This window comes from Salvia splendens, chromosome 9, assembly GCF_004379255.2.
Source record: "Salvia splendens isolate huo1 chromosome 9, SspV2, whole genome shotgun sequence".
NCBI classification, from domain to species: domain Eukaryota; kingdom Viridiplantae; phylum Streptophyta; class Magnoliopsida; order Lamiales; family Lamiaceae; genus Salvia; species Salvia splendens.
Window position 1 is genome coordinate 14,780,346 of NC_056040.1, and position 70,558 is coordinate 14,850,903.

Below are 70,558 nucleotides of genomic sequence, written 5' to 3' on the forward strand. Positions count from 1 at the left end.
TCTTCAGCAGTATTATTATTTTTATTCAATTAATAAAATTTAAGGAATTTATTTTAATTATATAAATATTCAAAATTTGAAAAAATATGGAATTGAAGAATAGTTAAAAGAATATGAAAATAAATAAATTAAATTTTAGTATGATTTTGAGTTTGGAACCAAGCTTCTTTTGAGGTGCTGTGGTACGATTTGGAGATTTGAAATGTAGCTGAGATAACAATAATCCATTAAGCAAAATGTCCAATAACAGATGAATTAACTAGCTAATACTCCCTCTGTTGGAGATTAAACTTTAAATCGACATTAACTTTTTAAAATGTAAGAAAAGTTAGAGAAGATGGAGTCAAAGTAAAATGAGATATTTAGTGATGAACATCTCAAACGACAATATGCTACATATAATGTGGATGAAGGCATGGGTAATAAATCGTGTGTGTTGTTATCAGGTTGATTTGACAACGACCCAACCTATTAACGCCAAATCAAACACAATTAGAGCATGCCCATAGGTGCTCTTGCGCAAGGACGGCGTCCGTGCCGTCGGCAAGAGCAGACCCATGCTCGCCACTGTGCTCTTGTCAACGACACGACCCTGCTCGATGCATAGAGCACGTCCGTGCCAACAGCAAGAGCACGAGCAGCCGACGTGACATGCTCTGGTTGGCCGTTGGTTAATCATTTTTAAAAATTATTTTTTTTAAAAAATTGAACAAATCTGAAAAATTCAGATTTAATAAAAAAAATATTTTCCCACTTCCTAATAAAATATATCCTTTTTTTCCACACTTTTAATTTTTTTTTCATTATTTTTACCCCAAAATTCATATTTTCATCTATAAATACTCTCATTTCAAACACAAAAAATGACACTATACCAAACAACTCTCTCAATCTCAATTTTAGGATTTTAATTATGTAATTTTTAATTTTTAGGATTTTAATTATGTAACTTTTAATTTTTTAGTAATTTGTAATAGTATTTCGCGTATTATTAATGCATTTAATATTGTGAAAATATTTTTAGTAATTAAAGTATTTAAATTAAATAATAGAATGGTGAGACCCTTGAGCATGCTCTTGCGGAAGAGAGCATGGATGTGGGTGTTGTGCTCTTGCCAAAGAGCATGGAGTAAAAAATTAATAAAAGTGGGTCCGGGTCCACATCCATGCTCTTTGGCAAGAGCATGGATGAGGATGCTCTTATTAATGGGTTACCCGAATTCGATCCGTACCCAACTCGAAATTATCGTATCCTTATATCGTATCGATCATACAAGGACACATGTATGTAAAGGCTTAATGCTGACCCATTAATTTTGTGCATATATGTGTTATGGGTTTTGTGTCCGATCAAAAATTTCCAACTCTAGACGGAGGGAGTATAATGATATATTAAGGCATCCTCAACGGTGTCTCTTAACCGTCTCATCTTTTCAATTATTTCTGAGCTTCACACCACTTTTACTCGTGACAATTATTCATCTCCCCACTATTTGTTCTCTTAATTATTCATGAAACTCACTATTTCATTTTTTCAATTTAAAAATGCAATTAGTTAAAATACATTTCATTTAAGTAAATAATTTAAAAACTAAAGATTAAATAATTAAAATTCCTAATAACTAAAAATTATATGATTGAAGAATTCTAAAATTTAAAAATTAGTAGTACATAAAAAAAATTCTAAAATATACATAAAAAATTTACTCCGGTGACGGCGCAGGGGAAGCCCAATTGTTGTTGGAGGGCCTCAACAAGCCAGTCATATGCCAAATTTTGTATTGGCGTCATACATGCAGTATCGACCAATGTGGCTTGCATCAAGTATCCCATTAAAATTCCAGGATTGAAGGGGAGAGCTTGGGAGGCCTCAGGGCTTGGTCGGACTCTTCCTCTAGCCTTTGCCGTGTTCGTCCCATCGGATGATGGCGCGAACCGGCTCCTAATCCCCCCACCGAAGCTCGAACCCCCGCACCGACTACGTTGAGCCACGCCCACTAATGACACCGTATCGAATTGAAAATATAGAAAATGATTAAACTGAGTTGATTGAAAATGACATTGAGCTGAATTGAAAATAATAGTATTGAGTTTTGCTTTAGTAATATTTATAAAGCTAAAATTGTTTTTGATAAAGATTAACATTTTTCTTTATTCGGAATATTATTTCAAGAGTATTTAGTTACTACCTATGTCCCATAATAATAATCACATTTTGCCATTTTGGTCCCTTCCCACATTAAGAGTCACATTTCACTTATAAAACTATAATATAAGTGGGTCTATAGTCCACTAACTTATTCAACTCACTCTCCTTTATAATTTATTAAAACATGTGGTCACAGTAAATGTGACTCGTACAGAGGTAGTATCATATAACATGTGAGTTGTCATTTGATTACGATTCTTTTTCTATATATACATTTTTTTTATGAATAAAAATAATTATGATAAATGTTAAAATTCATAATTCTTGTCCCACATCGACTTGGTAACGATCCTAGCTCACCTATATAAGTGTGTATAATCCTCCCCCTATAAGACCTTTTAAGGGGTGAGTGACTCATTTCTAATATGGTATCAGAGCGGGCTCAAGTCGATGATGGATAACCCTCCCCTTATAAGCCCTTTAAGGGGTGAGTGACCAATTTCTAATAATAAAAATAATTGTTTTTATATTTAAAAATACTCGTACAGAGGAGTAATAGTTACTCTTTCTTAGGAAATTGACCGTACGCATTGTGCGCGAACCTGCTGATAGGAGTGCCGAGTGCGGCTCAATGTAATGTCAATAAAACATAAATTTCCCTCTTATTTAATTTTTCATATGGACAAAGAATAACTCTTATAACAAAGTTAGTATTTTGTTTGATGAACCTAAATTATACTATATGGCAGTCAATAACTAAGTAAGAATCCAAAAATAGAAATATGAGTTCCATTCCCATTTTGGTAGGAGATTTACAGGGATGTAATTGCAACCATATTTTTTGGTTTTGTTGTAACATACCCCATGCTCCATTTCTTCTCTTTTCTCTCCTCTCTTTCTCAAACCATCCTGCCTTTCTCCTAAAGGTATCTCCTCTTTCTCTCTACTTCTTCATTTTCCTTCCAAAACTTTTAAAATAAATAAATTCTACCTAGCACATTTCCTTTCATACTTAATTGTTTTCTAATCATATTAACTCCTCCGTCTGCAAAAGTTTGAATTTTGCAGACGTTAATTTGTGTTTATTTATGCAAGTTTGGTTTAATGAGGAGATGTGAATTTTGATCAGGGTTTACCTGATTGGGAGATCGGTAGGGATGCGTGTTGCTTTCTTCTGAATTTTTTAGAAATTTGTAATAATGTCGTCGGATTCAACTACGAGTCCATCGCCACCACCTGACTCAACGCCGGCGGCGGATAAGCAATCACCGCCACCACCGCCCACCGATTCCTCACCACCACCGCCCACTCCACCACCACCGTCCCCCACTAAAACACCACCGCCTCCGCCTCCATCGGGATCTGGTGGTGACAAATCCTCTAATAGTCCGCCGCCGCCGTCTGGAAATGACAAAAGCAAATCTCCGCCGCCGCCGAGGAAATCCGGAGAATCGCACCCGCCGCCGCCGCGATCTAAAAACGATCGCCAAAAGAGCGATCCGCAATTAAAGGCTTCATCGGGAAAAAGTTACGATACGAATGAAACCGTCATAATCGCAGCTGCGGCTGCTGGAGCAGCATTACTGCTCTTCGTTTTTGTAGCTCTAATGATTTGTTGTTTGAGAAAGAAGAAGAAAACGAGGCCGGATCAGGAGATCAGATACTACAGAGACAACAACAATCCTCCCCAAAACATGAGTAAAATAAAATCCCCCAATTTCTGAATGCTCCTGTAATTCAAATTTTGAATCAATTTGACAAACACAAAACAAACGGTTTGTTTCCGTGCAGATAATTACTATAATAACCCTTCCTCGGAATGCATGGTGAAGATCCAGGCACCGCCTCCGCCGGGGAGCGCCAACGTGAGCTCTGAATACGGCTGGAGGCCAGTGCCGCCGCCTCCTCCGCCAGCACTTACAAGCCAGGACATGAGCTCGGCCGGATTCTCAGGGCCATACCAAGGTGGAATGGGGACGCCGTCACCGGCGCCTCCGCTAGGGTTCGGTCAGAGCAGCTTCACGTACGAAGATTTGGCAGCGGCGACGCGCGGGTTCGCCCAGGAATATCTGCTGGGGCAGGGGGGCTTCGGGTACGTGCACAAGGGCGTGCTGCCCAACGGGAAGGAAATAGCGGTGAAAAGCCTTAAATCCAACAGCGGGCAGGGCGACCGCGAGTTCCACGCGGAGGTGGATATTATTAGCAGAGTGCACCACCGCCACCTGGTGTCGTTGGTCGGCTATTGCACCACCGGAGCTCAAAGACTGCTCGTCTATGAATTCGTGTCTAACGGCACCCTTGAATATCACCTTCATGGTAACTCGTCGAGTTTTCTGATCTAAAATTATAATGTGTATTTTTATCGTGTTTTGTCTTTATCTATCTTCCATCCCAAATGCAGGAGCTGGTCGTCCGGTTATGGATTGGCCTACGAGACACCGGATTGGCCTGGGATCTGCTAAAGGATTCGCATACCTTCACGAGGATTGTTAGTATTTGAATACACATTTTATTTCATATTTTATCATAATCTAAAAATTTATTTATTTGATTAATATGCAGGCCATCCTCGCATTATCCACAGAGATATAAAAGCTGCCAACATTTTGATAGACTCAAATTTTGAAGCAAAGGTAAGTCTCTAAATAGTAAATATTGCATGCATGTTTGAATATTCATGAATTAATCATGTGGTATGAATGCAGGTAGCAGACTTTGGATTGGCCAAACTTTCAAACGACAACTACACTCACGTATCAACTCGAATCATGGGAACATTTGGGTAAATTAAAAGCAATGAAATTAAAGTGTTACTACCTTGCACTAATTTTAAAAATATATAGGAATTGAAATATGAATTGATATTAGGTATTTGGCTCCTGAATACGCATCGAGCGGGAAATTGACCGAGAAGTCCGACGTCTACTCATTCGGAATCATGCTGCTAGAGCTCATAACCGGAAGAAGGCCTGTCGATATCCACAGCGACGACGATAGCTTAGTCGACTGGGTAATTGAGTTTTGATTTCGCGGTTTATATATGCGAATCGGTTTAATTTCGTTTCGCTACGCTTGTGTACATGCAGGCTAGGCCTATTCTGGCACAAGTTCAAGAAGGAGGCAGCTTTGAGGAATTGGTCGATCCCCGATTGGGAGACAACTACGATCGCACAGAAATGCTTCACATGGTGTCGTGCGCCGGCGCTTGTATTAGACATTCTGCTAGAGGACGCCCTAAAATGAGCCAGGTTTGTATTGAAACCCCTTCTTGTCTTATCGGCAAATTAGTGATCCTGAAACCTCTATAAATAAGCGGATAACCCTTCCCTATACAAGCTTTTTAAGGGGGTGTGGCTCATTTCTAACACTTTGATATTAGCTATTTTTTCACTCTAGCTATCTCAACATGATTAGTAAGTTATGAAAGTCTTTTAATTATGTATTGAATTTTGCTATATAGATCGTGCGAGCATTGGAAGGGGACGTGTCACTGGAAGTCCTAAACGCGGGTGCGAAGGTGACGTCGACGCTCTCTACCAGCAGCTCGGATTACGACCTGAGGAAGTTCGACTCGGGAGAGTCGGTGCGGCCAAGGAGTTGAAAGAGTTGAGAAAGAATTGAGTTGATGATGATACGTGTATGTTGTACACTTGCGATACATATATAGGCGAAACTTGTTATTTGCTCGGGCGTGAGAGGTGATGGTTAAAGACGTACAAATATTGTAGCCTTTTTTTAATTTCACATTTTTATATTGTTATAAATGCCATACAATGTACTCCCTCTGTCCCAGAAAGATTGTCCCAGTTCATTTTTTGCACTCGTTTAATAATAAATAGGTAAAGTTGAAAGAGAGTAAAATAAGAGAAAGAATAATGTAGGTAAGACTATTCTCTACCGTATTCTCTCTTTTACTTTACTCTCTCTACTTTAACTATTTATTATTATTTTTGCAAAACGAGTGTGAAAAAGGAAACGAGACAATCTTTCTGGGACGGAGGGAGTAATTTTTATCTTACATTCATGTTCCTCTATTATCTCCTACTATACTATGAATAGTGACTTTTATATAATTATTTATTTAAAATATGACTAAATTATAAAACTTTATTAAAGAAAAGAATTTAAAAAATGAATTTGATAGGGGTTTAAGCCCCTTTCTCTTCCATGTAATTCCGCCTACGCATGACAACCTCCCAATGGGCTGACCGTTGCAGATGCTCTTTTAAGTTGTATTTGTGAGACCATCTCCGACCATATACCAAAATTCATTTTTGGTATAGAAAATTTCTCCAACTAAACACCAAATTCAAACTTATTTTTTATTTTTTATAAATGGACCAATACTAACTATGGTGTTGCTGTAAAAAAAATTTATGAGACATACTAAAAAATGGTGTAAAATTTGAATTTTGTGTAAATGATTAAAGTAAAACTATATTTTAGTATGACATATACTTAAAAATAGGTTTGGGTTTGAGTTTGGTGTAAATAGTTGGAGATGACGTGATAGATATACAAACTCAATGGTATTTTCCTAAATCCATGACTTGTGCACTTTATCAGCATCTCTCTCCAATGGTCTATACTTCAATAATTTTTGATATATTGTAGTCTTAAGTTTGATTTATACTACTAGCTTGTCTTGTAAAGGTGCATTGCACGAGAGATGTGCTTTAGTTTAATTTGTTTCACTATATAAAATACACTATGAAGTTCTGCAACTATAATTTTGTTTTATTTTATTATCATAGTTTGAAGTATGAAGAATGAATTCAATTGTTCCGTATTTTTGGTATTTAAGAAATCAGCACGTTCATATTTTTTTTGTTGGATTGTGTTCGTTACTTGGATTATTAAGTTTATGGCCATATGAGAGAAGGAAGATTAACCCAAAAAAAGATAGAAAAACATCATATACTTATCCTAATTTTATCTCCTCTACCAGCAAGCGCTAATTACCACATATCAATGAGTTCACTATATATGAGCAAAATGTAATGTAGTGTAATTTAATAAATTTATAAGTAGTTGCTCAATTCGCAAAACCATCCAAGCAAAAGGCGAAAAACTATATTTTGGTTTGATACAATTCATATTCAACAGGCTACAGCATTCAATCGTAAGCCTCCACATGTCAATTCACATTACTAAAAAATAAAATGAAAACGAAAACGAAAACGAAAGCATCATAAAAAACATTTAATTTTTACAATAAATATATTAAAATATTTCATATTATTTTTTATTTTAACTTTTACTTTCTAAAATTTTAAGAGAAATATATTAAAAGACATACAATGATTGAAATAGTGAAGGTGAAAAATATCACTTCATGTTCCCAAACTATAGTAAACTATCATAATACACAATATTAGAGAGAGATAGCGAAAATATCATACCCAATAGATATCCTAATTTTATAAAAATTCAAAAATATCCTTGGAGGCATTTTTAGGTGAAAATAGGTCAAATATTGAAAAAGTACTACAAGTGAGATTATCCAATAAATTCAGGGATTACCAAGTGATATTTTCAAAGTTATAAGGGACTATTTTTGTTCAAATTTGATAGTTCAAAGTACTATTTATAAATGTAGTTAGTAGTCTTTACTCTTTTAATTAAATGTCAAATATCATTAATACTAAGTTTAGTTAAAGTTAATATACGGTAATTAAAATATAAATAAACTTAAATAAGATATTTATTTAATCATTAGTTACTAGCTTATTAGTAATTACGGAGTATTTACCTAACCACAAATGGGCCGAAGTCAGTGGAAAATAATGCACTAAATAGTTTCAGTTGACCACCCACTATTTTTCTAAACAAACTGCGACATTTTGCAAAAGAGAAATCACAATTTTACACAAACCACCAATTCCTAACTGCAATTCGTTTCAAGAAACCGCATTTTACACAAACCATCAATCCATAACTGCCTTTTTTTTGTCGGTATTTTTCAATAATCTTTAAATCCATTTCTATCATCACCATATCTCCAAAAAGTCTATTCCCTCAAGGATTATTTCAACATGCCATTCAGCTCTTTGGTTAGCATTTCTTCCCACTTTTTCCCCTTTTGTTACTGATGGGGTGCGTACTAAACAAGCCCAACAGCAATGACGGCCCATCAGCCCAAAGCCCAAGGAAGAGTATGAGTTCGGCATTACCAAAGAGTTCGGCCTCAGCCTACAGCTCGGTAAAAGCCAACCAATCAAGCTCTACTCTCAGATCGGCAACCAAAGCAGTTCGGTCTCAGTATTCGACCGAACAAAGAGTTCGGCCTCAGCCTACAGCTCGGTAAAAGCCAACCAATCAAGCTCTGCTCTCAGGTCGGCATCAAGCTCTACTCTCAGATCGGCAACCAAAGCAGTTCGGTCTCAGTATTCGACCGAACAAGGAGTTAGTGGACCCATACAGGATTTCCACAACTTCCAACACACCCACTACCACGTGGTGTCAACTCAGGCCACGATCGTAGGCCATGACCTACGCTACATCCACGATCTTAGGCCATGACCTCCACGACATCCACAACCATCATTAGTGGTGATGCAAGCCACGATCTTAGTTCAATGTATAAATAGAACTTAGATCAGATAGAAAAAGGTTAAGCTCTCTAGAGATAAAATATCATATAGCAAGTCTGTGTTGTAAGCTGTAATCCCAGATCAAGCAATACAATCTTGCCCTCCCTTCTTCCCGTGGACGTAGATTTACTTCAGTAAATCGAACCACGTAAATTCTTTGTGTCGTAGTCTTTATTCTCGACCAGCATTTACTAACATCAGAAATTCGCGGATCCATCACTGGCGCCGTCTGTGGGAACCAGAGAACAAAATTTGTGATAAAGCGAATTTTTGACCCCTTTTTCCACCCCAAAAAAATGCATACCAGATCACATACTACCCGTAATACCGTTCGTGAAAACCATGAGGAAGCTAGTCCAGCCCGCAGGTCCGGAAAACAGCCTCGGGAGACATCTACTTCCAGTTTTCACGATGAAGGAACAAGCCGCTCAAAAGGTCCACACACCGAGTCTTCCCAGCAGCCTGATTTGAATGAGGCTGTCAAGCTGTTCTTGGCTGAGAAGCAGGATGAGTTCTTAGCCTTCCTGCAAAAGAGCCAAGAGCCGAAGACGAAAACGGTGGATTCTCCTTCCTCATCCAGACATGAAAGTCACTACCGCAGTAGTGCCGTGTCTTCCAGGAAGAAGAATCCTCAACCCCGACATGTTCCTGTTCCTCCTCGGTACCGGAATCACAGGAGATCTCCATCTCCTCCATACCGAAGAGATGTCGGGTTCGCCATGTACGGAGCATTGAAGACTCCGTTCTCGGACGATATCACCCGAACTCCCCTTCCACAGAACTACCGAACTCCGTCGATGACTTATGACGGGTTGGTGGATCCTCATGACTTCCTGGGACGCTATCAGTATAACATGGCGAACCAGGGTCTCAATGAGGTCCATATGTGCAAGCTGTTCCCCGAGCTGCTTATCGGGAACGCGAGAAGGTGGTTCGATAGCCTCCCCCAAGGCAGCATTAGATCTTACCGAGATCTAATGGATGCTTTCCACAGGAGGTTCTTTCAGAAAGCGGAAGCCCGGATCACTTCGGCTCAGCTGCTTTCTATACGTCAAGGTCGCGACGAAAGAATCAGCGACTTCATGACGAGATTCCACAAGGAATGCCTACAAGTAGATGATCTCAACGATCTACTTGTCATTTCGGCATTCCAAAATGGAATCCTGCCCGGAGCTCTCTACAGAAAGCTCGTGGAATGCAGTCCGCAAACAGCTCAAGAGATGTGGGACATTGCGGACCAGTTCTCCCGTGCCGATGAGGCTGACCGTCGCAAACGGTCTTTAGACAGCTCATCCCGAGGAGACAGGAGGAAGCCCGATCATAGCGATCAGGGACATCCTCGCCGAACTCCTTTTGGCGATCAGGGACATCCTCGCCGAACTCCTTTTGAAAGGATTCAAAGGACTCCGGTGCAAGACAGATTGGGACCCCGTCTCAATCCCGAGAAGCCGCCCGCTCAGTTCGTACCGCTGAACAAGCCGAGAGCGGAAATTTTCGAACTGCACTCTGACCTGTTCGAAAAGCCAAAGCGGATGACGAAATCAGCCGCGCGCCGACCCCAGGATAACTACTGCTCCTACCATCAAGACCACGGTCACGATACCGAGGAGTGCAGAAACTTGGCTGCAGGTATCGATGTTCTTGTGAGGGCAGGGACATTGAAAAAATACCAAAGCAAGCAGTCAAAGAAGAATAAGAAGCAGAGAGGTGCGAACTGCGCTCCTCAGGATCCGAAAAGGCAGCCGGATCCCGAAGACGATGACGAGCCGCAATATGATGGAGTAATCCAGACTATTGACGCTCTCCCTGTCGGGAAGACCAAGTCGTCCCTGAAGTCAGAGCGCAGAGGCTCCAATCGAGAGGAGCCAACGCATAAAAGGCTGAAGCAGGACGAAGTGATTACGTTCTCGGATGCTGATCCCGTCCCGGCCATCTCTCCTCACCAAGACGCCATTGTCATCCAAGCCGGAGTGGCAAACAAACTGATCCACAGGGTGTTTGTGGATACAGGAGCGTCAGTCAGCATTCTTTTTAAAGAGTGCTTCGACAAACTAGAAGTGGACCCAGCTCGGCTCAGTCCGGCTCCGCTTCCCCTGAAGAGCTTCGCCCAGGAGGACACCCGCCCTGAAGGTATTATCAGCCTTCCGATCACGGTGGGGAAAGCGCCTACTAGCTCCAGTACGATGATTGAGTTTTTCGTGGTGAAAGCTCGGTCCCCGTACAACGTCATCCTGGGAAGAGACTGGCTCAACACAGTTCGGGCCATTTGCTCCACTTATCACCTCACCATCAAGATCCCTACTAAAGGAGGGATAGCGGTCATCCGAGGTGACCAAAAGAGAGCAAAGGAATGTCTGCAAATTGCGCTTAGAAGTGCCGAGCAGTCAGATCGGCACCACCAAGCATAGCAATCACAGCAGCCGGAGTCAGAGGCAATGACCGAAGTCATACCGGAGCCGAATTCGATGACAGTTCAGCTGTACGAAGACGATCCATCCAGAACGGTTAAGATCGGCTTCGCGGGAACGCCTCTACTTCGGGAAAAAACCATCCAGCTCCTCAAGGAGTATAAAGACGTCTTTGCATGGTCTCCGTTGGACATGACCGGAGTGCCCCCCGAGGTAATCACTCATCGGTTAAATATTGATCCTTCGGTCCGGCCGATAAAACAGAAGCAAAGACTCTTTGCGGCAGAACGAAGTCAAGTCATCCATGACGAAGTCCGTCAATTATTGAAGGCGGATGTGTTATTCGAAGTGAAGTATCCTTCGTGGGTGGCCAATCCTGTCATGATCAAGAAAAAGGAAGGAGGATGGCGGATGTGCATAGATTTCACCGATCTAAATAAGCACTGTCCCAAAGATTGCTATCCCCTTCCGAACATAGATAAAAAAGTAGAAGCTTTGATAGGCTTTGAAATTTTTTGTTTTCTTGATCTATACAAAGGATACCATCAAGTTTTAATGGATGAGATTGACGCTTCAAAAACGGCCTTCATTACTGATTTCGGCATTTTCGCTTATAAAAAGATGCCATTCGGTTTAAAGAATGCCGGAGCCACTTATCAAAGGATGGTAGACAAGCTTTTTCGGCACCTGATTGGAAAGGAGGTCGAAGTGTATGTTGACGATATAGTCGTCAAAAGCAAAAGCACTTCGGAGTACGAGCACAACCTCAAGTCCACTCTCAACGTGCTCAAGAAAGCCAACCTCAAACTTAATCCCCAAAAGTGTACCTTTTTGGTAGATTCGGGAAAGTTTCTGGGTTGTTGGGTTTCAAAGGACGGACTCAAGGCAAACCCCTCAAAAGTTCAAGTCGTTCAGAACATGGCAATGCCGAAGTCCATACATGACGTGCAAAGGCTAACCGGATGTCTAGCCGCACTGAATCGATTCCTTTCCCAAGCAGCCGAAAAGCAACTGCCGTTCTTCAAGGTGTTGAAAAAGGCACCAAAGTTCGAGTGGGGAGCCGAGCAGAAAAAAGCCTTTGACGAGCTCAAAAGTTATCTAGCCGAGCTTCCTATTCTCTCTGCTCCAACCGAAGCCGAAGTAATATTCTTATACTTAGCGGCATCGGATCAAACCATCAGCGCGGTGCTTGTACGAGAAGAAGGCCTAAAGCAGCTTCCCATCTATTTTACAAGCCGAGCATTAAGAGGTCCAGAAACCAGGTATCAACCTCTGGAAAAGATTGCTCTAGCATTAGTAAATGCAGCAAGGAGACTGCGGCCATACTTCTATGCTCACAAGGTATGCGTCTTAACTGATCTGCCACTTCGGCAAGTGTTGACCAAACCAGAAGCATCAGGCAGAATCGCCAAGTGGGCTATAGAGTTGGGAGAGCACACAATTGAATATCTACCTCGGAAAGCCATCAAGGGACAAGCCTTGGCAGATTTTCTTGCAGAAGCAAAGTTCGATCAAGCAATTCCTGTTATTGCCGAACAGAAGAATTCTGCCAATGCCGAACTAGCACAGCCCTTGGAATCCGAAGTAGAGCCGCCGGACTGCTGGAGCGGATTCGTAGATGGAGCTTCAAACAAGATGGGAAGTGGAGCTGGTATTCTACTTGTCGCTCCCGACGGACACGAGGTAACCTACTCACTTCGGTTCCTATTCCCCACTACTAATAATGAAGCCGAGTACGAAGCCCTCCTGGCCGGACTCCAGTTAGCGCAAAGTCTGCTCGTCAAATCTCTCAAAGTCCATTGTGATTCACAAGTCATAGTAAATCACATGTTGGGTACAAGTGAAGCTCGTGACGAGAGAATGAAGAAGTATTTGGACAAAGCGCAAAGCATCAGCCGAAGTTTCTCCTATTTTCGGATAATCCGCATTCCCAGAGCGGAAAATAGCCGAGCAGATACCTTAAGTAAGTTGGCCTCAGATCCGAGCTCAAAGGCGGAAGAATTAATGCATCGAAGCATTGATGAAGCCGAGGTACATTCAGTATCCAGCTCGCCGAACTGGATGACGCCGATCTTGCAGTATCTGGATCAAGGACAATTGCCCGAGGATAAGAGAGAAGCTCGGAAGATCACGTGCCGAGCACTTCGGTACGAACTTCATGAAGGAGTCCTCTTTAGAAAGTCTTACCTCCAGCCGTTATTGCGGTGCGTAGGACCAGAAGAGACGGACTACATCCTCAGAGAAGTTCATGAAGGATCGTGCGGTAGCCACATCGGAGCCAGAGCTTTAGCTAAAAAAGTTCTGAGATGGGGATATTATTGGCCAACCATGGTACAAGAGGCAGTGCAGCTCGTCAAGAAGTGTACGAAGTGCCAAATTCATGCAAATGTCCCAAGGATGCCGCAGACCGATCTATACACTATGCAAAGCCCTTGGCCTTTCATGCAATGGGGCATAGACATAGTGGGACCACTTCCTCAAGCTCCTCGGTAAATGAAATTCCTTATCGTTGCCGTGGACTACTTCACGAAGTGGGTGGAGGCTGAACCATTAGCTACGATAACGAGCTCAAAGGCATTGGACTTCGTCTGGAAGAACATAGTGTGCCGATTTGGCATACCCCACATCCTCATCTCGGATAATGGGACTCAGTTCACCGACAAGACGTTCAAGAATTGGTGCCAAGAGCTGAACATTCAACAGCGGTTCACTTCGGTCTCCCATCCCCAAGCAAACGGACAAACGGAAGTAACGAACCGGATTCTGGTGAAAGGGTTAAAAGCTCGGTTAGAACAAGCCAAAGGACAATGGGTAGAAAATCTCCCTCAAGTCCTATGGTCCTACCGAACTACACCCAAAACCTCCAATGGTGAAACTCCGTATAGTCTGGTGTACGGCACTGAAGCCGTAATTCCGGTGGAGATCGGCGTACCCAGTCCCCGAACTCTAAATTTCTCCTCAGAAATGAATGACGACGGACTGAGAGCAGAACTAGATCTCGCCGAAGAAAGAAGAGAATTGGCGTGCATAAAAGCAGCCAAGTATAAGGAGCAAGTAGCCCGGTATTATAACCAAAGGGTGAAAAAGCTTCAATTTCAAGTGGGAGATCTCGTCTTGAGAAACAACGAAGTAAGCCGAGCAGAAAAGCTGGGCAAACTCGAACCCACATGGGAGGGTCCATATCGGGTGTCAGAAGTCCTCGGCAAAGGGTCTTATAAATTGACTCACATGTCAGGAGAACAAGTACCCCGAACATGGCACGTCTCCAACCTCAAGAAGTTCCACTTGTAAGAGACAAAAGTCCGGTCAGTCCGTCTCGTGTCTAGTTCGGTCATAGGGGTATATGTTTTTATTTGTTTGTTTCTTACTTGTACCTTTTACTTGTCTTTTTTTTAAAAAAAAAAAAAAAAAAAAAAGTTTAAAGTTTTTTTTCTTTCATCTTTTTCATTTTTTCTCTATGTGTTTTGTCTCTATGTGCTTGTCGTCTCTTACAAATGGTACCAAGGTATATCGTTCTTCAAAGACTGATCCCCTTTTTAGATCGATTATTAAAGACTATTGTGAGTCCAAGCTTCTAAGGAGGATATAAGACCACAATTCAGCTTAACAAGCAGTCCGTCTGAAACGAACTGCAATAAGCCAACGATTGTGAGTCCAAGCTTCCAAGGAGGATACAAGACCACAATTCAGCTTAACAAGCACTTCGTCTGAAACGAACTGCATTAAGCCAACGATTGTGAGTCCAAGCTTCTCAGGAAGATACAAGACCACAATTCGGCTTAAGAAATAAGCACTTCGTCTGAAACGAACTGCAATAAGGGAAAGTCCGATCCACGCGATAAACCTCGCCGAATTAGGACGACCAAGTTCGGTCAAAGAAGTTTACCTCATAAGACCGAGGACGACCATGTCTAGTCAAAGAGGTTTACTGCATAAGACCACTTCGGTTAACTGGGAAAGTCCGATCCACGCGATAAAACTCGCCGAATTAGGACAAGGGAAAGTTCGATCCCGGCGACAAAAATCGCCAAATTAGAACACAAACCAAGTCCGGTCAAAGAAGTTTCCTTCATAAGATCAAAGACGAGTCCGGTCAAAGAAGCTTACTTCAAAGTCCAAATACGAGTCCGATCAAAGAAGCTCACTTCATAAGACCGATGACGAGCACGATGAAATTGTTTCGCAGAACTGTAAGTAAGCAGTGATAAAAGCGAAAGGAAAAAATTTCATTTATTAAATCTCGTTCGGCACACAATTCAGCTCCCCTACGAGAAGGCATTACGCCATTACAAAGGACTATTCTACTGTCCTCGGTTGCTAAAGTTAAGCCACCTATCTGCAAAATCCTCTGGAAGCCGAGTTCGGTTGTTCCGAGCAGATGAAGAATAAGCAGGGCGACGAGATGCTATCCTCGACCCAACACCTCTTCCGCGAGCCCCAGAAGCTCTAACCCCTCGGCGATGAAGAGTCTCTGCAATAAGCATCCGCTGATCTTGCTCGCTCATAGTCACAACTCCTCGGCGAATTTCAGTCCGTCCCTGTCTTGACGATTCCGGTTGCTCCTGAGCCCGTTCTCGTCTTGACGTTTCCGGCTGTTCCGGAGTTCGTTGTTGACTTGGAGTAGGATTTTGAACAAGGGAACCAGAGGCTTGATCTGGAGTGCGAGCATCTGTTGGCGGGAAATGCCTAAGGAATCTCTCGATTGAGGGACGCCGGGAAAGAATGATGTCGTACCGAGAAGCCCAGCGCCGTAATGATTTCACAACTTGTTGGCAAGCCGAGCTCTCCAGCGCATTGTTCCTCCGGAGTACATGATATTCCTCCCACAGTTCGTCAACTCGACTCTGAACATCTGATATGGTCACTCCCCCGCGCACACGGATGTAATCCTCGTACGCAGTCCTCTCAGCAATGGTCGTATTCAGCTCGGCCTCCAGATCCTTCTTATCGGACTCTAAGTCCTTATTATCGGCCTCCAGCTTCACTAAACGAGCCAGAAGCTCGTCATTCTTCGTCTGATCGGCTATAGCTCTTTTCTCAGCTTCGTCTAAAGCCGAAGAGTACAGCCGTTTCCAGTGAAGTATCTCCATCTCCTTGAGTACAAAGCAGCTATATTAGTTCGGCAGCTGTACCGAGCAGATAGTAAAATACAACAGGAATAAAGGCGAGTACGAAAAACTATACGAAGACAAGTGTAGAGAATTTTTCATTCACAAGGAAAATTTTTTACACTAGGAGGGCTTCAAAGCCATTTTACAAGGAAGAAACTAGACTAAGAGAAGGGAGACGAAATCATACTCCGCCAGCTTCGTCTCCGGCTCCTCGGCCTGGTTCAGCTTCTTTCTCCTGAACTACCTCAGCCTCGGCCTCGCATCCTGCCGGCCTCGCCTCCGCCTCCTGATCGGCTTCCTTCTCCGGATGCCCGGCCCGCTCGACTTCGGCCTCCCGCTCCAGCGGCTCGGCCTCACCCTCTCCGTTGTAAGTCGAAGCGGGTGAAACGGGTCCCACGGAGGCAAAGATAGCCTCCAGGTTCTCGTCCCGATCAGCTCGACAACTCCGGACTCGGTCTGCAGAAAGCAGGACCGAGGATGAAGCGAGCTCCTCAAGGAGCGGCAGATTCTGAAGCCGAGCTGCTATCTCTCGGCTGTACAGAGGCAGCACGACGTCGGCCCCCTGCTCGCCCTTATCGGTAATTAGCCTTACCAGACTACCGACAAAGGCCGAGAACTGGCTGCTCAAAAAGAGTTTCTCCGTGTAAACACGGAGAGCCTCCCCCTGGGCAGCCACGGCGGCAGCCTCCTTCTGAGCCTCCCGGTGCTTCGTCTGCTCTTGCAGGATGATGAGCTGGTTTTTTGGCTGACCGGGCTTCATCCTGAGCCGAGATCCTAGCAGCTCGGGCCCTCTCAAATTTGGCCTCAGCCTGTTCGGCCAGACTACGAGCAAGATGCAACTCCTTCTGCATCTCCTCGTAGTCGTGGGATGCTTTGGAGAGCTCCACGGAGACGAGCTTGGCTCTCTGAAGATGAACAAGGAAAAAACTCAACACAATGGCCATCAAAAAATGTGGAAAAGAAGCCAAGTCAGAAAGCTTACCTCCACAAAATTCGTCGGCCATTGAAAAGGCTCAGGGACGTGTTCCGGGATGTCTGCAACCACCTCGGAGATGACCAGGTCTTTCCCCGGCACTCTTGGGGACTCATGAAATTTCCCCTTCCCTTTAGCCGAACACTGCTCCGGCTCTTTCGGATCCGAAGAAGAGGTTTTTTGCCTCTTCGGATTCTTCTCGGCTTCAGACGCCGAGCGAGGGGCTCTCTGCCTCTCCGGCTCCACAAGCTCGGAGGACTTTCGGATAGCCTTATTCAACATGTACACTGCCAAAAAGCAAGAAAGCCAGGTTAGTTTTCTTCGTTAAAGCAGTAGAGCATAAAGATAAAGAGAAATCCTCACCCTCGGCCTCTTCGTCCGAAGACGAGATGTCGAACACGACGTCGCCCTTGACGAGCTCAGACTCCGTGTATTGTTTCCTAACTATGGGAATCTTGTTGAGCTCGCCATCGAGCTCGTCCAACGGTTCAGGCCGAGGATGACGGATAACGGACTTCGGCCCTCTCCAGGGAAAACTAGGAGCCGCGGTCCTATCATAGTAGAAGAAGCGATTTTGCCACTTCGGCCACTTCGTTTTACAAAAGGCCCTAAAGGGCTGTACAGGGATCAAGTAAAACCAAGACCCCTTCCTCTTAAATTGAAAGAATTTAAGGATCGCCTTCAAAGACAAATCCCTTCCTAAATTACGGAGTTCGGCAGCGAAGGCCGACAAGTGCCTCCAAGAGTTCGGAGTCACCTGGCCTAAAGGAAGCTGAAAAAAATCTAGTAAATCTATAAAGGCAGAAGGGAGGGGGAAACGAAGCCCGCATTCTAAGCAGGCCTCGTACACGGTGGCGTAACCCTCCGGCGGGGAGTCAGCCCTATGATCACCGTCAGGTACCACCGCCTTCCCCCCAGGAAAAAAGTATTTTTCGGGTAGGGATATCACAGTATCCTTACTCAAAATACTATGGAAATACTCTACGGTCTTCTCCCCGGACTCTTTCCGGCCAGAAGACCCCTTACCGCCTCTCCTACCGCTACCCGACTCCGAAGAAGAAGAAGAAGACATTTTTCTTACTTTTTGAAGGTGAAGAAAGTCTGAAGAAATTCTTGAAAGCGGAGAGAGAATTTTCGCAAAAAAGAGAGAGTGCAGAAGAAGCAGTCGCAAAAGTGCTTCAATGATGAAGAAAGGAGGTATTTATCAGATTCGGCGAAGATTTCAAAATCGTCGCACCGTTTCGAATCCCACCTTTTCAGGATTCAACGGCCGGATTTTACTGTCGCATTTAATGCAAGGCACGTCCCCTGACATCAGCCTCCCCCTTGCCTTTATCCAGAATGCCGAAGTGACTCACTTCGCCGAAGTGATTCACTTCGCCCTTCGGGGGGGGGTAGTGATGGGGTGCGTACTAAACAAGCCCAACAGCAATGACGGCCCATCAGCCCAAAGCCCAAGGAAGAGTATGAGTTCGGCATTACCAAAGAGTTCGGCCTCAGCCTACAGCTCGGTAAAAGCCAACCAATCAAGCTCTACTCTCAGATCGGCAACCAAAGCAGTTCGGTCTCAGTATTCGACCGAACAAAGAGTTCGGCCTCAGCCTACAGCTCGGTAAAAGCCAACCAATCAAGCTCTGCTCTCAGGTCGGCATCAAGCTCTACTCTCAGATCGGCAACCAAAGCAGTTCGGTCTCAGTATTCGACCGAACAAGGAGTTAGTGGACCCATACAGGATTTCCACAACTTCCAACACACCCACTACCACGTGGTGTCAACTCAGGCCACGATCGTAGGCCATGACCTACGCTACATCCACGATCTTAGGCCATGACCTCCACGACATCCACAACCATCATTAGTGGTGATGCAAGCCACGATCTTAGTTCAATGTATAAATAGAACTTAGATCAGATAGAAAAAGGTTAAGCTCTCTAGAGATAAAATATCATATAGCAAGTCTGTGTTGTAAGCTGTAATCCCAGATCAAGCAATACAATCTTGCCCTCCCTTCTTCCCGTGGACGTAGATTTACTTCAGTAAATCGAACCACGTAAATTCTTTGTGTCGTAGTCTTTATTCTCGACCAGCATTTACTAACATCAGAAATTCGCGGATCCATCAGTTACCTTATCCATGATTAATTGGTTCCAATTTTGTTTTACACTAAATCACTGCAATAATAACTCTTTATCATTTCATTTTTTTTTTGCAATTAATCCTAGCATATGGTAATAAAAATTAACACAAATTGATGCAACTTAGAGACAATGCAAAGCTCGGTGTACATCCGGAGGCTGGCCTAGGCACGGCTCCGAAACTGGGTCGGGAGCCGGTGAAAATGGGAATGTTGAAGAAGATCACGACGGGGCTGGGGCACTGGTTGTACCCAATAGGGATGATTGGAGGGTGTGTTGTGATGGCTATACTGATTGGAGTTCACACAGCGACGCAGCATTTCGTGCGGTCACCTATTGTGCATGTCACCAAGACGAATAGGGGCCCATGCCGGAGGTCGACAAGCCGGACGCCTACATCCGATCCGGCGACAACTTTGTCAACAAATCCTCCCTCCGTAAGGTCGGCCACCTGCAGGAGACACAGTATGGCGACTCTGGAGGTGTCAATATATACACGCGGTATGTACTACCTAATATGAATTTGAGAATATTAATTAAGTACTTATATTAATCATTTTTTGGGCAGCTCTCGTGAAAGTGATACTTTGAGAACAGTTGGAGTGGTTGAGAAGTGTTGCGATTATTACTGAAATTACAAGAGATAAACAAAAACCAGGCGTAATACAATCCAAGAAGGAAGAACTGAAACTGAAACTACAATGAAAACGAAACTGTAAACTGGAAATCAAACTTAGCCGAATCGAGAAAAGTCCTCTTTCCGCAAGACGAGATACGCCCCGGTAGTGCTCTCGGTTATGATGTGTCGTCCCCAAAGATAAAACAACAACGTCTCTGGTGAAGCAGCACCGCTATCAGCAGAGCTCCGGCGAACTGGAAGAGGAGAGGACAGAGCTCTGGGAAGAAAGACTATGCAGAGAGAGTATGATGCTTGTGTGTAAGTTATATTGATGCAAGAAATGACTAGCCTATTTATAGGCCTAGTCCACTGCAGGGGTCATCCCAGCCTTGATGGCTGTCATCATGGCGTGGCTGTAACGGCTGGCCGTTACGAATTTGAAAGCTGAAGTGGTCGATGATGAATCTAGACGCTGTACACGCTAGTTCATCCGTCGCATGTGGACTTCGTTACGTGGTAGCCTCGTAGACTTTGACTGCGTCATAGTTGACGATGTGTCATGCCACTGGTCTTGCTGACTAAACGTTGGTCCAAAACATTAAGTTTGGGTCGAGGGACAAGCCCAAGAACCAAGCCCAAAGACCATCCAAAGACCAATTGCCAAGATCCAAGGGCACATGCACGGTTTGGCTCGGCGCTTGTGGGCTCTTCAATCCATCTTAATCCACTATAATTATTAAGTGTAGTAAAGTCACTTAATAAATACACATTAAAAAATGTGTCTCATCTCATATGTGGGATAATTAACACTAGTTAATTACTCTCTAAGCTTTAATCTCATAGCTTTATTAAAAGCAACAATGTGATAAACTTTAATCCAATTTTTCTCACTCACCGAGAATCGGATTTGAGAAAGTGAATATACTACGGTCATCTACGCGGAACGTAGATCGACGCTATATCATTTAATTTCCCAAAATCAAATGTCTCGTCACATTTATTATTGGTCAAATTTCGTTGACCGAATGATGCGTTTGTGTTCTTGTTAATCTAATAAATAAGTCGAGTAGAAGTTTTGATATATTGTTGATTTATATTAGCTTGTCTTGTAAAGGTGCATTTGCACGACAGAGGTGCTTTACTTTACTTTGTAATACATTATGAATTGTGCAACGTAATTATTATTATTATTATTATTATTATTATTATTATTATTATTATTATTATTATTATTATTATTATTATTATTATTATATTTTGAAGTATGAAGAGAATGAATTCATGATTGCCACGTAAATATACTTTGGGCGAGAATTCGGTTGTTATAGTTTTAATAATTTCAGTATATAAAAAAATGGACCGAATTTGTGTCACGTTCATATGTTTTTATTGTTGGGTTGTGTTCTTGGTTAGCATCTATTGCATTATTAAGTTTTTATTATTATCATTTATGGCCATATTTAAGGGGGAAGATTAACCCAAAAATAAGATAGATAAATATCATACACTTATCCTTATTTTATCTTCTCTACCAGCAAGCAAGCGCTAATTACCACAGATTAATGAGTTCAGTGAGGTGAACTATGAGCAAAATGTAATGAATTTGATGGAGTAATTCAAAAATAGTTGCTTCAGAGCATCCGCAACGCGGCGCGGAACCGTCCCGCGTTCCGTGCCGGAGGGACGGAACCCCGCGCGACGCGTTGCGGCACACCGTCCCACCCCGGAACCATTCCCATCTCGTCCTGTAACCCGTCCCTGCGAGACGCGGGACGGGCTGTCACGCCACGCGCCATGGCGACGTGGCGCGCCCCTGCGCCATGCGTGACGCCCACTCGCCGGCCCGCGAGTGGGCGTCGTCACAATGAAGCAATAAATCTTTTTTTAAAATTTGAATTTAAAAAAAAATAAAAAAAATTGTAAACGGTAATATTACCGTTTATATCCATTTTTTCTTTGTATTTTATTTTTTTTATTTTTTTTAGTCTATAAATACTCATAATTCATCCTCATTTCACACACAACTACACATCTATTCTTCCTAAATCAACTTCATTTCCTCTCCAATTTTCATCTAACATCTCATCACAAAATGTTCGGCGACGGCAACTACGGCGGTGGCGGCTCCGGCGGGTGGGATCTCAACACGTTTAACGATTGGGAGACCATGTACAACACACTGGGTGGTTCCGGTTCGTCGACGCCGGACACCCAGGGTTCGGCGACGCCGGGTGGGTACCAACCACCCACTTTTGACGTGGATGCATACGTTTGTCCCTCCGCCCAACGGTATTCGCAGGGATTATCCCAGATTCGAGATGATTTCCCCGTTGAACCCACTCTGGGAGTAGGCCTAGGCGGGGGAGGAGGCCGAGGCGGTGGAAGCTCCAGGGCGGAGTTGGAAGCGGGCGAGGAGGAGGAGGAAGAGGAGGATCTAGGCCGGCATTTCTACAGCAACAATGAAACGATGGCGGTGTACAACGCTTGGATCACCGTCTCGTACGATCCCGTCGTCGGGAATCAACAACCCAACAAGTGCTTCTGGGAAAAGGTCACCGAGATCTACCACCAGATTAAGCTGAAAGGGTCCCGGAAGCGCACATATAAGATGCTCCGCTCTCACTTTGGCCGAGTCGACAAACAAGTCAAAAAATTCTGCGGCATCTACTCGACCGAAGCGGCGCACTACCAAAGCGGAGCTTTGGGAGCCGACATTCTGAGGGCGGCTTTGCGCATCTGTAACCAGAACACCGGTAAACAATTCAAATATGTTGATATTTTGCAGGTCGTCAAGGACGAGGAAAGGTGGGCCGACGGTGTCCGCTCCAGCTCGGGCTCAACCTCAAAGCGCACGAAGCACATGGCGAGTGACCAATACTCGTCTGGTGACACCGGTGAGGGCAGCGGCGCACAAGAGGGGCAGGAGTTTGCGGGCACGGCCAGCGATGCCGCGGTATCCAACCGTGGGTGCCGTCGGCCGCAAGGGACGAAGGCGGCGAAAGCGGCTAGAGCGAGGAAGGGCCGAGGCGAATCAAGCCAGGCGAGCTCGGGATCAGGCTCGGGGAAGGCTCGAACACCCTTATGGCGTTGTACATGACCGCCACAATGGCGGACACTTCCCGCTTCTCGCCCTCCCAATACCAAGCCTCGTGGAACGGAATTGTGTATATGGGGCAGCACAACTTGGCCTTCCGCCTCCTATTGCACCTCCACCGCCTTCGAGGGATGATTCGCCGGCGGAGTAGTTTTTTTTTTCTTTAAATTTGTATTTTAAATTATGCAACGTTTAATTTTTTGGGATTTTAATTGTGTGTTTTTTATTTTTTTAAATTTTAAGTTGTACTTTTTTTTATGTTGTGTGTTTTTAATGAAGTGTGTTTGTTTTAATTGAATTGAGTTGGAAATAAAAATAAAAAATGAAATTGAATGAATAGTAATATAAGGAACGGTTAAGGAACGGATAAGGAACAGAGGGTTGCAGGTTCCGTTCCTTAGTTAAGGAATGAAGTAAAAAAATACAGTGAGGTCCGCAAATAGTAGTTTAAGGAACGGTTAAGGAACGGTATAGCAACAACAATGGGGATGGCCTCACTTGTTCTATTTTCAATTTGCGAAATCCATGTAAGCAAAACCCCTTGATTTGTTCAACAAACTTACAAGTCATATTCAACAGAATACTGCTATTACTCAATCGTGAGCCTACACGTGTCAATTCACATTACTAAAAAAGGAAAATTGAAAATGAAAGCCATAATACGACGATCAAAAGTTGCAGAGACACCTTCACATTCACAGCCATCATCCATGCAGTGCTCCTCTTTCTCCCTCTCTCTCTCTCTCTGCAAAAATACACATTTTCTTTCTCAAACTCACACCTAAACCTCTAAAACCCTAGAGTCGCTTCTTCACTACGTTTCTCCTCTCGGCTGCGTACATTTTCAGTTAGCCTCTTCGAATTCCGGTAACGGTGCTATATGCTTCGCTATGACTTCGTTTTTAGCTATCCTCTGATTTTAAGTTTGTGGATAGTTATGTTGTTGATATTTTAATTTTGACAGGGAGGAATGCGTTTTTTCTATTTTGCTCCTGCATTTTTCAATAATTTTTGGTTATTTTAGTTTGCCTTTTCATCCTGGAGAAAATAAGGATGGAAATCGGTTGGTATAATGAGTTTTGGAGACGATGAGGCTGGAAATTGGTTGACATAATGTGTTTTGCTGTGTGTTTTACCGCTTGCTGGTTAATATGGTGTTATTGACAACGCTCTTTTTTTTTTCTGTACAAATAAAAAAACCTTCCGTTCGAACTGGTTTTTGGTCTTTAGCTTGCTGTGAATTTCAAACTGTGGATATTCGTATCCTATCATATTTTTTCGAAACTTTGAAATGGTGTTTCGATTTTCACAGGGATGTTGTAATTTTTTTAAACAAAATTCCGCATGATTTGTTTGTCATTGTTGTTTGTTTTTTTCCTCTTGTAATCCTAATAAGGAAGATGATAATGTTGGAAATCGGTGACGAGAACTTTTGTAGTCGAATTTCTGTGTTTTAAGACTGTTCCACTAAGAATTTAGAGATAAATAATAGACGAGGTTTAAACTTTTTGGTGTTTGGATTTGAACTAGAGCTCCTCTATGATGCTGTTGACCTGAAAATAATGAAATCAGAAACTCTCAATGTTATCATCTCAACTAAGCTGTTACCAGTATCATTTATTTGTTCAAGCTTCTTTATGCATCAAATCTACTGCAGGTATTGACTATTGGTGAAGATGTCTAACTTATCGGAAGGGGATACTACTGATCTAAGTGATTCTGAGTTGGAAGAGTATGCCGATTCATGCTTTCTCCATTTGAAGGAATCGAGCCACATTATCAGAGTGTCAGATGATGAATACAAGTGCCCTTACTGCACTCACAAAAAACAGCAGATATTTCGCTTTAAGGATCTACTGCAGCATGCTGCTGGGATAAGCCAGGGATCAAGTAAGAGGAAAGCGAAAGACAGGGGAAGACATTTAGGCCTTAAGAAATATATGCTAGAAATAAATGCTGGAAATAATTCATTAGCGAGTGAAGTGGATAACAGAGCTCTTCATGAGAGCTGTAACAAGAATGAACTCTATGTATGTCCATGGATGGGAATTGTGGCAAATGTTCCCGTTCAGCGGAAAAATGGGCGTAATGTTGGACCGAGTGGCTCAAAACTTAGGGATATGCTAAGAAATGAGGGGTTTAATCCTGTGAGGGTAATCCCTTTGTGGAATTTTAAAGGTCACTCTGGGTATGCAGTAATAGAGTTTAAATGTGAGTGGCTCGGACTCTATGATGCCTTAAGGTTCGAGAAGGCTTATGAGGCTCGCCATCAAGGAAAGAGGGACTATTTTTGGGATGAAGAGAATGTGGACAAGCTATATGGTTGGGTGGCTCGGGAGGGTGATTTCCACACAGGCAATGTTGTTGGTGACTATCTACAGAAGCATGGAGATCTGAAGTCAATAGCACAGCGTCAAAATGAGGAGAAGATTAAAAATAGCAAACTACTCTCTCAATTGGAAAATACATTAGATGCACAAAATAGGAACCTGAAAGAAATGGAAAACAAATGCAAAGAAACTTCCATATCCCTTATCAATGTGATCGGCGAAAAGGATAAGATGATCCAAGCTTTCAATGAAGGTATATACTACATTTTATGGTGTTGATTATAGTTCTCTATCAAATATTTCTTTGTTCTTGTCTTTCTAATATTCTCTGGTCTTTCCTTTTTTTTTGTCTTGAAATAAAGCTTATATAAATCTTACTTTTGCAACATCTATTAGAAAGAAGAAAACTGCAGGAAAGTGCAAGTGGTCAACTACATAAAGTTCTCCAAGAACGTGATAGAATCAACATGCAATTGGAAGTTCAGAGGAAGAAGCTGGAGGAAGAGGAGCAAGAGTTGAAGGAACGTGAAGCTCAAAATGAGAATGAGAATTTACGGCTCAACCATGAGAAGAAACAGGTAATATACCATCCTCCATGTCACATTCATTGGAAAACAGGACTCACCACAGCTAGATTTATATCAATGGCTCATATCTGATCATGGTAAGGCTGGCTGTATCGGTGATCGCTTGAATCTATGTTGGTCATGCACATTACCGATCCTCAAGTGTGTAGAATTTTCAAGATGTTATAGATGTGACTTATTTACTGCATACGTGTTGTTAATACTTCATTTTTTTAATGTAGAATGAAATGGCAATCTTGAAATTAAAGAGGGCAGATGAAAAGATGTTACTCTTGGCAGAAGAACATAAGGTGCTGCTTTTTTATTATATAACTTGAGCAAATGAATTTATGGTTTATATCAATAATTTAACTTCATTGATTCTCTTAGAAAGAGAAAGAGAAACTTCAGAGAAAAATGATCGACTTAGAAAGGGAACTTGACGAAAAGCAAGCACTGGAGTTGGAGATACGACGTCTCGCAGGGAGTCTGCAAGTAGTAAAGCACATGGGAGATGATGGTGACAAGGACATGTCAGAAAAGTTTAGTGCCATACAGAAAGAACTAGAAGAGAAGGAAGAAGAACTTCAAGATCTTGATCAACTCAGTCAAGCTCTTATTGTTAAAGAACGGAAATGCAATGATGAATTGCAAGAAGCTCGGAAGGAACTAATAAATGTAAGAAATCAACATTTTCATTCTTATTTGATTTAACATCTAGGTATATGCTAACTTTGCTTCTTTTTTGCTGCTACATTACAAAATTGAAAGTATCTGCATTGTCTACGTACTTGCTGATGATGTCTCCTTTAGGAAATAAGTAAAAAGGGTTGTATATGGTTGATTGGAACTGAATATATAATGCATTCCGTGATTATTTTTGAACTAGAGGATTCAAACTGTAGTAGCAGCTACACTATCTCTGCATTTAATTTCTGTCAATTTTTAAACGATACAAGAATGCTTTCTGCTAGGAAATGAAGGACCAGTCTGCTCGGGCAATGATTGGGATCAAGAGAATGGGGGGGTTAAGCAGTAAAGACTTTTTACCAGCAGCTAAAAGGATGTATTCGAATAGCAAGACTGAGCTCAGAGCTGTTGAGCTATGTACACAATGGGAGAGTCGCATAATGGATTCTAATTGGCACCCTCTCAAGATCATCCAAACTGAAGGTGGTAAAAGTGTAAAGGTATGTATTTCTAAAACTGAGGAGTATGAAACATTGTTTCCTAGTTTGCATAACTTCTATACATACCAAAAAAACATGTTTGCCATGTGTGGACAATTAGCTCTCAAACATGAAAAGCATTTTTTATGCATGTGACTTTGATATGTGAATTTGTGTTGCCAAATGAATGTTTGCTATTAGCTGGAAGTTGAATTTGATAGCCTATTTCTTGAAGTATGTAGACAGACTTTGCCTAAATGGCCTTTTGATGCTTTAAAATCCAAAAATGATGGGTGCAATTTTCTTCCCTGTCATTGTACTATTAGGCAATACTAAATGAAGAAGATGAGGAACTGACGCAGCTGAGGATTAAGTTAGGCGAAGAAGCCTACCAAGCAGTTACAACAGCTTTGATGGAGATGAACGAGTATAATCCAAGTGGTAGGTATGTAACCAGCGAGCTGTGGCATAACAAAGAGCAGAGAAGAGCAACCCTGAAAGAAGGAATAGTATATATCATCAAGCAATGGAGCACGCTCAAAAGCAAGAGACGCTAGGGACTAGTTCTTTTACAAGTATATGTATCCAAGCATCACAAAACCTCAGTGTTCTTGTTCTGCTTTTTGTTTTTTGCGTTCTGCTGGAACTAGAATTTTGACACACTATTTTGGCAAAGAATCATGAGCATCAGTATTAGCGCGGAGCAGTGGAAATTAGTAATTTAGATTATGTTATTTTGGGTCTAAACTTATGCCTCCATGAATGAATAGTAGTAGTATACTTGTTTGCAAAATTCTGCAGAATACTTGGTCACAATTCACGAGTCATTTAAATTGGTTTTGTATCTGTTAGTGACTCTTTTTATTTATGCTGTTTACATTTTCCTTTATAGCCTGGTGAAAAAAGCAGCTGTTGAAGAACCTCTGCTGCTTGCCGACAATTTCACATTTTCACTACTAGCTTTGTAAAATTGAGGTATGATGATTAATTTCATTATATGCATATTCTTGAAACAAGTGAATTATTTTGGTTTTGGTAATGTGAGATACTAATAGGCAAGAACAGTAACAGGTTTGGGTGTTTCAGATCAAATACTATTGCATAAAAATTTTCATTTATCTACTCAAACTGTCTGTTAGGCATCTCAAAGATTACAACAAGAAAATACAACCAGTAACGGTATCACAACCCATAGCTTGGACATGCGAAATCTAGAAATTCGGATGGAGATATGACGACGACACTCATTTTCCACAAGAATCGGTCTCCAACTTCTCAGTTGACTCTTCTATGCCCTCCAAAAGCCCAGATCTGTCGGGGTATAAAATTAGTAATAAGATTTCACAATTCATGTCTATACATAGTACTATGTTTTTTGTTTGTGTGTATTTTTGAATATTCCTAAGCAGGAAAGCCATCTTGTTAGCTAAAAGGAGTTTGAATGCATAATGGTGATGGGCGAATGGCGATAAAATAAGACTAACCTTGAGGTTCGAGTCCCAACTTCCTGTACATAGGGCACTACCATCAGCAGACAGTCCCAAACAGCTGATCCGACTACCGTGAGAATTTTGAAGTTTTCCCAAGTCCAATACAACCTATTAACAGGGCAGACGGGTTGAAATTGAGCAGCATATTTAATTTTCTATTAAACCATAACAATACACACTCAGCATATTAAAGCAAAAATATTTATACCTCTGCCAATAGAGTGTCCCAGACGTAGCAATCTCCATTGGTGTATCCAGCAAAGAGGAGACGGCCAGATGTGGAAAATGCAATTGAAGTTACATGAGGAGCCTCATTAGCGTCGTGTTGTTGATTGTACTCTTGTAGCTGGTGGCCTGTTCTAATGTCAAACAATCTGCAAGTTCCATCATCTGAACCCGTTCCAAATCTATACCCATCAGGAAAGAACTTCACTGAATTAACATCTCCCTCGTGGCCATGAAAAGTACGAGATGCTCGACTAGCAACACGGGTATCCCACAGACGGACAGTTGAATCACAAGAGCCAGATATGAACATTCTAGAGTTGGATCCATTTATAGAGACACTGAACCAGAAAAAAGAGCATTATTAAAGTCATTAACATTAAAAACAGATAAGCTCTAAAGCAAAATATTTCATGTGCACTAGAAAGATAACGAGCATGCCTTAGAACGTCAGCAGTATGCCCAGACTGGAATTCACCTCCAAACACGGACGCCCTTAGGCCAGTGGTAATATCCCATAGGACACATGTTTGGTCACCAGAAGCAGTTATAAGGTGTGTATCCTCATCTGGAACATACTGGCATGATGATACATAACCCTTGTGACCGCTAAGCATTCTTGATACTGGAAGATTTCCATCCTTGTCGGTTTGAGAGTTCAGGTTAAAGATAGAGCACATACTATCTAGGCCACCACAGGCAACAGATTGCCCACTGGGTGAGAAAGCACAAGTCATTACCCATGCACAAGGTAGCTTAATTGCGTGAGTCTTCTGGCTTGTGAGAGCATTCCAAACTATTAATCGTCCATCTTGAGATGCACTGACTATACGATTCCTTTCTGGAGTCCAATCCAGCGAATACACCTAAGAACCATTTCAGATTTGCTTACTAAAATGAACTCAGGATACGAAAAAAACTTGTCAGAAACATCTCTTAGGGCAGACAGTTTCTTTTTTAGTGGATGCATCAAATTTGAATTATTTCCATCACAGCTAAGAAAGTCAGAAGTGATAATGGGATTGATGTACAGCTGACATATGTGGGATTGCCCAAAAGTAAGGCTTTGTCACATTCACTCTAATACGAACCAAGCAGTGAGACCCCAATTGACTAGGTAAATTCTTGGATAAATTTATGCCTCTAGTTCAACATCTATTCATGATCATGAATCATGATATATGATACACTGTAAGAAAATTCCAGATAATTCACATGGGACTCAACAAGGCATTAAGAGAAGACAAAACACTATGACAACAAAGAGAGGCAGGGAATACACATCTATAACCCCCTACTTTGCAATAGAGAGAAGTTGCTTATCAACATAAAATTGAACCATGGTCAACAAATTAACTCATTAAATTTACAATTTTGATCAAATGGATCTTTTCACTCATTCCATATTTTTTATCAAATGGATCTATTTTTTGTGTATCTTTTGATACAAGTATATTATTCTTTTGATAATCTAGTCTTTGTTTTGGTAAACAATATACAACTATCTCAGGTATTATATTCACATTGAATGAATTATCGTAGCACGAATTGTTCGTTTGGGCCAACTCATATTCATTACTCTAACGGTGCACTCAAATCAAACATGGCATGCCGAATGTTTAATTCATATCTCACACACCAGAATTTACACATGGATTAACAACCAGTGTAATGGAACGATTATTGTATTTCATTACCAATGACTAACTCTGATTTATATTTCCTCTCACAAGAAAGGCAACCCCAGAATGAAAAAAAAATTTAGGTAACTGAAATTGGGAAAATGCTGGAGACGAAAAGTGATGCAAATTAGGTCATTAAAATTGGGCAAAATGTCGAAGAGAAAAAAGTGGTACATTTGAAACAATCGAAAATTTAGAAAACAAAGGATTACCTTTCCGGTGTGGCCCTGAAGAGTCCGGCAACAAACAAGATCAGTGGGTCCAAAACTCACCCGAGTTTGTCCCTGCGACCGAGCGTAGCCGGCGACTGCAACAGAGAAAAAGTTGGATGGAAGTTGGAATGGTTAGATAGATCAATAGTAAGATGATAGTTAGCAGAAGAGCAATTGGATCTGCACAGCATAATCAGTAACAGCTAAAACTAAGAGAATTGCAAACCATCGGTGTCGAGAAGCAGGAGGCGCTTCTGCTTCAATCTGTCCTTGAGAGAATTAACGGTTTCCGCAGCGGCCGTGTGGCGCTCCTTGAGCTCAGCGACGGACATGTTGTTTGTGAGCGAGAAAGGAATTGGAAGCAGAAGAAGCAGAAGAAGAAGAAGAAGAAGAATTAATAAGTTGAATTGAAGCCTAGGGTTGACATTTTCGCAGAATTGAGGGTGGAATTGGATTGAGGGAATTGAAAGAGGTTTGAGCGTGGAAGCTGGTGGTGGTGGTTGTGGTGGTGGTGGAGGAGGTGAGAAATGAGTTGGACTGCAAAGACTTTGGGTTCATAATCATTCACTGAGGCCCACTTTCTTACTGACGTGGATATAAGATCTTTCCAGCAGTAAAATTCATGATTATGGTTAATATCTTCAAAATCAATCCTAAAATATTTCTTTTTTAATTTGTTATCACTGATCTCATGGTGAAAATTTCAGATGTAATATTATTTTTGTTTTTGTCAATTTTCTTATAAATAGACAATATTGGTTAACTCATTCTCGGTGATATTCACGTATAATTTTTCGGTTGTCAAATTTCACCAAAAATATCATCATGGATAATTTTGAACAAATCTAACACCTCATAATTTTTCAAACTACTATTCAAAGTTGTGAGATAAATTAGAATTTGACTAAATATCATGATATTTTCGGGAATTTGTTTAGCATTAAAAATCCTATTTCTTTGTACCGTATTTTTAAGAAATGTGAACAAAAAAATCAAAGGAATATAAATTTCATTTTTGTATAGAACATGTTAATTTTGTACTAATGAAATATAAATACCATGAGTTACTAAAATATAAGATCTATTTACTATTTATAATAAAAATATATATATATATATATACTTTTTATTGATAAATGGAACAAAATACCAAAAAGGAGACTTATATTACCTTGGGAGTAGAAAATTTGTTTTGGGTCATAGAGGCATTGTTTACTTATTAACATCAGCATCTATTTTCTAAAATTCAATTTTTTTCATTAATCAAATTTTGGGTCATAGAGGCATTGTTTACTTATTAACATCAGCATCTATTTTATAAAATTCAATTTTTTTTCATTGATTTTATGAAGAGTGGAAACTCATCGGTCAGACCATCCGCAACGCTGTCTCTTATCCGTCTCTTAACTGTCTCATCCCTTAACTATTCATGGGTCATACTGTACTTTTCACTCCATCTCTTAACTAAGAGACATAACCTGCAACCCTTCATCTCTTATCCGTCTCTTAATCATCTCTTAACTTACTATTCATTCAATTTCATTTTTTATTTTTTTTCTAACAAATTCAATTAATAAAAAACACACTTCATTAAATAAAATAAAAATACAACTTAAAATCCTAAAAAAATACATAATTAAATTTGTGGCAAAATAAAAATGGGGTGGTTGGTACCCCCGGCGTCGACGAGCCCTGGGTGCCCGGCGTAGACGAACTGGAACCAGAACCACCCAACACGTTGTACATGCCCCCCAATCGCCAAACGCGTTGATGTCAAACCCGCCGGAGCCGCCACCGCCAGAGTTTCCGTCGCCGGACATTTTGTGATGAGAGGTTAGATGAAAATTGGAGAGGAAATGGAGATGATTTGGAGGATTTGATGTGTATTTGTTTGTGAAATGTGAATATTTATAGAGTAAAAAAAATATAAAAAAAGGAAAACGGTTGAAAAACGGTAATATTACCGTTTTCGAGTTTTTATTTATTTATTTTAATTAAATTCCAATTTTTTTTAAAAAAATAATTTATTGCGTCAGTGTGACGAAGCCCACTCGCGGGCCGGCGAGTGGGCGTCACGCATGGCGCCGGAGCGCGCCACGTCGCGCAAGCGCGTGGCGAGACAGTCCGCCAGGTGTCTCGGTGGGACGGGCGTCTCGGCGAGACCGGGACGAGATGGGGCGCTGCAACGCGTCTCGCCGCCGTCTCGTCTCGGCGGGACAAGATACGAGCCACCCGCGAGTACATCTTTTGTCGATGAAAAATTTACAATAATTCATTTTTCAATCTTAACATAAAAAATTACTCAACCAATTTCTACACAACTTACAATGTTCACAATACATAAAATAAGACCTTTATTACATTACTCCATAAGGTGAACTATTTTATTAAAAACTGTACAATATTAACTTGCACTTGCTCTATCGATTTTTTTGTCGACGATAATGTTATTTTTATAAAATTCTCTTTCTTTTTTTGGAATACACTGATTGCATCGAATCTGTTGCGTGACATCACTTGAACTGGTTTGGGACAATTGATTTGGATGGCACCGAATTTTGAACGATTATTTTAAACATTTGATTTTTTCTTTAAAAAAAACAGAAAACTGCAAAACGACATAATTTCATTTTGGACACATCCCTTTTGCTTTATTTTAAGATCGATTAGCCGTTTCATTTTACCAGGAGGTAAAAAACCATTCTACAGTCATGGCATCAGTAGTGGGCGCCTGAGCCACGTCATCAGTTTTACCCTCCTACCTCCCCACCTCCAGTGGGGCGCCCTAAGGCGCGCCACATCATCATTTTTTTAATATTTACAAAATCCATACGAATTTAAAAAAACTAATAAATTAAAATACGAATTTCAAAAACTTCATTTCATTTAATAAAAATTAATACATTACAATGCGAATTAAAAAAACGCAAACTCAGCGACGGCGGTTACGAGCCCACACTTCTTCAATCATGTCGCTCATGAGCTGTGCATGATCTTGTTGGTTGCGCATTGAGGCCTGTCTAGATAGAACCTCATTGAAGCCTAACGGTAACCCTCTATCGGATGTCTCGGTCGACGTGCCGGACGAGCTAGATGCACGGTCATCTTCATTCCAATCGGTGATGCTTCCGCCTTCATTCTAGACTATCATGTTTGCATGATTATGCACGCATATGTCACACCTTAACCCCTCTGACGTATACTCTTATAATAAATAAATCCCTTATCATAAAAGCAATCAATACATGTGTCTAATTCATAAAACACCCATATTATATAAGTTCAAACCAACACATATCTGATACATATTTCAAAATATCCTGTAAAGTAGTGGAGCCCTCTCACCACTCTATATACTATACAATTATCTACATGCAAAAAGATGAGGAGGAGAAGGTTGCCAGTATGCGTCAGCCGCCGAACCTGATAACACGTGGAGTTCCTATGACCCACGTCAGTCAAAACTTTACTACTATCTTATTCCTGAAAAATTTAGTGGTTTATATGAGCCACAACTCAGTATATATAAATTTCCACCTTTAATCTCACATGATACAACAACAAGCATATTCTTTTATCAATACATATAATCAGAAACAATATATAACATGATCTAAAAACAAACCATTTCATATTCATATGCATATGCCACTCTATTCAGTTTATTATTCTGTAACAGTCAAGCCTGGTATCTGCTCGGGATTCCTCTATGATTGACCCGTAGGTCCCTCTATAATTGGACTCATAGGTCCCTCTGTATTTGACCCGAAGGTCCCAATATGATTTGACCCGAAGGTCCCAATATGTTTGACCCGAAGGTCCCAATATGATCCACTGTGATTTCAGATCCAGGGCAAAACCGTCACAGATCCTCTTTAATCCAATGATTCACATAATCAGTATCATAAACATATCCTTTGCACTAATAACATATCCATATCCTATTCCATCAATTTATCCAATATATCTAAACAAACATGTTCATTTCCGCAATCAAATATTCATATCATATTCGACCATCAAAATCAAATAATTCATAATTATATCAATTTCACACCATATAATCCATTTTCTCATTCAAATTCAACACATAGCAATCAACCACACAATACATATAAAATTAAAAGTATGATTTATACATACCTGATTATTCTAAGTATTCTAATCGAACTCCCTAGCTCCTCTTCCTGTTCAACCTTGATCCTTTCTACCTTCGGATTATATTTCTGCCTTTCGACCCTAAGTTCTCATTTCCCCCATTTTTTTTATAAACATACACTTTCAAGGCTTATATATGATAAGTTCTAGTCGGTTATAACAATAGGATTCACACATATTCATTTTACTACTCTAGAATCCTTACACGTATCAAACAAAAATAAAATATTATAATTGATGCTATTAGATAAAATTCTATGTAACTATAATAAAAAGAAATGTACATTTAATTGATTGGAACTACACCCTTTTACGTATGCACAAAAAGACACATATATATTACATAAATAAAGATTATGTGCATGACTTCATAATTGGAAAAGTAATCCTAATCTAACACGTATATATATACCTATATGCCTAATACATAATTCAATTATTTTTAACTTTAAACTCAATTACTTATAATTGTATGTTACATAATTGCTAATATATTTCTAAACACCATATTATATAGCCACCCACTCAAATCTCTATAATTCTAATAAAAATGTATATCATGTAATTATAATAAAATATGTAATTATGCAATATGATGTATGATTTGGGTCACGGTTGTCACAATTCTTCCCCTCTAGAAGAATTTTGTCCGCAAAATTCATCTCTTTCTAACATCTGTATAATTCTCTCTGACTTACCATCTTTCTGTTGGTGAAAAATATTACTAAAATATAATCAAGTCTTCATAGATAGTAAATTGCAGACCTCTGCTAGACATAAAAGATAGAATACCATATAACCGTGCTGCATTTTCGCATACTTTTCAACTAAGTGATATAACGAAGAAATCCAACGTATAGATAAGAGATGTGCTAACTTACTCAGTTTTTCCACAATCATCTAAACAACATCTTTTCCCTTTTTGTGTTCTCAGTAACCTATAGCAAAATATCGTAATTGCGTTCTCATTTCAAGACTATAATAGCTAAAGGCTTCAACAAACCTGTAGACATATGATTGTCTGTTTTTAACAAGTTAACACGTCAAACGCCTCGAAACAAACGTTACGACTTTCTTCTTCCTCTTGCACAAGATAGTATTCGATGGTGCAATCATATTCTGTAAGAAACTCCATCCAATGTCTTAGTCTCATATTCAACTCCTTCTCACTCTTCAAATATTTCAAACTCTCGTGATCAACCAGAATTCGACGTAGTCCTCCATACAAATAATGATGCCAAATCTTCGAAGAAACACCACACTGTTAAATCCAGATCAGAAATAGAATAAGAAGCTTCATGTACTCGTGGTTGTCCTTGACGCATAAGCAATAAACTTTCCATTTTTTTAATAGAAATCCAGATCAGAAATAGAAACCAAATCCATGTTGCAGTGCATTACTGTAAATAACATAATATCATGTACCTGTGGAAATAACCAATATAGACGACATAGTCAATCAATGCTTCAACTCATCAAAACTGGTTGACATGCTTCACTCCATATAAGATGAGAGCTCTTCCGTAATAACTTCTTCATCAATTCAACCATAATCGAGAATTATTTTCAGTTGACAAATACTTCAGTATTCTGTATATCTATTTCTATTCTTTAACCTGATACCATGTGTCCCAATAATACCATATGATTTAGCTAGACTCACACTTACCCAACCTTGCAATAAGATGTTTATCTCGCAAAACTTGTCATACTGACTGCAAGTGATTAACATGCTCATCTGCACTTCGTGAAATATACTAGTAAGTCAATAAAAATAATCACTAAGTGATATAGGAATGGTCGAGAGACTTCGTTCATCAATGCCATAAATAATTGCAGGTGCATTAGTTAATTTGAAAGGCATAACCAAAACTCATAATGGTCGTACTGAGTTTAAAATGGTGTTTCTGCAATATTCACTTTAGCTATCTTCAACTGATGGTATCTTGATAAAAAATCAGTACTCGAAAACAGTTACATACCTTGAAATTGATCAATAAGTCTTCTATTCTCAGTAATAGATATTTATTCTTCACAGTCACTTGATTCGACTTCCAATAGTGTATATAATGTCGCAGTGTGTCGTCTTTCTTCTTCAAAATAATATTGGTGCTCTCCAAAGTAAAACATTGAGTCAAACATATCCCTTGTCTGACAACTCTTGTAACTATTTATTTAACTCTTGAAACTCTAATCAAGACATTTGATAATGATGAATAGAAATAAATGTAGTACCTGGTAGTAACTCAATAGTGAAGTTTGTCTCTTGATCAGGTGATACTCCAGAAAGATTTCCACTTCGAATAAATTGAAAAGTCAATGTAGCTAATATAAGACAAGTACCATTAAATATCACTCGATCTCGTCTTGATGATTATATTACCATTTCTTTAACATGACAAGCTGCTTTAGTTGGATGAAGTGACAACCAATCTATACCCATGATAATATCAAATTTGTGTATGAATAAGAGAATCAATATTCGCTGGCAGCTTAACTGAATTAACTCACACCACGTAGTCTAGATAAACCGTGTATACTGAAACAATATCAGCTCGTAATCAACAACAAATATAGTTCCTTGTAAAGACAAAAAATCTCTTTACTTCTCATCACAATACACTTCTTGCATATATTTATCATTAAATTCTCTAGGAAAATCGTCCGAACTGAGTACCAGAGGTTGTATCATAGATTGTGGGACTGTTTCTCACCAATAGTAAGTATTGCTTCAAAGAAGAGATACTGTGTAATGCTACTCTGATATACTACTCATCTGATTGAACACATGTTTTAACCTTTTCAACTGTATCTCGGCCTCGGTCGGATGAGTAGTCTCATAAAGTCAACAATTCCACTTTTCGGGGCTATTTAATGTTTCTACCTCTTTGACTCATCATTGGTCCATGTATTTACTGGAAATCACCATATGATGCAGTATGTATATGAGATGTTTTTACAGTTAACTGATGATGCAGGGCGGCTGACCCTTCTCTCCTTGGTGAGACATGTTTATGATAATACAAATGCAAATGAAACTTATAACATAAATGTATCATATGATATACATGAATACTATGTCCCAGCGGGATTCTATCCCCGCTCTGATACCACCTAAACTGTCACACCTTAACCCCTCTAACGTATACTCTTATAATAAATAAATCCCTTATCATAAAAGCAATCAATACATGTGTCTAATTCATAAAACACCCATATTATATAAGTTCAAACCAACACATATCTGATACATATTTCAAAATATCCTGTAAAGTAGTGGAGCCCTCTCACCACTCTATATACTATACAATTATCTACATGCAAAAAGATGAGGAGGAGAAGGTTGCCAATATGCGTCAGCCGCCGAACCTGATAACACGTGGAGTTCCTATGACCCACGTCAGTCAAAACTTTACTACTATCTTATTCCTGAAAAATTTAGTGGTTTATATGAGCCACAACTCAGTATATATAAATTTCCACCTTTAATCTCACATGATACAACAACAAGCATATTCTTTTATCAATACATATAATCAGAAACAATATATAACATGATCTAAAAACAAACCATTTCATATTCATATGCATATGCCACTCTATTAAGTTTATTATTCTGTAACAGTCAAGCCTGGTATCTGCCCGGGATTCCTCTATGATTGACCCGTAGGTCCCTCTATAATTGGACTCATAGGTCCCTCTGTATTTGACCCGAAGGTCCCAATATGATTTGACCCGAAGGTCCCAATATGTTTGACCCGAAGGTCCCAATATGATCCACTGTGATTTCAGATCCAGGGCAAAACCGTCACAGATCCTCTTTAATCCAATGATTCACATAATCAGTATCATAAACATATCCTTTGCACTAATAACATATCCATATCCTATTCCATCAATTTATCCAATATATCTAAACAAACATGTTCATTTCCGCAATCAAATATTCATATCATATTCGACCATCAAAATCAAATAATTCATAATTATATCAATTTCACACCATATAATCCATTTTCTCATTCAAATTCAACACATAGCAATCAACCACACAATATATATAAAATTAAAAGTATGATTTATACATACCTGATTATTCTAAGTATTCTAATCGAACTCCCTAGCTCCTCTTCCTGTTCAACCTTGATCCTTTCTACCTTCGGATTATATTTCTGCCTTTCGACCCTAAGTTCTCATTTCCCCCATTTTTTTTATAAACATACACTTTCAAGGCTTATATATGATAAGTTCTAGTCGGTTATAACAATAGGATTCACACATATTCATTTTACTACTCTAGAATCCTTACACGTATCAAACAAAAATAAAATATTATAATTGATGCTATTAGATAAAATTCTATGTAACTATAATAAAAAGAAATGTACATTTAATTGATTGGAACTACACCCTTTTACGTATGCACAAAAAGACACATATATATTACATAAATAAAGATTATGTGCATGACTTCATAATTGGAAAAGTAATCCTAATCTAACACGTATATATACCTATATGCCTAATACATAATTCAATTATTTTTAACTTTAAACTCAATTACTTATAATTATATGTTACATAATTGCTAATATATTTCTAAACACCATATTATATAGCCACCCACTCAAATCTCTATAATTCTAATAAAAATGTATATCATGTAATTATAATAAAATATGTAATTATAATAAAATATGTAATTATGCAATATGATGTATGATTTGGGTCACGGTTGTCACACATATATGACATCGGCGATGACTTCCTTGTACCAGGAACGAGTCGGCCCTTTCACAATTGCCCACCGTGATTGAAGCACACCAAATGCCCGCTCGACATCCTTCCGCGCCGACTCATGCTTTTGCGCAAATAAAACTCTCTTCTCACCAATTGGGCAGCTGATCGTCTTTAGGAAAACTGGCCACCGTGGGTAGATGCCATCGGCCAAGTAGTACCCCATATGGTATTGGCGTCTGTTGGCAGTGAACTCGATGGCTGGGCCGTTGCCGTTACATAGCTCGGTGAAGAGGGTGGACGAGTTGGGGACGTTAATGTCGTTGTTCGACCCGGCTACGCCGAAGTAAGCATGCCAGATCCAGAGTCGATGGTCAGCGACGGCTTCGAGGATCATCGTCGGGTGGCTGCCCTTGTATCCACTTGTGAATTGGCCTCTCCACACCGTCGGATAATTCTTCCACTGCCAGTGCATACAGTCGATGCTCCCAAGCATCCCAGGAAACCCGTGCGCCGTCTCGTGCATCTACATCAGACCCTGGCAATCAGTGGCAGTCGGCTTGCGCAAATATGTGTCGCCATAGGCCTCTACTATCCTCTGACAAAAGCGCTTCAGACACCCGCGGCCTGTAGAATCCCCGCAGTGGAGGTACTCGTCAAAAAGGTCCGCCGTGGTGCCATATGCAACTGACGAATAGCAGTCGTGCACTTTTGCAATGGTGTAAGGCCGGGTTTGCCGATGCCGTCCTCCCGAAACGTGAAGTATTCATCACGTGAAGTCAATGTCCGAACAATGCTGAGAAAAAGGTACCGCGACTAGACATGCACAAACCGAACCGGCCCGGCGGTTAACCGCCGGTTCGGGCCCGCCGGTTCATGAACCGGAACCGGAACCGGAACCGGCGGTTTGAACCGTCCGGAGGGTTGCCGGTTAACACGGGCCGGTTCAGGGTCGGCGAATTGTGAACCGTGAAAAAAAAAATATTTATAAAAATTGATTTTTATATTTAAAATCAATTTTTACAAACAAATGAATACAAGAAATTCGTAATAGCCCATATATATTTGATGGGCTTACGAATTTATGAAACCATTCTTGGTTATTTCTCTTTTATAGAAACATCCTTGAATGTTTTATGTTCCACCTTCGATATGGGACAAACTCATTCTTGGTTGTTTCTCTTTTATAGAGACATCTTTGAATGTTTTATGTTCCACTTTCGATGTGGGACAAACTCATTCTTGGTTGTTTCTATTTTATAGATACATCATTGAATGTTTTATGTTCCACTTTCGATGTGGGACAAAATATGTTGAAGTACTTTCTTTTATAACTACATGTTTAGAGCATTCATTCATCTTTTTCCAATGTGGGATAGAAAACTTTCTTTTGTCTTCTATTTTTCTTGATTGATAAAAATAAAGAATTATTGAGAAATATGATTTGTATATAGAAAATATTTATTTGTATAATAATTATTGTTATGTTTATACAATTTGTATAAGAATTATTCTTTCAATGTGTATAATATTATTTATTAGTTAACATATACATAAATTTATAAACATAAGCAAATCATTAATGATAAATAACTAATGAATAATAGTTTATGTAATAATATTTGTTATTATTACATAAACTATTATGTCCTATTAAGTATTGATATTTTTTTAAGTATTGATAATAATATTGGACATAATAGTTTATGTCCAATATTATTTATGTATTTATAAACTATTGTGTCCAATAATATTCTATAATAAATTTATGTATTTATGATCAAAGCAAATTATTCTATTTCATTAGTTATTTATGTATATATTTATAAAATATCAATACTTAATATTGGACATAATAGTTTATGTAATAATAACAAATATTATTACATAAACTATTATTCATTAGTTATTTATCATTAATGATTTGCTTATGTTTATAAATTTATGTATATGTTAACTAATAAATAATATTATACACATTAAAAAAATAATTTTTATACAAATTGTATAAACCTAACCATAATTATTATACAAATAAATATTTTCTATATACAAATCATATTTCTCAATAATTCATTATTTTTATCAATCAAGAAAAATAGAAGACAAAAGAAAGTTTTGTATCCCACATTGGAAAAAGATGAATGAATGCTCTAAACATGTAGTTATAAAACATTCAAGGAAGTCTCTATAAAAGAGAAACATCCAAGAATGATTTTGTACCACATCGAAAGTGGAACATAAAACATTCAAGGATGTCTCTATAAAAAAGAAACAACCAAGAATGATTTTGTCCCACATCGAAAGTGGAACATAAAACATTCAAGGATGTTTCTATAAAAGAGAAACAACCAAGAATGAGTTTGTCCCACATCGAAAGTGGAACATAAAACATTCAAGGATGTCTCTATAAAAGTGAAACAACCAAGAATGAGTTTGTCCCACATCGAAAGTGGAACATAAAACATTCAAGGATGTCTCTATAAAAGAGAAACAACCAAGAATGGTTTCTTAAATTCGCATGCCCATCAAATATATATGGGCTATTACGAATTTATTGTATTCATTTGTTTGTAAAAATTGATTTTAAATATAAAAATCAATTTTTATAAGTAAAAAATATTTTTTTTAAAATTTCGGTTGAACCGCCGGTTCATGAACCGGAACCGGCGGTTCAGTCAAAAAACCGGTGGTTTTGAACCGCCTGGTGAACCGGTGGTTTTTTGAACCAGAACCGGAACCGCCGGGAGGTAGGCGGGCCGGTTCAGGTTCAAGCGTTTCTTGAACCGTGAACCGCCGGTTCATGAACCGGAACCGGCGGTTCGTGACCCTTGTGCATGCCTAACCGCGACATTCTAAACCGGCGGCGGAAAACAGTCGGGCCCCATCGTGGTTGATTGGCAAAATAGTCTTCAACCAGACGTCTGTGAGCTTCCGGGTGGTCGCGTCGGACATACGTCCTATGTCGAATAGGCCTATGTACTTGCTCAGCCGCCGCTGCCGCCGCCTCCTCCTCGCGCTGCATTGCCGCATAGCATGCCGCCATGGCCTCTTCAACGGCAGCATCTAATGCTTCAGACGTCGAACTACCGGACTCAGACGAACTAGAACTATTGGTGTCGTCGCCGAGATTTATTTTGGTTGGATGTTGAGAGAGAATATGTAAAGAGATAGTCGATATGTTCGTATGTACAAATGAATAAGAAACGAGATTTAAATAGAAAATAAAAAACGCGTGTCATCGTCCGCGACCATCGTCCGCGTAGCCCACAGTGGGGCGGCCGATGGCGCGGCCGATGACCTATCGTCCGCGGCCATCGTCCGCGTAGGCCGCAATGGGGCGGACGATGGACATCGTCCGCGCTATACTCCGCGCCCTTAGTATAGGGCGCGACTATCGTCCGCGGCCTATGTCACGCACCCGCAATGGGGCCGACGATGGCGGGCGCGGACGATGCGCACCATCGGGCATGCCATCGTCCGCCCCATTGCGAATGGCCTTAGAGTGTCCACTATAAGGCAGACACGCCCAATAGCCCGCCCCAGTTTTTATCCATAGCCCCAGTTTTGTTGTCCATAGCCCCAAAATTTTGTGTCCGCCACTATAGTGGACACCTCCAATAGCCCCTAAATTTTATAATCAACTTTCATTTTATAATGTTTCAAGTAATTGTGAACAAATTTATCGGGCTATACGTAATTAGAAGAACACGACTATTCGCAGTAGAATTAAAATTAAAATTAAAAATAAAAATAAAATTAAAATTAAAAAAAATAAAAATAAAAAAAATAAAAAAAAATCGGCTATAGTCGCGGCGGTCGGTGCCGCCACTATTGGCGCCGCGCCTATAGCCGCGTCCGCCCCCATTTCGCCGCGTCCTCGCCCCGGAGTCGGCTGAAGCCCGTCCACCCCCTACCACCCCCATTTCGGTGTCTGCCCACACTATAGCACGCCCGCCCTCCGCCCCAACCCGCGGCTATAGGCGCGGGCTCCCCATAGTGGATACCCTTATCCATCAAACACGGTTAAATGGACATTCGTCTGATCATTTCAACAATAATTTCCACATTTTATGCTATTATTTTGGATTAGTTATACTTTTAAGCTAAATTGCAACCACGGCGTCATTTAAAGTTCAAACTATCAATTTAACATAATTATTGTTTACGAATTATATATGCTTGCTACAACATATTCAATGGCAATCGCCACACGTTGCAAAATATGAATAATCAATTAGTACTAGTAACAATCAATTAATGTTGAACGTCAATTCATATGTTAAAATGTTGCTATGCTTCATTAAAATCCACTCTTTAATCTCTCAATTCAAAAGCTTAAATGATGAAAATAATCAAATTTGAGAGTAGTTGGACAAAAATAATAGACAAATAAATAAAGTGGATACTCCTATTAAGTTGTCAAGGTAGTGGTATAATTAAAAAGTACTACTCCAGTAATTTATAATTCCAACGGAACTCTTTAATTATTTACTCTATTTTCCAACAATCTATTTATGTGGCTCTTCACATCATCATCACCACTCTCTGTTTTAAATTTCAATCATTGCAACTTAAAAAAAATACTTGGACCAATTTTCCCTAATCAGCCAAAACACCACAAAACAACATAAAATCAAAACTAATTTACTACATAAACAAAAATTAATTAAAAAAACATCATCAATTACATGGATAGATTATCCAATCCCCCAAATAACATATACACACTTCGTAGAAGTACTATTTTGCCACAATAGAATTAATTACCTCAATCGAGCTCCGAAATAATTTTGTGTCGTGTTCGTGTTCGTGTGCATGTTCATGTTCATGCACTCCGAGAAGAGTAGACGCAAGAACCATAGCCTGCAAAAAACACACAAATCATCACATCACATTTACACATATAGCTAAGGAGAGAGGGCACATTGTCTTACTAGGATTATTGGCGGTGCCGGCCGCCATCTGCTTGAAGCCGCGGTCGCCGGAACTCCTGCTATAAGATTGATAAAAAAGATTCATAGCATAAGCAGCGTGTGATGCAACATTTGCAAGTTCACAACATGCACCACCAGGCTCAATCGGCCCCACAATCGATGCCTCGGCCGCAAGCATATCGAGATTTGCTTGCAGCTGAGCATCAGTTATGCCGGGCCTAGGCAAGCACCAACCTGCTATAACTGGGCTCGGTACTGGATTGATCGTCGGCGTCGTTGGAGCCGGATTCACCGGGGTCGACACCGGCGTCGTCGGAGCCGGATTCGCCGGAGTTGTCGGGGCCTGAGTCGTGGGACTTGTTGTTGGTGCCGGAGCTGCCGGGGTCGGAGCCGGAGTCGACGAGGTCGGGGCCGGAGTCTGACCAAATCAACCAATACTATATCAGATTGACAATACATACTTCTCCCTCTGTCCCAACTTAGTTGAGGCGAATCTTTCCCAACTTAGTTGAGGCGAATCTTTTTGGCACGGATATTAAAAAATTATATGTTGCTTCATATAAAGAAACCTCATTCAAAGTAACAATCACTATAACTAGAAAGATATGCCTCACCTGTGTGCTCTTAGCGAGGCCAACATCATAGGTCGCTGAAAGGTCGGGTTTGAAGAGTCCGAATGAGCGCTCCGAGGCAGGGCCGAATTTCAAATCCTCGTCATAGAGCGCAAATATGTAAGTATCGACGGATTTTCCAGGCATAAGGGGTGTCCCGACCTTCGACCTTAGGTGGTTTATCAAGTTCCCGTTGTAGGCTTTCGCATTTTCCAGAGTTGTACCGACTTCATTGGAGTCTCCTTTATAAGGCCAACCTGTCTCGGCAACCACAATCTCCACATCTTTGAACCCCGACGACTTCAAGGCCGAGTAAATCGCATCAAGCTAAGATCATCAGAAGATACAATTTAGCCGAGAAGGGGGGGAGAAATTCGAAAGAAAGGTGTTGCTTTCGTTCTGTTTTCATGGTAGCCGTCACGCGAAACAAAATTCGAGCAAATTTATATGGAACAGAGTAGTACAAGAAGGAAAGTCCAAAGCTGCATATGAATCTTGAAATAAATTTTGATGGCATATCTCTACATGAATGAAGATATTTTGAGTGAAAACTATAGTAGGGGAAAATCATGGTAACAAAAAAAGTGAGCTCACATTTATAACAAGATACATATTGCAAGAAACACAATTCATCAATCATCACAACATCATAAAATCAATAAAAACATAGATATATGATAAAATCCAAGAAATTTACCTGAGCATCCCACATGTTCATGTACTTGATGCCGGTATTTGTGTCGGGTCGGCCAGCATTTGGTTGGAACAAACAGAAGGCCTTGGTCTCGGGCCTGGGGTCGTCCCGGTAAGCAAAGAAGGGGTAGGGATTGATCATCAAGGGCGCACCATTCGTGCTAAGGAATTGTAGCACTCCTTTCATCGTGTCACCATATCCGAAAGCCCCTCCTGACGGGGGCTCCGACTGGCTTAGCACCGCCATCGAATGGACCGTCGACACCTTGATCTTCCCACCCAATGATGCTGCCATTTTGTGAGATCATCAAAATTAAGCACACAAATCTTATGCCATAAAAGTTTAGGCACATCTCACAATATTATATTGGTCAAAATCCAACTCGGTTACTATAAAACTAGAATTAATTTGATCAAATTTCAATACCTGCATCGAGGGCATTTTGGACATTTTGCATGGCGGGCACAAGCTGCGCCGCTAGAGTCTGATCGGTGAGGGTGACGACCTCGTTGCCGACGGTGACGACGATGATATTGCTGGCCGGGTAGAAGGCTAGGACGTTGGAATTGACCCAATTTCCGGCGAAATTGGGGTCGGAGGCGAGCGCCGGAATGTCGCCATTGGCGGCGCCGATGACTATTCCGATGCCGGTGTTGGCGAGCGCCTTGATGATCGCCGGGTCGGCGCCGTACAGGCGGACCTTCTCGATGCTCGTCGACTGCAGGAGCTTCGCTGTCGCCTCCGGCGGCGGCAGGTTGTCCGCCACCTGCCCGTAATTTACTCCGATGAACGACTCCGAATCTTCACAAAAATGGATTTTAAATTGGTCAAAATCAAGTCTTCTTTAATTGCATAAAAATAGAAACTTCCTTTTACTGGTTTATTTTGCGATAAATTAAATCAAAAGCTGTGTTTACAACATGGCAACGAAACTTCTAAAGAAAGATGAACAAATTCTTGATTCTAACAGTATAAATTATTAGTATGTGATTCAACAAAATGGGCGTGTGAAAAAAGGGATCTTGAGAAGTATCATTGAAGAATGAAAGAAACATCATTGAAGTTCAGCTGAGAGAGAAAGAGAGTTGGACTCACTTGCAGAGTGAAATGAAAGCAGTAAAATCCAGAAAACTGCAGAATATGTCTGGAACTCTGACGCCATGGGTGTTTGTGTAATGACTGATTGTATATTTTGAGAGAGAGAGGATGGGAATGAGGACAAAGATGAAAGGAGGAGGAGGAAGAAGAAGAAGAAGAAGAAGAATGGAAACTAGAAACGTGGAAGATAGGATAGTTAAGATGGTGGAAGAAAGAGGGGTAGAATTTGGAAAGTTGATGCAATGGAGAAAAGTATTTGTGTTCTTTCAAATACTTCTCATCTAAGGAAATTAATGACTACTTTGATTGGATTTGCTTTATTATGGAACACATTCAAACCCTTTCTTTAAGTACCGGAATAAAATAAAAGCAATTTTAAATGTCATTGATTTGTAACTTTGTTGTTCTTATGTGAGAATGAAAATGGAATATAAAAGGAACTAATTAGATTGAAGAGGCATTTTAATAGGTAGTGTTGTGATTTAGTTAATTATTTGGATGTTGTTTGTGGAGTGGTAGTATGTTTGGTAATAAATTATTTGAACATATTTACAGCAAATAATGAGCCAAGTTGAAGTCGTTGCACTTGGACACTAAGTAAACGATCTTCTTTTTCTATCTTTTTTGAGGACTCACTTTTCAACATAATTAGAGTAGGGTCTACTACAATCTTTTTCCATTCAAACCTAATTTGAATGAATTTAATCATTCACTATCCTAAGTTAAAGATATACCATTAGATTCTAGAAGTATTTATAAGAAACTTTTGCATTTAGGTTTTCGAATATTCTTTTATCACATCTTTCAATAAAATTGATTCTAAACACCATCTTATGTTTTTCGAATTTGAATATGCTATCTATCGTATGAATTTTAAACTTTCGATTTTATTTCTCTTTAAAAGGAACAGTGTTTTCCTTTATCGTATGAAATAAAGCTTAATGTAGACTCTGAACTAAATATACCAAGACAAGAAAGTGGGTATGAGTGTACCTAATACTTTATTACGTCAGATTGGACAGAAAAATGAATACACGATCTAAAAATGAATACACACATAATGCAAATGTTGAAAGTTTGGACAGACCAAAATTCAAAGATCAAACAAAAGGTTAGGCCATGTTTTAAGTGAAATGTAGGCATCATTTAATGCAAGGTAATTATTAAAAAAAATACTTCAAAATTTTCGAACAGTATCCTTTGATAGTACTATACTGCAATTTGAAAATTTCTTAAAAAGAGTTGATGAATTGCATGAAAATTAAATATTTTTAGTAAAGTTGCAAGCAAAATTTGAATCTTAACTTTTTAAATGTTTAGAGCATCCAATATGATATCCCCCACCGTCCCTTAAACTACTATTAGAGGGTCCCACTGTACTTTATTCATTAAATTACTATTCATTAAATTTTATTTTTTATTTTTTTTTCCAACCTAATTCAATTAAAACAAACACACTTTATTAAAATTAAAACAACATTACAGCATAAAATAAAAATACAACTTAAAATTTAAAAAAAAACATAATTAAAATCTTTAAAAAAAATGACATAATTTAAAATACAATTTTATATGGACATCCTTGAATGTTTTATGTTTCACTTTCGATGTGGGACAAAATCATTCTTGGATGTCTCTATAAAAGAGAAACAACCAAGAATGAGTTTGTCTCACATCGAAAGTGAAACATAAAAATTCAAGGATGTCTCTATAAAGGAAGAACAACCAAGAATGATTTTATCCCACATCGAAAGTGAAACATAAAACATTTAAGGTTGTCTCTATAAAAGAGAAGCAACCAAGAATGACTTTGTCTCATATCGAAAGTGGAACATAAAACATTCAAGGTTGTCTCTATAAAAGAGAAGCAACTAAGAATGAGTTTCATAAATTCGCAAGTCCATCAAATATATGTGGGCTATTATGAATTTCTTGTATTTAATTATTTGTAAAAATTGTTTTTAAATATAAAAACAATTTTTATAAATAAAAAGTATTTTTTTTAAATTCGATTTTTTTTAAAAAAAATTGATTTATTGCGTCAGCACGTGACGACGCCCACTCGCGGGCCGGCGAGTGGGCGTCACGCACGACGCCGGGTCGCGCCACGTCGCGCCACGTCGCCTAGGCTTGTGGCGAGACGGCCCGTCGCTTGTCTCGGCGACACGGGACGCAGGACGGGGCGCGGGACTGGACGGCGAGCTGCAACGCATCGCGCGACGGACCCGTCTCTCCGGAACCGGTCGCGGGATGATGGGGTGCGTACCAAACAAGCCCAACAGCAATGACAGCCCATCAGCCCAAAGCCCAAGGAAGAGTATGAGTTCGGCATTACCAAGGAGTTCGGCCTCAGCCTACAGCTCGGTAAAAGCCAACCAATCAAGCTCTGCTCTCAGGTCGGCATCAAGCTAGAGTTCGGCCTCAGCCTACTGCTCGGTAAAAGCCAACCAATCAAGCTCTGCTCTCAGGTCGGCATCAAGCTCTACTCTCAGATCGGCAACCAAAGCAGTTCGGTCTCAGCATTCGACCGAACAAGGAGTTATTGGACCCATACTGGATTTCCACAACTTCCAACACACCCACTACCACGTGGTGTCAACTCAGGCCACGATCGTAGGCCATGACCTACACTACATCCACGATCTTAGGCCATGACCTACACGACATCCACGACTTAGTGGTGATGCAAGCCACGATCTTAGTTCAATGTATAAATAGAACTTAGATCAGATAGAAAAAGGTTAAGCTCTCTAGAGATAAAATCATATAGCAAGTCTGTGTTGTAAGCTGTAATCCCAGATCAAGCAATACAATCTTGCCCTCCCTTCTTCCCGTGGACGTAGATTTACTTCAGTAAATCGAACCACGTAAATTCTTTGTGTCGTAGTCTTCATTCTCTACCAGCATTTACTAACATCAGAAATTCGCGGAGCCATCACTGGCGCCGTCTGTGGGAAACCGAGAACAAAATTTGTGATAAAGCGAATTTTTGATCCATTTTTTCCACCCAAAAAATGCATACCAGATCGCAGAGTACCCGCATTCCTGCCCGTGAGAACCAGGAGGAAGCCAATCCATCCCATAGGTCTGGAAAACAGCCTAGGGATAAATCCACCACCAGTTCTCATGGCGAAGGAACAAGCCGCTCCAAAAATCGTCCCACTGAGTCTTCCCAGCAGCCTGATTTGAATGAGGCTGTCAAGCTGTTCTTGGCTGAGAAGCAGGATGAGTTCTTAGCCTTCCTGCAAAAGAGCCAAGAGCCGAAGACGAAAACGGAGGATTCTCCTTCCTCATCCAGACATGAAAGTCACTACCGCAGTAGTGCCGTGTCTTCCAGGAAGAAGAATCCTCAACCCCGACATATTCCTGTTCCTCCTCGGTACCGGAATCACAGGAGAACTCAATCTCCTCCATACCGACGAGATATCGGATTCGCCGTGTACGGAGCACTGAAGACTCCGTTCTCGGACGACATCACCCGAACTCCCCTACCACAGAACTACCGAACTCCGTCGATGACTTACGACGGGCTCGTGGACCCTCACGATTTCTTGGGGCGCTATCAATATAACATGGCGAACCAGGGTCTCAACGAGGTCCACATGTGCAAGCTGTTTCCCGAGCTGCTCATCGGAAACGCGAGAAGGTGGTTCGATAGCCTCCCCCAGGGCAGCATCAGATCTTACCGAGATCTAATGGATGCCTTCCACAGGAGGTTCTTTCAGAAAGCGGAAGCCCGAATCACTTCGGCTCAGCTGCTTTCCATTCGTCAAGGTCGCGACGAAAAAATCAGCGACTTTATGACAAGATTCCACAAGGAATGCTTGCAAGTAGACGATCTCAACGATCTGCTTGTCATCTCGGCATTCCAAAATGGAATCCTGCCCGGAGCTCTCTACAGGAAGCTCGTTGAGTGCGGTCCGCAGACAGCTCAGGAAATGTGGGACATTGCGGACCAGTACTCCCGGGCCGATGAGGCAAACCGTCGCAAACGGTCGTTAGACAGCTCATCGTCCCGAGGAGACAGGAGGAAGCCCGATCATAGCGATCAGGGACATCCTCGCCGAACTCCTTTTGGCGATCAGGGACATCCTCGCCGAACTCCTTTTGAAAGGATTCAAAGGACTCCGGTGCAAGACAGATTGGGACCCCGTCTCAATCCCGAGAAGCCGCCCGCTCAGTTCGTACCGCTGAACAAGCCGAGAGCGGAAATTTTCGAACTGCACTCTGACCTGTTCGAAAAGCCAAAGCGGATGACGAAATCAGCCGCGCGCCGACCCCAGGATAACTACTGCTCCTACCATCAAGACCACGGTCACGATACCGAGGAGTGCAGAAACTTGGCTGCAGGTATCGATGTTCTTGTGAGGGCAGGGACATTGAAAAAATACCAAAGCAAGCAGTCAAAGAAGAATAAGAAGCAGAGAGGTGCGAACTGCGCTCCTCAGGATCCGAAAAGGCAGCCGGATCCCGAAGACGATGACGAGCCGCAATATGATGGAGTAATCCTGACTATTGACGCTCTCCCTGCCGGGAAGACCAAGTCGTCCCTGAAGTCAGAGCGCAGGGGCTCCAATCGAGAGGAGCCAACGCATAAAAGGCTGAAGCAGGACGAAGTGATTACGTTCTCGGATGCTGATCCCGTCCCGGCCATCTCTCCTCACCAAGACGCCATTGTCATCCAAGCCGGAGTGGCAAACAAACTGATCCACAGGGTGTTTGTGGATACAGGAGCGTCAGTCAGCATTCTTTTTAAAGAGTGCTTCGACAAACTAGAAGTGGACCCAGCTCGGCTCAGTCCGGCTCCGCTTCCCCTGAAGAGCTTCGCCCAGGAGGACACCCGCCCTGAAGGTATTATCAGCCTTCCGATCACGGTGGGGAAAGCGCCTACTAGCTCCAGTACGATGATTGAGTTTTTCGTGGTGAAAGCTCGGTCCCCGTACAACGTCATCCTGGGAAGAGACTGGCTCAACACAGTTCGGGCCATTTGCTCCACTTATCACCTCACCATCAAGATCCCTACTAAAGGAGGGATAGCGGTCATCCGAGGTGACCAAAAGAGAGCAAAGGAATGTCTGCAAATTGCGCTTAGAAGTGCCGAGCAGTCAGATCGGCACCACCAAGCATAGCAATCACAGCAGCCGGAGTCAGAGGCAATGACCGAAGTCATACCGGAGCCGAATTCGATGACAGTTCAGCTGTACGAAGACGATCCATCCAGAACGGTTAAGATCGGCTTCGCGGGAACGCCTCTACTTCGGGAAAAAACCATCCAGCTCCTCAAGGAGTATAAAGACGTCTTTGCATGGTCTCCGTTGGACATGACCGGAGTGCCCCCCGAGGTAATCACTCATCGGTTAAATATTGATCCTTCGGTCCGGCCGGTAAAACAGAAGCAAAGACTCTTTGCGGCAGAACGAAGTCAAGTCATCCATGACGAAGTCCGTCAATTATTGAAGGCGGATGTGTTATTCGAAGTGAAGTATCCTTCGTGGGTGGCCAATCCTGTCATGATCAAGAAAAAGGAAGGAGGATGGCGGATGTGCATAGATTTCACCGATCTAAATAAGCACTGTCCCAAAGATTGCTATCCCCTTCCGAACATAGATAAAAAAGTAGAAGCTTTGATAGGCTTTGAAATTTTTTGTTTTCTTGATCTATACAAAGGATACCATCAAGTTTTAATGGATGAGATTGACGCTTCAAAAACGGCCTTCATTACTGATTTCGGCATTTTCGCTTATAAAAAGATGCCATTCGGTTTAAAGAATGCCGGAGCCACTTATCAAAGGATGGTAGACAAGCTTTTTCGGCACCTGATTGGAAAGGAGGTCGAAGTGTATGTTGACGATATAGTCGTCAAAAGCAAAAGCACTTCGGAGTACGAGCACAACCTCAAGTCCACTCTCAACGTGCTCAAGAAAGCCAACCTCAAACTTAATCCCCAAAAGTGTACCTTTTTGGTAGATTCGGGAAAGTTTCTGGGTTGTTGGGTTTCAAAGGACGGACTCAAGGCAAACCCCTCAAAAGTTCAAGTCGTTCAGAACATGGCAATGCCGAAGTCCATACATGACGTGCAAAGGCTAACCGGATGTCTAGCCGCACTGAATCGATTCCTTTCCCAAGCAGCCGAAAAGCAACTGCCGTTCTTCAAGGTGTTGAAAAAGGCACCAAAGTTCGAGTGGGGAGCCGAGCAGAAAAAGGCCTTTGACGAGCTCAAAAGTTATCTAGCCGAGCTTCCTATTCTCTCTGCTCCAACCGAAGCCGAAGAAATATTCTTATACTTAGCGGCATCGAATCAAACCATCAGCGCGGTGCTTATACGAGAAGAAGGCCTAAAGCAGCTTCCCATCTATTTTACAAGCCGAGCATTAAGAGGTCCAGAAACCAGGTATCAACCTCTGGAAAAGATTGCTCTAGCATTAGTAAATGCAGCAAGGAGACTGCGGCCATACTTCTATGCTCACAAGGTATGCGTCTTAACTGATCTGCCACTTCGGCAAGTGTTGACCAAACCAGAAGCATCAGACAGAATCGCCAAGTGGGCTATAGAGTTGGGAGAGCACACAATTGAATATCTACCTCGGAAAGCCATCAAGGGACAAGCCTTGGCAGATTTTCTTGCAGAAGCAAAGTTCGATCAAGCAATTCCTGTTATTGCCGAACAGAAGAATTCTGCCAATGCCGAACTAGCACAGCCCTTGGAATCCGAAGTAGAACCGCCGGACTGCTGGAGCGGATTCGTAGATGGAGCTTCAAACAAGATGGGAAGTGGAGCTGGTATTCTACTTGTCGCTCCCGACGGACACGAGGTAACCTACTCACTTCGGTTCCTATTCCCCACTACTAATAATGAAGCCGAGTACGAAGCCCTCCTGGCCGGACTCCAGTTAGCGCAAAGTCTGCTCGTCAAATCTCTCAAAGTCCATTGTGATTCACAAGTCATAGTAAATCACATGTTGGGTACAAGTGAAGCTCGTGACGAGAGAATGAAGAAGTATTTGGACAAAGCGCAAAGCATCAGCCGAAATTTCTCCTATTTTCGGATAATCCGCATTCCCAGAGCGGAAAATAGCCGAGCAGATACCTTAAGTAAGTTGGCCTCAGATCCGAGCTCAAAGGCGGAAGAATTAATGCATCGAAGCATTGATGAAGCCGAGGTACATTCAGTATCCAGCTCGCCGAACTGGATGACGCCGATCTTGCAGTATCTGGATCAAGGACAATTGCCCGAGGATAAGAGAGAAGCTCGGAAGATCACGTGCCGAGCACTTCGGTACGAACTTCATGAAGGAGTCCTCTTTAGAAAGTCTTACCTCCAGCCGTTATTGCGGTGTGTAGGACCAGAAGAGACGGACTACATCCTCAGAGAAGTCCATGAAGGATCGTGCGGTAGCCACATCGGAGCCAGAGCTTTAGCTAAAAAAGTTCTGAGATGGGGATATTATTGGCCAACCATGGTACAAGAGGCAGTGCAGCTCGTCAAGAAGTGTACGAAGTGCCAAATTCATGCAAATGTCCCAAGGATGCCGCAGACCGATCTATACACTATGCAAAGCCCTTGGCCTTTCATGCAATGGGGCATAGACATAGTGGGACCACTTCCTCAAGCTCCTCGGCAAATGAAGTTCCTTATCGTTGCCGTGGACTACTTCACGAAGTGGGTGGAGGCTGAACCATTAGCTACGATAACGAGCTCAAAGGCATTGGACTTCGTCTGGAAGAACATAGTGTGCCGATTTGGCATACCCCACATCCTCATCTCGGATAATGGGACTCAGTTCACCGACAAGACGTTCAAGAATTGGTGCCAAGAGCTGAACATTCAACAGCGGTTCACTTCGGTCTCCCATCCCCAAGCAAACGGACAAACGGAAGTAACGAACCGGATTCTGGTGAAAGGGTTAAAAGCTCGGTTAGAACAAGCCAAAGGACAATGGGTAGAAAATCTCCCTCAAGTCCTATGGTCCTACCGAACTACACCCAAAACCTCCAACGGTGAAACTCCGTATAGTCTGGTGTACGGCACTGAAGCCGTAATTCCGGTGGAGATCGGCGTACCCAGTCCCCGAACTCTAAATTTCTCCTCAGAAATGAATGACGACGGACTGAGAGCAGAACTAGATCTCGCCGAAGAAAGAAGAGAATTGGCGTGCATAAAAGCAGCCAAGTATAAGGAGCAAGTAGCCCGGTATTATAACCAAAGGGTGAAAAAGCTTCAATTTCAAGTGGGAGATCTCGTCTTGAGAAACAACGAAGTAAGCCGAGCAGAAAAGCTGGGCAAACTCGAACCCACATGGGAGGGTCCATATCGGGTGTCAGAAGTCCTCGGCAAAGGGTCTTATAAATTGACTCACATGTCAGGAGAACAAGTACCCCGAACATGGCACGTCTCCAACCTCAAGAAGTTCCACTTGTAAGAGACAAAAGTCCGGTCAGTCCGTCTCGTGTCTAGTTCGGTCATAGGGGTATATGTTTTTATTTGTTTGTTTCTTACTTGTACCTTTTACTTGTCGTTTTTTAAAAAAATGTTTAAAGTTTTTTTCTTTCATCTTTTTCATTTTTTCTCTATGTGTTTTGTCTCTATGTGCTTGTCGTCTCTTACAAATGGTACCAAGGTATATCGTTCTTTAAAGACTGATCCCCTTTTTAGATCGATTATTAAAGACTATTGTGAGTCCAAGCTTCTAAGGAGGATATAAGACCACAATTCAGCTTAACAAGCAGTCCGTCTGAAACGAACTGCAATAAGCCAACGATTGTGAGTCCAAGCTTCCAAGGAGGATACAAGACCGCAATTCAGCTTAACAAGCACTTCGTCTGAAACGAACTGCAATAAGGGAAAGTCCGATCCACGCGATAAACCTCGCCGAATTAGGACGACCAAGTTCGGTCAAAGAAGTTTACCTCATAAGACCGGGGACGACCATGTCTAGTCAAAGAGGTTTACTGCATAAGACCACTTCGGTTAACTGGGAAAGTCCGATCCACGCGATAAAACTCGCCGAATTAGGACAAGGGAAAGTTCGATCCCGGCGACAAAAATCGCCAAATTAGAACACAAACCAAGTCCGGTCAAAGATGTTTATTTCATCAGACCAAAGACGAGTCCGGTCAAAGATGTTTATTTCATCAGACCAAAGACGAGTCCGGTCAAAGATGTTTATTTCATCAGACCAAAGACGAGTCCGGTCAAAGATGTTTATTTCATCAGACCAAAGACGAGTCCGGTCAAAGATGTTTATTTCATCAGACCCAAGACGAGTCCGGTCTAAGATGTTTATTTCATCAGACCAAAGACGAGTCCGGTCAAAGATGTTTATTTCATCAGACCAAAGACGAGTCCGGTCAAAGATGTTTATTTCATCAGACCAAGGACCAAGTCCGGTCAAAGAAGTTTACTTCATAAGACCAAGGACCAAGTCCGGTCAAAGAAGTTTACTTCATAAGACCGAGGACGAGTACGATGAAATTTTTTCGCTAAGCTGTAAATACAGTGTTAGAAGCGAAAACAAAATTTCATTTTTCAAATCTTGTTCGGCATACAACTCAGCTACCCTACAAAATGGCGTTACGCTATTACAAAGGACTATTCTACTGTCCAGGGTTGCTGAAGTTAAGCCACCTATCTGCAAAATCCTCTGGAAGCCGAGTTCGGTTGTTCCGAGCAGATGAAGAATAAGCAGGTCGACGAGACGCTATCCTCGACCCAACACCTCTTCCGCGAGCCCCAGAAGCTCTAACCCCTCGGCGATGAAGAGTCTCTGCAATAAGCATTTGCTGATCTTGCTCGCTCATAGTCACAACTCCTCGGCGAATTTCAGTCCGTCCCTGTCTTGACGATTCCGGTTGCTCCTGAGCCCGTTCTCGTCTTGACGTTTCCGGCTGTTCCGGAGTTCGTTGTTGACTTAGAGTAGGATTTTGAACAAGGGAACCAGAGGCTTGATCTGGAGTGCGAGCATCTGTTGGCGGGAAATGCCTAAGGAATCTCTCGATTGCGGGACGCCGGGAAAGAATGATGTCGTACCGAGAAGCCCAGCGCCGTAATGATTTCACAACTTGTTGGCAAGCCAAGCTCTCCAGCGCATTGTTCCTCCGGAGTACATGATATTCCTCCCACAGTTCGTCAACTCGACTCTGAACATCTGATATGGTCACTCCCCCGCGCACACGGATGTAATCCTCGTACGCAGTCCTCTCAGCAATGGTCGTATTCAGCTCGGCCTCCAGATCCTTCTTATCGGACTCTAAGTCCTTATTATCGGCCTCCAGCTTCACTAAACGAGCCAGAAGCTCGTCATTCTTCGTCTGATCGGCTATAGCTCTTTTCTCAGCTTCGTCTAAAGCCGAAGAGTACAGCCGTTTCCAGTGAAGTATCTCCATCTCCTTGAGTACAAAGCAGCTATATTAGTTCGGCAGCTGTACCGAGCAGATAGTAAAATACAACAGGAATAAAGGCGAGTACGAAAAGCTATACGAAGACAAGTGTAGGGAATTTTTCATTCACAAGGAAAATTTTTTACACTAGGAGGGCTTCAAGGCCATTTTACAAGGAAGAAACTAGACTAAGAGAAGGGAGACGAAATCATACTCCGCCAGCTTCGTCTCCGGATCCTCGGTCTGGTTCAGCTTCTTTCTCCTGAGCTACCTCAGCCTCGGCCTCGCATCCTGCCGGCCTCGCCTCCGCCTCCTGATCGGCTTCCTTCTCCGGATGCCCGGCCCGCTCGACTTCGGCCTCCAGCTCCAGCGGCTCGGCCTCACCCTCTCCATTGTAAGTCGAAGCGGGTGAAACGGGTCCCACGGAGGCAAAGATAGCCTCCAGGTTCTCGTCCCGATCAGCTCGACAACTCCGGACTCGGTCTGCAGAAAGCAGGACCGAGGATGAAGCGAGCTCCTCAAGGAGCGGCAGATTCTGAAGCCGAGCTGCTATCTCTCGGCTGTACAGAGGCAACACGACGTCGGCCCCCTGCTCGCCCTTATCGGTAATTAGCCTTACCAGACTACCGACAAAGGCCGAGAACTGGCTGCTCAAAAAGAGTCTCTCCGTGTAAACACGGAGAGCCTCCCCCTGGGCAGCCACGGCGGCAGCCTCCTTCTGAGCCTCCCGGTGCTTCGTCTGCTCTTGCAGGATGATGAGCTGGTTTTTGGCTGACCGGGCTTCATCCTGAGCCGAGATCCTAGCAGCTCGGGCCCTCTCAAATTTGGCCTCAGCCTGTTCGGCCAGACTACGAGCAAGATGCAACTTCTTCTGCATCTCCTCGTAGTCGTGGGATGCTTTGGAGAGCTCCACGGAGACGAGCTTGGCTCTCTGAAGATGAACAAGGAAAAAACTCAACAGAATGGCCATCAAAAAATGTGGAAAAGAAGCCAAGTCAGAAAGCTTACCTCCACAAAATTTGTCGGCCATTGAAAAGGCTCAGGGACGTGTTCCGGGATGTCTGCAACCACCTCGGAGATGACCAGGTCTTTCCCCGGCACTCTTGGGGACTCATGAAATTTCCCCTTCCCTTTAGCCGAACACGACTCCGGCTCTTTCGGATCCGAAGAAGAGGTTTTTTGCCTCTTCGGATCCTTCTCGGCTTCAGACGCCGAGCGAGGGGCTCTCTGCCTCTCCGGCTCCACAAGCTCGGAGGACTTTCGGATAGCCTTATTCAGCATGTACACTGCCAAAAAGCAAGAAAACAAGGTTAGTTTTCTTCGTTAAAGCAGCAGAGCATAAAGATAAAGAGAAATCCTCACCCTCGGCCTCTTCGTCCGAAGACGAGATGTCGAACACGACGTCGCCCTTGACGAGCTCAGACTCCGTGTATTGTTTCCTAACTATGGGAATCTTGTTGAGCTCGCCATCGAGCTCGTCCAACGGTTCAGGCCGAGGATGACGGATAACGGACTTCGGCCCTCTCCAGGGAAAACTAGGAGCCGCGGTCCTATCATAGTAGAAGAAGCGGTTTTGCCACTTCGGCCACTTCGTTTTACAAAAGGCCCTAAAGGGCTGTACAGGGATCAAGTAAAACCAAGACCCCTTCCTCTTAAATTGAAAGAATTTAAGGATCGCCTTCAAAGACAAATCCCTTCCTAAATTACGGAGTTCGGCAGCGAAGGCCGACAAGTGCCTCCAAGAGTTCGGAGTCACCTGGCCTAAAGGAAGCTGAAAAAAATCTAGTAAATCTATAAAGGCAGAAGGGAGGGGGAAACGAAGCCCGCATTCTAAGCAGGCCTCGTACACGGTGGCGTAACCCTCCGGCGGGGAGTCAGCCCTATGATCACCGTCAGGTACCACCGCCTTCCCCCCAGGAAAAAAGTATTTTTCGGGTAGGGATATCACAGTATCCTTACTCAAAATACTATGGAAATACTCTACGGTCTTCTCCCCGGACTCTTTCCGGCCAGAAGACCCCTTACCGCCTCTCCTAACGCTACCCGACTCCGAAGAAGAAGAAGAAGACATTTTTCTTACTTTTTGAAGGTGAAGAAAGTCTGAAGAAATTCTTGAAAGCGGAGAGAGAATTTTCGCAAAAAAGAGAGAGTGCAGAAGAAGCAGTCGCAAAAGTGCTTCAATGATGAAGAAAGGAGGTATTTATCAGATTCGGCGAAGATTTCAAAATCGTCGCACCGTTTCGAATCCCACCTTTTCAGGATTCAACGGCCGGATTTTACTGTCGCATTTAATGCAAGGCACGTCCCCTGACATCAGCCTCCCCCTTGCCTTTATCCAGAATGCCGAAGTGACTCACTTTGCCGAAGTGATTCACTTCGCCCTTCGGGGGGGGTAGTGATAGGGTGCGTACCAAACAAGCCCAACAGCAATGACAGCCCATCAGCCCAAAGCCCAAGGAAGAGTATGAGTTCGGCATTACCAAGGAGTTCGGCCTCAGCCTACAGCTCGGTAAAAGCCAACCAATCAAGCTCTGCTCTCAGGTCGGCATCAAGCTAGAGTTCGGCCTCAGCCTACTGCTCGGTAAAAGCCAACCAATCAAGCTCTGCTCTCAGGTCGGCATCAAGCTCTACTCTCAGATCGGCAACCAAAGCAGTTCGGTCTCAGCATTCGACCGAACAAGGAGTTATTGGACCCATACTGGATTTCCACAACTTCCAACACACCCACTACCACGTGGTGTCAACTCAGGCCACGATCGTAGGCCATGACCTACACTACATCCACGATCTTAGGCCATGACCTACACGACATCCACGACTTAGTGGTGATGCAAGCCACGATCTTAGTTCAATGTATAAATAGAACTTAGATCAGATAGAAAAAGGTTAAGCTCTCTAGAGATAAAATCATATAGCAAGTCTGTGTTGTAAGCTGTAATCCCAGATCAAGCAATACAATCTTGCCCTCCCTTCTTCCCGTGGACGTAGATTTACTTCAGTAAATCGAACCACGTAAATTCTTTGTGTCGTAGTCTTCATTCTCTACCAGCATTTACTAACATCAGAAATTCGCGGAGCCATCACGGGACGCCGGCGTGACGCGCAGTGGATGCTCTTATACATTAGGTTTCAAATTGGACAAGGAATCTGAATCACCTGTAAATGTGTAAAGGAGCTGGAGAAGTAATAAAGTACAGCAAAATGACAAAGAAGCCCACCATCGAAGCAAGGATGACAAGCACCTACTATACTTGTACAGATCAAACTCTACATCTGAATTTAATATTATTAGTATTAAGTATTAACTAATTATTTTATTACAGTTAACCACTAGAATCATTAACTACGTGGTGGGATGGCAAGCTAAAGCCGCTGCACGTGCATGAAGATGAAGAGCATCTCTAAGGGGTGAGGTAAATGGAGAATTAAAGTCATATAATTACCATATTTATCTTTTTTTTTTCCATAAAAAATCATTCTCTAACAGGAAAGGTATTTGAGAAGGTATTATAAATTTTTCCATTTTAAAGAGGTATCTTTACCTAGGGGTGGGTCGATACGATATATCGTATCGAAAACGTTGTATCGTATATCGTATCGAAAATATCGATATGAAAGAATTTCATATCGTTATCGTATCGAAAGTTTCGATATATCGAATTTCGATATATCGAACTTTCGATATGGATGATATCTATATCGTTATCGTATCGATATTTTGATATATCGTACCGAAATTCGATATATCGAAAATATCGATATATATCGTATATTCGATATATATCGTATATTCGATATAAACGATATATCGTACCGAAATTCGATATATCGAAAATATCGATATATATCGTATATTCGATATAAAACGATATATCGCGATGTAAGGAAATTCATATCGTTATCGTATCGAAAACTTATGATACAGTATCGTTTCGTATCGAAAATTACGATATATCGAAAATCCGATAATTTTTCGATATTTTTCAATACGATACGAGCGATATATCATTTTTTCGATATTTTTCCCCAGCCCTATCTTTACCTCTTTATTGATGGAGATGTAAAACCTTATAACTACCATATTTGTCTTCTTTTCGTGAAAAATCATTATCCAAGGGGAAGGTATTATACTTTATATTTTTAATACATTTTATACTATTATTTTATTGATTTACCTTTCTATATACTTTTTTTCTTTGGAATGTATTATTTTTTGGAAGGGTATACTTCACTTTATAAGAAGGTAAATAGATAATATACCTATTTCATTTACCTCTCCTTGTTAGAGATGCTCTAAGTTCAACTATGATTCACCCAAAGGGCCAAAACCATAATTATCTCAATAGGAATATAATCAAATGCAAACTCTAAATATAGTACAAACTTTAAACTATGATCTGGACCGTTAAAAAATGTCAAACAGATTATAAAATAATAGCAACAGAAAATATCAACATAGTGTCAACGGTAGACACTATATTGACATTGTATTGACATCAAAATCTTAAAATTTTACATTGTATGACATTGTGTTGAAAAGTTTAGAGTTTGTACTCGTACAATATATGAGTTTACATTTTATCTCTGCCCTATTTAAATAGTATAACAATGAAGTAAGACCAAATGATGATCATGTTAACACGTGTGTTGAGTTATTTTAGGGCCAATTAATTTATAATAATTAATCCATGTATGCTTTCACACTAACATAAAAGATTGGACAATCGACAAGTACACTGACTAAAATTTCAAAAAATAATTTAAATTAGAGGAGAACAACGGTAAGTAAAACCAAATTCTGGAAATAAATTTTCACTAATGAAATCAAACACCAGACAAACAAGAAAAAAATTGAGTAGTGTCCCGAAAAAGAAAACAGAGCTTCTTCAAGAAGAAGCAAACTAGAGGGCAGAGCATAATAGCACAACATAACAATGATAATCAAACAAATATTGAATGGGTATGGCAGGGCAATCAACCGAAGAAGAACACTTGAAAATTCCCCAACCTTTAAAAAGAAAGGGTGATGGGGAATCGATGCTCGATGATCTTTTCAGCCACCAGAGTGGGAGACTGGAGTTGTCACAAATTGGCCATCTTTGTAAACATGGATGTACTGTTGTGGTAAAGCATGCTCACCCTGCAAAGAGAACACAGCTTTTTGATTGATTCCACATAATTAAGTAATTTTGATGATACAATAATTTATACGGAGTAGGAGATTATTATTATCTGGAACTCTATTGTGCATATTTCAAGATAGTGTTATACGGAGTACTAGTTTTTAGTAATAAAATGGTGTTTTTGGAGGATTGATCCAGCTTTAGTAGAGTAGTTTGGTGCTAGGCAGCTACAGAAAAGCATCGAAACATACCCAATCACCGTCCGGTTCAGAACCAGGTACCAATACATTGATTTCACTCGACTTTGCTGACATAATAGAAGCACCCAATGCGTCTTTGCTCAAGTACAACTGGCAACCTGCAGTATTGTCTACTGAGATTGTTGGAGCTGAACCCTACACAAGGCATAGCAGATGGCTCATTTTACATTCAAGGAAGTCAGCCGTGTGTCATTAGTAGCCACGACTCACAAGTAAACACCTAAAAGAGTATTAGTGGTTTTACCTGACATTGCACCTCTAAGCCGCTGCAATTGACGATCTCACAAGCTGCCACAACATCCTATTCCCCAAATTTAAGAAAACGAGTCAGTTTGACCTTACTGGCTAAAGCTCAAAGAGTTCTAAATAAGCAGCAGGATTGACACAATTCCTTCACCAACCTTGAAGACCACCCCCATTTTAGTGCAGTTATCAACTGTAATGTTGTTTACTTTGCCTGCGAGTATTCTGGTTTAAGCCTTTGATGACTTGCAACAAAAGAGCTGAACTTAAAATGAATGCCAACCGTTACTTACCTTGAATCTGCAGAACTGAATTTTTGCAGCCAAACATATAGACTGTCTGCTTTGAATCACAATCATCAATTACTAGATTATTTCTTCCAATTTGATTCTCAACAACCCATCTGCGCACAGCATGACAGTTAGTTGTCAAAGAACTGAAAAGCAGGAAATATGCCTTTGGGTAAGCATAAACTTTTACTCACTTACGACCCATTTGAAGCTCTAATTTTGGAGGTCCTGACTTTGAGAAAGAAGATGAACCAGCACGAGATCCCTTCTCAGGAGCAGTAACAATGCCACTTCTGTCTGCACGATTCTTGGTTTTCATATCAGCTGTGACTTTCTTCAAACCTCCAGTACAAAAAAAAAACCCACATAAAAACGAAGAATAAACATAAATCTCCACGAGTACAGATTTAGAGATTGGAAACTGATAATTACCTGAAGTAACTGGCTTTCCAGAATTCAGTTCTGCAAAGACAGCAGACATTCCTTCCTTGGGGGCTGCAGAAGAAGGTTGAGCTGTTTCAGAACTGAAAAGTGAAGCAGGTGGAGGGGGTGGAAGGGCAGGAGCAGGAGCGCCACGGGTCGGAGCTGCTTTTGCTGGGGCAGCGGCTGCAATCTTACCCGTGGCATTCCATACAGGCCCAAGTGGGTAATGAGCCTTCACGTAATCCCTCAACCCTGGCAAATAAAGTTCTTTTAAAGCCTTAGCCCACTCGACATGGTTTACATCTTTGTTCCTGTATTCCACAAGGACCTGAACAAAATAAAAAAGAATTTGAACTTTCCATCAGATAATTGTGGCCAATCTTATTAGCAAAACAGAACAATTGCTGCTGATTTAAGTAGGACATAAGAGGAAGACCAACTTAAGATAATGAAAATACAAATCACACAATAGACAAAGTTCCTATGAATCAACCATTAGCTCATCTTTTCTTTATGTTCTTGAACATGGAAGGTTAATAAGTATTAGTACCTTATTGCAATAAAACTCAGCCATTTGCCAGCTTTCTTCTACATGTGCTATAGGCATGCTCATGCCTACAGCGAGATAGCATATTAGTTGTAGTTTTTTATACAAAGGCAATGGAATGAATTTATGCAGGTAAGGTTCTCTTACCACAATCTTTTCCTGTGTATGCAATCCATGCCAGAGCAGCCAGACTATCGGCACCAGTCTTCAAATGGTGCGAAAAATCAGATCGCCTTCCCTCTGCCAATGCAGAAGCTTTACCAATCGCCTCATTCAATGGTTTAAGGAATTCAATCAGGCCTGCCATATCAGGTTTCTGCACAAATCACACACACAGCGAGAGAGGTTAGACTGGCATCAAGTCTGGATACTGAAGCATCTTTTCTAGGACATTCTAGCTATATTATTTACAAATGTCAACATGAAGTACCTCAAAATTTCCCAAAAACTAAAAATAGAAATAAGATTAGTGAACCATCAATGTTTATGTCATCACAACCAGCATCCACCAGAACAGGGGAAGCGAATAAGGATGCTCCACAATCATAGAGCTATATACCACATTGACACCTACAGATCTTGAAGCAGAATTCAAAAACTACTATGCATTCAGAATTATACCAATAGTAGTCTACCAATCAGGCCTCTCAGCATCCCAATTTTGGATCGCTCCTACTTTCTACTAAGTTGGCCTAATTGCACCCCTCATCAAAAAGATGGAACTAAACAGAGTCACATTCAATCTCACTAATTTCCGCATTAGGTCTACTAATTTCACTACTAATTAGCAAGTAATTCATGCCTGCTACCGCATTCTTCATGACTACAAAATAGATACCCAGAGAAATAAGCGGAAATTAAATGCGTCAATCGAAAGCTAATAGCTTCGAATCTACGCGGCAATTTAAACACTTCAAAAGCCTGAAAAAACAAGCAGCTAAAGCGTTATAACCGATAGATTGCAACTAACCTGAGTTTGCTTGATTTTGACAAGTAGCTCCCGCTCCACACTAAACGCCTCTGCAATAGCCTTAGACACATCCAGAACCTTTCCTCCGATCTTCTCCGCCGCGCTGGTAACTCTGGCAACATACTGCGAAATCAGATCATCAAACGCCACAATCGAGGGATCCGTCGCAGAAGCATCTCCGCCATCCTCCGGCGCAGCAACCTGCCGGGATCCTCCGATCGAAAGCGCCTCCAGCCGCACCACCGCGGCTTCGAGCCTCTTCACCAAACTCTCATCCATTACAGTTTTCAGTAGTCGGTCGATTAAAAAATCTTCAATCAGCACAAGTCATACACAACGGATCTGGTGCGCGCACGAGTTCGTTGATGTGTGTCCGTCTTCCACAAATTTCCACGAATTTTTCAAGGAATTTTATTTGTTTCTTTTTCGCCAAAAGGTAAGGAGGTGAAGTCCAACTGGTATGTTTATTGGTCTGAGTTGCGGAAATCACAGATAATTCTTTTTTTTCCGGAAAAGATATAAGTATATCTGATTTATTTAATTTTATTACTCTGTTTAATTGGGCGGAGGTAATGTGGGGATATACGTGTCGGTGGTTTATTGGTGAGGTCAATGTTGTGGAGCGTAAGGTAGAAATCTTGAATGCTTGTTGTTGGATTCGACCGTTTGCATTTGCATAATTATGTATGGGATATATGTTGTAAATGCAATTATAAAATTTGTCAATTGTTTGTATAGTATGTTTGAAGTTGTGAATATTGCCTAATTAATTTTTACTACAATCCAGATGTTCGTGTTTATGTTTATATACATGCACCTGAACAATCGATTAGTAATTCATACTCGAAGACAAGGGACTGAGGGAGAAGAGTGTTAATTCGAATTGATGTCTAAATAACGCCACATTTATAGATGTCGACAGGTTAAAAGGCCATTTGTGGGATCATGATTTTTGTAAATAATGTTAGAAACATTTATAAAAGGAGTTGAAAGTTATCGAAATCAATGTGAAATAAATATCCAGAAAAGGATATGACATAGGAGATCGTTCTTGTTTGAATCAAGGTATAAGCAACAAATAATATAGTACTAGTACATGTTTGAGAACTTCCTTGAATCTCACTGAAATCATATACTAGTACTACTAAACATTACCCCTTTAACTACATGAGATGAGACCCCCGTGTCACATTTCAATTCTGATATTATAATGCTAATCTTGATTATTTTTATTTATTATTTACTAATCATGAAATTTAAAATACTTCTAAAAATTTCAAGAATCCCACTGCTGCCTCTGGATCCTACAACTTAAGGTAAAACACAGAAAATAGACAAGTTCAAAATCTGTGAAAACATTATAAATATATCTCTAAATGGGGAGGGGGAGTATTATCAAGAAAATACATGGATCACAAATCACACTATATATATTCACATTAACCTTTAAATGCCGACGCAGGAGAAGAAAAATTAAAAAAAAAATCTTCAACTTATCTTGTTTAGAGTCGAAATTTCTTCACGATTGGGTGTTGGCAGTGAAAACCTGCAAATTTCTTCCATGAAAATACTGACTTGCCTAAGCTAAGCATATGACAAAATGGTAGAGGATCGTTCTACGTCTAAACAGTGTTGAATTTCGGAATTCATACATATACTCTTATGCATCGTGCATTAATGCAGGAGAAAAACTAGAATACCTTTTTATGCATCTTTAATATGATCATCTAGCTCCCCGTTGGTCTTTCTCCACCATCATTCACCACTTTCGTTTGTGCAGACGGAATTTCATTTCTGCTCGTGGCTTGGAGATGATGTGAAGGAGCTGTATCACGAGCAAATCGGGTTCCCTGTAGAGTAAAATAGCTGATATCTTGATGAAAAAGAACCACCTTATTGCCAAATTCAAATCTAACTTCTCAATAATGATAACCAAAGTGTTTTTGCATATATGAACCGTGAACGGCGGCACTTATATGTTATATCCACGTCTTCAGCATGTTCTTCAGATATTAGTGATGAAGAAGAAAGGTACCAGGCATGCATAATTAATTAACTACAGTCTCATAGTAGAAATATCCTAGAATTAAAGAATCCAAAGAAAAACAAGAGGTGTGTAGCTTACAGCACGGTAAGAGAATTCATCTGCCTCGAGCATGTGCACAACTTGCCCCATCTTTGGCCGTTTGTGGGCATCAATATCTGTACAGCGCAGGCAAAGTAGTAATACTCTCTTTAAAGCTCTTGGGGGAGGAGGAACACTGATCCGCGGATCTACTAACTCTTCGACACGATGACTTGCTATCATCCCTTTGAACCAGTCGATCAAGTTCGTCTGAAATAAGGAAAGAAAATAATGAAAAAATGACAATTATGGTAATCGAATAAATAATTTGAGCTATGGTCATCGCTCATTTTTCAATGACAGATGAATTGTTTCACCTCTCCAGGTGGTCTGGAATAGTCTACCGGGCTCCTGCCAGTGATTATTTCCATGAGTAGAACTCCAAAGCTGTAGACATCATTCGTTTCGTTAAGCATGCCGGTACTTGCATAGTCAGGGCAGACATATCTGTGGTGATTAGGGAAACATTTGTGAGGCAAAAGAAGGTTATTGTTTGTGCTTCCTAACAGGTGAGGTTCAGAGGGAAACAAACCCAAATGTTCCCATCACACGGGTGGTGACATGGCTAGCATCAGATTCCAATAATTTGGCAAGTCCAAAATCTGATACTTTTGTATTCCATTTCCTATCCAAAAGTATGTTGCTTGATTTTACATCACGATGAACAACTTTGGGTTCCAATCCTTCGTGCAAGTAAGCGAGTCTGGCAAAATTTAAAGAAATTAGCTAGTACCAAAGAGTAACACAGACATGATTATAATAAAGTAAATATAAAATTTAACAGTAGAACTTGAGCAACTATTTTGAAAAAGACATTGTCTATAAAAGTGAAAAGACATGCACATTTATTGACTTCCAATGCAAGATTTTAACATGGCAATATGCAACCCGAGACAGAAAATGCTGATTAGAAAGTTAGACATATTGAGCAACTACATGATAAATAACCAAGGATTATAAGCACACAATCCTATTACATGTTCAAGCATATAAAAGAGGTCGACACGTGAATGACAATAGGAGCAATGTAACAAGCTAGGTTTCACAGAAAATACTTGCTTTTTATCTTAGGAAGCCCTCACAACTAGATTGTAGTATCTATCGATATACAGCACAGTAGATTGTAAAGATAGATTGATAGAAACCAGGCGCCACTCTCAATAGCTTTCTCTGCAAACCTACTAATGTAATAAAAGCCATTGGTAGCTCCCATCGCTTCTCTGTTTCAGATAATGGATCTTAGAACTCAACTTGGAGTTATGTATATTGGTTTAGAAACAGCAGAAAGAATTGAACACATGTGCATTCAACAAGAATAGAAGACTAGAAACAGAAACAAGTAGTGAAATAGCCATAACAAGGACAGAAGATATGTTGAACAATTATGGTAACACGCAGAATTTAGATTTTAGCATGCAGTATGTAGGCTTCACTCACCCTCTGGCTGCTCCTACTGCAATTTTCATCCTGACCTCCCAAGTTAGAGGGCTGACAGGGCCTACATCACCATGCAACCACTGCTCCAAATTGCCATTATCAATGTACTCGTAAACAAGCAACCTGAAAGGGAAGCACTAAGTTAGTTTATTCAACAAAAACATGCTTTATCCACCCAGAATAAAGGGTAACAAGTGGCTGAACAGACGGACCTTTCAGTGCCTTCTGAGCAGTAACCTATCAAACCCACAAGGTTCTTGTGTCTTACTTTCCCAATGGCTTCAACTTCCACCTTAAATTCTTCCTCTGCATGGCCCCTGACGGAGAACGATGAAAACATATGGTATCATCAAGATCAATAAGTAGTAGTACTATATTTTAAAGTCAATGATAATTTAATAAAATTTATACTATGAGATGAAAATTTCTTTTATACACGCGTATATCAGTAAGCTATATAATAACCAAACCAAATATATTAATCCAAGTATCGCACGCCATTCTCAAATTTTTTCGATCATTCTATAACATTGTATTTTGTCCCAAGTCTATGCTACATACCGTGGATAACATGAATAATGAAATGTAGAACGAGACCAAAACACAATGGCACTATGGCATCATATAATAAAATAGGATAAAGATAAAAGAAACCAATTAGAAAGAAGCAAGATCCATTATAATCGGTGATTAGATAAAAAAAAGAGAGCATATAGATAAAGACATAAAGTTAAGCAGAATTAGATAAAGCAATTCAACAATCTGATACATAATTTGATTTGGTAACCGCTTGTTAAAAAGTAAAGTCAAAGTTGGCCCCGCTTAAGATAAATAATAATAAAATAAAGAAATGAAAGAAATGAAAGTGATTACTTTGTTTTTCGGTAATCCATAGTCAACAAAAACAAAAAGATTATGTTCCCCAATCCCCACACACTCAATTCAACATAATTCACAAAGCTGTGATTTCATGCAATTCTATCAAAGAATCCCTACCAAACACATGCTTCTCTTCCGAATTCGACAAGCAATAATTACAATATTTGCTTTAATTTATTAAAAAAGATAAAAATCACCTAGTAGGTCTACAAGAATCCACACCAACTTATATACATCATCACCATTTATTGCATAATAGTAGTAGTAAATGTTTTAATCTGCATAGCAATTTCAAATCATTTTTCAATTTACAATGACTTGAATTATGCTGCATTATATAGTGATAATATAATTACGAAATAATCATAGAAGGGACGGATGCCATATGCATACTCAAACCGTAACAGATTAATCTGCAATAGCATCTAAAACTGTAACTATTAATTTTAGGTCGATATGCACAATTTATTGCAGTGCAACATAAATGCAAAGAATTCCAAAATTTAAATGAAAGAGTAATTGCGTCGGTGGATTTTACCTCTTATTTGATAATTTTTTTATAGCAACCACAGATCCGTCGTGCAAAACCCCACAGTAAACGACGCCGTATCCTCCTTCTCCGATTACATTCTCATCAGAGAACTGATTCGATGCCGTCTGAAGCTCCCGTAAGCTGTAACACTTCCCCCACCCAAAGCTCCCCAAACCGTCGGTCGACACCGACTTAACCGACGACGACTCGCTCCGAGTCGTACTCGACTCGTAGCTCACCGAGCTCGCCTTTTTACTCTCCGACTCAATCTGCTCCGCCTTCACCACGTTCTCCACGACGAACACCTTCTTCTCGACAATATTCGAAATTTCATCTGCTGCGCGTTGATCCGGCTCATTAA

General features: G+C 41.1%; 6 protein-coding genes across 8 annotated transcripts in view; 2 read left to right on the top strand and 4 right to left on the bottom strand.

Annotated features, from left to right (window-relative positions):
* The first annotated feature begins 3,010 nt into the window (after positions 1 to 3,010).
* Positions 3,011 to 5,936, top strand: LOC121747225 (proline-rich receptor-like protein kinase PERK7). Its single transcript, XM_042141228.1, has 9 exons — positions 3,011 to 3,075; positions 3,279 to 3,847; positions 3,941 to 4,465; positions 4,551 to 4,637; positions 4,712 to 4,782; positions 4,855 to 4,931; positions 5,018 to 5,159; positions 5,236 to 5,397; positions 5,610 to 5,936. Exons 2-9 carry the CDS (start codon positions 3,349 to 3,351, stop codon positions 5,748 to 5,750), a joined length of 1,704 nt encoding a protein of 567 aa, XP_041997162.1. The 5' UTR covers positions 3,011 to 3,075; positions 3,279 to 3,348; the 3' UTR covers positions 5,751 to 5,936.
* A 17,833-nt stretch (positions 5,937 to 23,769) lies between these two features.
* Positions 23,770 to 27,843, top strand: LOC121746416 (protein INVOLVED IN DE NOVO 2-like). Its single transcript, XM_042140240.1, has 7 exons — positions 23,770 to 23,949; positions 24,740 to 25,665; positions 25,809 to 25,990; positions 26,221 to 26,289; positions 26,369 to 26,656; positions 26,953 to 27,168; positions 27,474 to 27,843. The coding sequence occupies exons 2-7, from the start codon at positions 24,759 to 24,761 to the stop codon at positions 27,702 to 27,704; spliced, it is 1,893 nt and encodes a 630-aa protein (XP_041996174.1). The 5' UTR covers positions 23,770 to 23,949; positions 24,740 to 24,758; the 3' UTR covers positions 27,705 to 27,843.
* A 384-nt stretch (positions 27,844 to 28,227) lies between these two features.
* LOC121746417 (guanine nucleotide-binding protein subunit beta-2-like) lies at positions 28,228 to 31,286 on the bottom strand. Its single transcript, XM_042140242.1, has 6 exons — positions 30,983 to 31,286; positions 30,757 to 30,851; positions 29,304 to 29,728; positions 28,846 to 29,203; positions 28,632 to 28,745; positions 28,228 to 28,458 (listed from the first exon to the last, which is right to left on the bottom strand). The coding sequence occupies exons 1-6, from the start codon at positions 31,086 to 31,088 to the stop codon at positions 28,423 to 28,425; spliced, it is 1,134 nt and encodes a 377-aa protein (XP_041996176.1). The 5' UTR covers positions 31,089 to 31,286; the 3' UTR covers positions 28,228 to 28,422.
* A 13,011-nt stretch (positions 31,287 to 44,297) lies between these two features.
* LOC121746967 (glucan endo-1,3-beta-D-glucosidase-like) lies at positions 44,298 to 47,367 on the bottom strand. 2 transcript variants are annotated; one of them, XM_042140941.1, is made up of 7 exons: positions 46,989 to 47,367; positions 46,320 to 46,694; positions 45,897 to 46,180; positions 45,203 to 45,526; positions 44,823 to 45,006; positions 44,589 to 44,644; positions 44,298 to 44,517 (listed from the first exon to the last, which is right to left on the bottom strand). In XM_042140941.1, the coding sequence occupies exons 1-7, from the start codon at positions 47,053 to 47,055 to the stop codon at positions 44,395 to 44,397; spliced, it is 1,413 nt and encodes a 470-aa protein (XP_041996875.1). In that variant the 5' UTR covers positions 47,056 to 47,367; the 3' UTR covers positions 44,298 to 44,394. The 2 variants fall into 2 exon arrangements, with proteins under 2 accessions (XP_041996875.1, XP_041996874.1); XM_042140940.1 differs by having other exon boundaries at positions 44,589 to 44,647; positions 46,989 to 47,359.
* Positions 47,368 to 62,154: 14,787 nt separating this feature from the next.
* Positions 62,155 to 65,733, bottom strand: LOC121748026 (cyclase-associated protein 1-like). Its single transcript, XM_042142237.1, has 10 exons — positions 65,225 to 65,733; positions 64,402 to 64,570; positions 64,258 to 64,322; positions 63,717 to 64,035; positions 63,479 to 63,626; positions 63,288 to 63,397; positions 63,153 to 63,208; positions 62,996 to 63,052; positions 62,743 to 62,886; positions 62,155 to 62,508 (listed from the first exon to the last, which is right to left on the bottom strand). The coding sequence occupies exons 1-10, from the start codon at positions 65,501 to 65,503 to the stop codon at positions 62,422 to 62,424; spliced, it is 1,434 nt and encodes a 477-aa protein (XP_041998171.1). The 5' UTR covers positions 65,504 to 65,733; the 3' UTR covers positions 62,155 to 62,421.
* Positions 65,734 to 66,555: 822 nt separating this feature from the next.
* The window catches only part of LOC121748027 (probable receptor-like serine/threonine-protein kinase At4g34500), a 4,493-nt gene continuing 490 nt past the window's right edge, over positions 66,556 to 70,558 (bottom strand). Inside the window, exons 1-8 of one of the 2 annotated variants that reach the window (XM_042142239.1) lie at positions 70,204 to 70,558; positions 68,999 to 69,103; positions 68,787 to 68,909; positions 67,882 to 68,052; positions 67,667 to 67,796; positions 67,350 to 67,559; positions 66,925 to 67,074; positions 66,556 to 66,770 (exon numbers count right to left, since the gene is read on the bottom strand). The exon at positions 70,204 to 70,558 is cut by the window's right edge and continues 490 nt beyond it. In XM_042142239.1, the coding sequence (XP_041998173.1) occupies positions 66,952 to 67,074; positions 67,350 to 67,559; positions 67,667 to 67,796; positions 67,882 to 68,052; positions 68,787 to 68,909; positions 68,999 to 69,103; positions 70,204 to 70,558 (1,217 nt within the window). In that variant the 3' untranslated portion in view covers positions 66,556 to 66,770; positions 66,925 to 66,951. Of the gene's footprint in view, positions 67,075 to 67,349; positions 67,560 to 67,666; positions 67,797 to 67,881; positions 68,053 to 68,786; positions 68,910 to 68,998; positions 69,104 to 70,203 lie in introns of both variants that reach the window. The other variant, XM_042142238.1, reaches the window with a different exon arrangement.

Coding starts and splice junctions, on each gene's coding strand:
- LOC121747225 (XM_042141228.1), top strand. CDS start 3,349: ATGTCGTCGGATTCAACTACGAGTCCATCGCCACCACCTGACTCAACG. Junction 4,466..4,550: donor CCTTGAATATCACCTTCATG/GTAACTCGTCGA, acceptor TCCCAAATGCAG/GAGCTGGTCGTCCGGTTATG. Junction 4,638..4,711: donor CGCATACCTTCACGAGGATT/GTTAGTATTTGA, acceptor ATTAATATGCAG/GCCATCCTCGCATTATCCAC.
- LOC121746416 (XM_042140240.1), top strand. CDS start 24,759: ATGTCTAACTTATCGGAAGGGGATACTACTGATCTAAGTGATTCTGAG. Junction 26,290..26,368: donor TCTTGGCAGAAGAACATAAG/GTGCTGCTTTTT, acceptor TGATTCTCTTAG/AAAGAGAAAGAGAAACTTCA. Junction 27,169..27,473: donor AAGGTGGTAAAAGTGTAAAG/GTATGTATTTCT, acceptor TTGTACTATTAG/GCAATACTAAATGAAGAAGA.
- LOC121746417 (XM_042140242.1), bottom strand. CDS start 31,088: ATGTCCGTCGCTGAGCTCAAGGAGCGCCACACGGCCGCTGCGGAAACC. Junction 29,204..29,303: donor CATACTGCTGACGTTCTAAG/GCATGCTCGTTA, acceptor TTTCTGGTTCAG/TGTCTCTATAAATGGATCCA. Junction 28,459..28,631: donor GTTGGGACTCGAACCTCAAG/GTTAGTCTTATT, acceptor ATACCCCGACAG/ATCTGGGCTTTTGGAGGGCA.
- LOC121746967 (XM_042140940.1), bottom strand. CDS start 47,055: ATGGCGTCAGAGTTCCAGACATATTCTGCAGTTTTCTGGATTTTACTG. Junction 46,695..46,988: donor GCTTTCATTTCACTCTGCAA/GTGAGTCCAACT, acceptor ATTTTTGTGAAG/ATTCGGAGTCGTTCATCGGA. Junction 45,007..45,202: donor GCCTCGCTAAGAGCACACAG/GTGAGGCATATC, acceptor TGATTTGGTCAG/ACTCCGGCCCCGACCTCGTC.
- LOC121748026 (XM_042142237.1), bottom strand. CDS start 65,503: ATGGATGAGAGTTTGGTGAAGAGGCTCGAAGCCGCGGTGGTGCGGCTG. Junction 64,036..64,257: donor CTGAGTTTTATTGCAATAAG/GTACTAATACTT, acceptor TATTTTGTTCAG/GTCCTTGTGGAATACAGGAA. Junction 62,887..62,995: donor GCTTAGAGGTGCAATGTCAG/GTAAAACCACTA, acceptor TGCCTTGTGTAG/GGTTCAGCTCCAACAATCTC.